The sequence below is a fragment of the Vicugna pacos genome, chromosome X, assembly GCF_048564905.1.
Source record: "Vicugna pacos chromosome X, VicPac4, whole genome shotgun sequence".
Lineage (NCBI taxonomy): Eukaryota > Metazoa > Chordata > Mammalia > Artiodactyla > Camelidae > Vicugna > Vicugna pacos.
In genome coordinates this window covers 49,708,683-49,766,227 of record NC_133023.1, presented here as the reverse complement: position 1 = coordinate 49,766,227, position 57,545 = coordinate 49,708,683, and the positions used below count along the sequence as shown (strand labels likewise).

Sequence of the window (57,545 nt, the reverse complement as noted above, 5' to 3'; positions counted from 1 at the left end):
ATTGAGACTTACATTATGTTTGGGTCAAACAAAAAACCCAAAGAGATTTTATAAAAGTTTACAACCATTAAACAGTATTGTTTAATCCCACAAATGGATAAAGCAAACTACTATAGGTTCAATGATACACAAACCAGTACTAGAAGTATCAATCTGCCTATGTATATAGCTAGCTACACTATGACAGATATGGAATATGCTGAGCCTTTTGGCATCAACTACTTAGACAAGCAGGTACCTAAAATATACTTGTTTGCTTTCCAATGAGAACTAACTGTAGTGCCATTTCAGTCAAAGATTATGTACTCCTCAGTGTCAAACCTGAGAAGAAGCAAACTAGGGGAAGGCAGAGAAGGGTTAGGAGGAGACCTGAGCAGGGCTCTTTGGACAGCTTCACATTACTTTCCCTGTGCAGTTCCAGACCTGGTTCACAGAGTTAAAGTGTATTGATATTGTTGGCCCTCAAAAAGGGTGTTTGTATAAAGTCCCATACTTAAAGCACAGATAGAACAGTAACTGAGAGTCTCTCAAAATGAATTCTTCTATATTAGAAGAAAATTCAGTGCCAATGGTTAATAGATATCAATGTTTGAAATACTGTATAAAGATAATTTACCCTAAAATAGAAAAAAAATGGGTTTTAGAAGTATTCTCCTGAAAACAAGCAGAGAGAGAGAGAGAGAGAAAACATACATATTTCATTATTTAGAAGAAGAAAAGTTCTGTATACCATTTCCATAAGGCATCTGTCATTGTTCCTTCCATGTCTTACACCTTAAGAGAGAGTGCAATGGCCATATACTACCTTTGAAAAGGCTCCTTTTCCTTTGGGCTGTCTTACAGAAATGGTGCCCTGGATTGACCATGCTACTCCAGAGTCACACTTCTTCAGGTCAAAATAAAAATAACAACAACAAAATCACAAAAAGAAAAAACAAATCACAGAATCTAAAAATCTAAGGCCTGAACAGGCACAGACTTGCTATGAGTTCAGAAACTCTGTGAAAGAATTAAAATTACAAAGCACCTCTTGCAAAATATACTTTTTGAAAACCACACAAAACACTGTGCAGTAACCCCTGCTTAGTGTTTGGAGGTAAGTATCCTGAAGGACACAAACTTAGTCCTAAGAAGGAAGCTTGATTTTCTTATCTAGGGAGCCAAAAGGGTTCCAGTGTTTCTTTTTATTTGCTGTTTTATAATTATAGACAGAATGGAAAAGCCAAGAAATGTGCAGTCCTCAGTATGAAGAAAATGTTTCTTTATAATCACTTCACTAAGAACCAAGCTCGATTTATGCATTCATAATTGTACAGTTCCATTTATAGATCCTTGCAGATGAACCACTAACACTGACACTTTTTTTACACAAAAGCTCTTTTGCAAGGACATGTTAAATTTAATAGGCTAAAGAGAAACTTATGCAATATAATGCTTGAAACTGTATGCACAATAGCTGTTTCGTATAGTAATAAAGAGGCCTTGAAAAATTGTCTTTGTTTATAAACTACTGCCCTTTGGAAATAAAAGCTCCCTCATGACCCCTGGGCTACTCCCCTGTGACACACAGTGCCACAAACATCATAGTGAAAAGTCAGTACCAAACCTAGTTTAAGATGAGTTTTGTACATTTGCTTCTATACATTCAGGAAAAAAAGAGATACAATTTGCATCAACAAAAGGTCATCTCTGGTTATTTGAGGCATTGCTCCTAGCCGCTTTGATTCATACACATTTTATGAGAAGAGAAGAATGGCAATTGTTGTTAGGAAATAAGAAATACGTATGCTGCCATAAAAAGTATTTCCTGTTTTGGGAGGAGCTTACAATTTTTGGAGTATTAAACATGAACATATTCCAGATGAACTGCAACTGACAAGATTAATCTTGTGCTTCCTTGTAAATTGTGCAGCTAGTGGATACTGTGGTGCCATGGATGATTTTGGTAGGAAGTTGAACTAACCGGCACAAAGGCATTAGAGTCATCTAAGATTGTCAAAATTCCCTGATTTAGACATGGGACAAATTTAGAAGGTCCAAGAGGTTAAAGGTATGAAATGGTGTTTGTGTAAAATAGCAAACACTTCACTCTCTATGGACCTACCTGATAGAAAACACTTTTACACCTCAATATGCAGGGAAATAGAAAGATCAGAGGGTAGTGGATGAATGGGAAGCTATGATTAACTGAGAAACACTGAAATGCAATTTTGATCAACTAGGACAGAGACAGAAGCCAGAAAGCAGCATGCAAGCCATTATCAAATCACCAGAAACAACCCTGACTACAGCTTCACATTCAGAGTGTTTCACAGTAAGAAACATTTATAGGCAGTGTCACACCTTCTCATGAAGAAACAAAAGGCCAATACCAGGCCTTCTCAACTTTCATGAAAAAACGGCCATAGAAATTAGCAAGTTCCAGCCCAAGGAACAGTGAGCTGGTCAGTGATTCAAAGTGTTGAAATATACAATGGATTCAAAAAGGGGTTCATTTAGTACAGCTTTAAAAAAAACCAAAAACAATGAGTGCCTCTTATAGAGGCATTTAGCTACAAAGATTCCCACCCTGAGCAAGATACAAGTTGCGCAAATGGTGCCATCAACCCAAAGTCCTGCCTTCTTTAGTAATGCATTTAAGAATAACATAAGGTCTAGTGAACCCTCTGCATGCATTTGAGGTGTGTAACTGAGCCAGCTATTAACAAAAATGTTGCATCCCCTTTTGGAGGCTGCCCTTTTCCACCTAGAAAAATCCCCTGATTTTGTTTCCTAAAGAAATTCTGTTCCACCAATGATCAACCTTATTGCCCAAAGGGTGGATGGCAGGAGAAAGTGGATTACATGGCTGTGCACTGTCCTCCATTACGTTTCATCCTGTGATGTTGAATACTGCATAGGTCAGAAGTCCAAAGAGCATCCATTTAGACACTTCTGGAGTGCAGCTTTTGTGTTCATCATTTACTGCCGAATGAGTCTGGCCATCTCTCCCGTTATTAAGGGAAGCGAATTCTGGTAGTAAATCCCTTGGTGCTGGTCAAATTCTTCTGTGCTTGTCTTGCACACACCTACTATGCTTGGAACTTGAGCTTATCCATCAGCTCCTCTGAAGAAGGAGGCTGCAATCTAATCCCTAATGTACTGAGGTGAAGAGACTTAAAAGCTAAGAAATGTCAGTAAATGTTGACAAGTAAAAAGTGCAAAGAAAATAGAGCTACTTTGCTCTGGTGTCTAAGAAAGCAATGTTCAAATATTAGGATGTAGTTCATTTTCAAAACTAGTTGAAACTATGAAACGTGACATAAAATCATCAGGTCAGATTTGTGATCTATATAGCTTGGACTAAGGACTGTGCAGAGCCTATCATCTTATCATCAGCATAGAAAATGTTATATATAGACACACACACACACACACACACACACACACCTCAAACTAAATACAGACAATCATACATGCAATATAATTGCTAACAATATGTTTGAAATATAGCTCTAGAAGCTTCAATGTGACCCTATAGCTTGGTTAATAAAGGTATTGAATGGTCGGATATCCATGCAATAAAGTGTGCATTGACTTTTAAATAGCTATAAATATTCCTATTAAAAATTCTAAAAGGTTAATTCAACATATGGATTGGTCCTGTTGCTCTTACTCTCTAAATTAGGTATATAATTGATACTTTGTACCTGTAATATGTTATACATTGTGTGACTAAGAAGACAGTTGGTAATGGAATCCCTTGGGATTTCTTTCATTTAGGCTCTTCCCCTGGGTTTTGTCCTCCATTACCTGCATGGTGCAGTGCAAAAGGGCATGGGACTTGGAGTCAGAGGACTTGGGTGTGAGTCTTGACTTGGTCACTTGCTAGTAGTGTGACTTTGGCAAGTCACTTAACTCAATCTCACTGAGCTTCAGTTTCCTTGTCTCAAAAACAAGACATTAGTAAGACTTACCTCACAGGGTTGTTATGCACTTCAATGACATAAACTCTGTAACTTGTAAAGCACAACACAAAATTATTAGTTAATATTCTCAAAGTATTAGTGCATTATTAATATCATCTTTATCTCCATAGAAGGAAATAAGTCCTATGTCATGTCAACGTGCAGCTCTAAGCTTAGAAACAATCAAGGCTGCCAGTTGCTGGGCATCTGCAGTGTGGGGATTCTTCTCCATCACTGCAAGGACAATATTTGAAGGGAAAATGTTGCAGAGGTTCTTGTAGGTCTGATACTGGTGTTCTGGGATCATATACTCCCTGGAATCGTTGCACATTCCAACCCAAGGATTCCTCCAAAGTTGCTCCATCTTTTCAGGAACGCTCCGTACCATGACTGGCTCATAGCATGGTTGCATGAGGTTGTTACTCAAGGGATAGGAGTGGTAGCCATAGGAGTCCGTTGCACAGGGCAGTGGGTCCCAGCTGGCATGTTGTTCCCGGCACAGAGGAGGTCGTCTTTGCCTCATGGGGTTGCTCTCATAGAGGCGGGAATCAGAAATGCTGTCCATCCGAGTCATCACCAGAGCACGTCCTGGCTGGGTAGTTGCCCCAGCATGAATGTTGGGAGGCATAGGATAGTCTCCAGGACAGCTGGACCGTGCTCCAGTTGCTGGGTGCTGGGCATGCAGAACTAAGTGGGGGACTGACTGCTTGTGGGGGTTTTGCTTAGAATCCTCTGGGCCATAGCTCTGCACTCGAGTTAAGGCTTCATGGTAACCATGAGGAAAAGGCTGAAGATGGTTCTGAGATGCTGAGCGATGCAGCTTCAAACTGCCTTCAGGATGAGCATCTGCTACAGCCAAATACAGGTTGTTGTAAGAGGAATAGTTGTCATTCCTGGTATGGCTCATACGATTGTCAGGACAGAGGTTGGGATTCCGGGCATACAGGCCCCGGTCTGCTTCAGCCATGTAGTACTCTCGATTATGCATGCTGTTGATGTTCAATTTGGAGAAGTCGCCTAACATCGAATAGTAGCCGTGGTCCCCCAAGGACTCAAACTTCGGGTATTGCTCAGCATAGCTAATAGGGGTCCCATGGCTGTTGGTAACCAGGATTGGGGGGTACTGCATGCTGGTCATGTGTTCCAACGAGGACTTCTGGTGGGAAAAATGAGAGGATCCTGGCACTGGGCTACTGGCTGAACGGGTGTTGAGTGCACCCACTGCATGGCTTTTGGTGGGTGGGATTGTGGGGACACTTAAAGCAGTCACAAGTGAGGGGACAGAGCTGGCCTCAGGCTTACGGGCAATGGACAGCCATTCCTCAGGCTCCACAGCCATGGACCGGATGCTGGGCTCTGACTGGCGCTTGGGGGCCACACGTTTGACTTCTGAGGTTATCTCAGCTTTGGCACTAGACAGCCCCGTGACACACTTGGCTAGGGTGCCTTCACTCATGGTTTTCACTGTGGACAGTTTGGCACTGATGCGGAGCTCATCAGCCACTGAACGCTGGGGTTGGTTGGCCCGCTCTGGATGGTAGTATTTGCACTTGTGGCCGTAGGTGCATTTTTTGCCTGAAAAATAATGCCTTGGTGTAAGACTCTTTCTCAGAGTGATGCAACTCTCTGTGATAGAAGCTGTCATAACAATCTGGTCACTCAGGTTAGAGTTTTACTGTTTGGGGTGAAGGTAGAAAATTAACTGTCCATAAAGACAAGAGATGCACAACACCAAGCTGGCATCACACACGGTGAAGGGAGAAGGAAGGAGTGGAAAGTTGGGGAGGAAACTGCGGTGTGGAAGCTAAGAGCTGAGCTGTTGAACAGCCTTCATTTCCCTGTAATTCACAACTTTGCCTCAGCATAACCTGCCTGCAGAGGCAGCAGAGAGCAGCAGCAGGCAGCACAGGACATGTGCAAAGAGCACTGACCTGGAGGCCAGTCAGACCTGAGTTTTAATTCCAGCTATGTCACTTACTGGCTGTGTGATCTTGGTAAGTGGTTTTACTCTCTGAGCCTCATTTTCCTATTCTGTAAACAAGGTTCATAATAATGCTTATATTAGAGGGTCATTGGAGGATTAAATGAAGATAATGAACATGAAATACTCTATGATTTAAATAAATGTTAACAGAGGACAAAACCCAAGATGCTCCATAAACAAATGATTATCCAAAGAGTTAACATCCAAAGTAGCCTCAGACCGGACAGCCCATGCCACACTGTGAGGCTCACAAACTTTGTAACAGAGGGACTTGGGTAAGATTATGAAAGTACTCTAGAAAACTATATTTAAAAAAGGAAATGAAAACACATTTTGGAAGCAAATTGGACAGTACAGGTTGGAAGAAAACAGTATCATTAGTCAACAGAGGGTGCAGCCACCTGCCTAAGAGACACGTCCTTCTTGGGGCCAAACCTCATTTGGCATTGCCTTTTCAGCTTCCACAGGCCAAGTGTCTTTCTGCACTTCCCTGCCTCCAGCAACACTGCTCAGGACAGAGGCAGCTAGAACACATGAATCATTTTAACCAGTGACAATTCATCTTTCCTTCAATTCTAGTTACCTTTTCCTCATGTAGTTTCAAGGATGTTTCTTCACAAGCCTAACTGAAAATACATGAAGACATAGACTTTAACTCACAGAAAGTGGACAAGCCAGGATTTTCCCTTTGAAAAGGAAACTTTAGGGGCCCAAGATGGCAGAGTAGAAGGACGCTGGTAGCTCACCCTCTCCCACAAATACACCAAGACTCACATCCACAGACCCACCCCGCCAACCAGAGCACCTGCCAAACTCCAACAGAACAGCACCCTCTTCAAAAGATAGAGATGCCAAAGATCTGGTGGGAGAAAACGAAACAAAGAAAGAAGAAAAGGCAAAACAGTGAGGGACCGGTCCCGTGGGGAGGGAGTGGCAAAGGAGGAATAGCGCTCATTCGCTGGGTCTCCCCTCCTCCAACAGAGGCCAGCGAGACAGAGGGGGAGCCTCCGAGGCTCAGATCTGTATGGAGCACCCCTTGAGGGACAGAACTAAGTTAAACGGGCACAAAGTGTCCCTGCGACACCCCGCCCGAGATGTAAGCCTGCAGCTGGGGGACAGGACAGGCTGCCCCAGCTGGGCGGAGGACTGGGGCAGCTGCACTGAGGCACCCCTGGGGGACTGCAGGGTGCTTCATGCCATGAATGAGTGGGTACACAGGGCAAAACAACCTGGGCCCTCCATAAAACAACACAGCTGATGTGCTTTGGGGGGAAGGGTGCATACCCCCATCTCTGAAAACACACAGAAGGTTTCTGGGTGAAGAGAGGCAGGGTTCAGGCACAGCCCCCATATCCTCCAACACTTAGCACCCAGGTGGGGGTGGGGTCGAAACCTGAATCTGTACCTAAGGGCTTAGCAGCCTCAAAGCCCAGAAGAAGACTTGTTTACAGCCTGAGGCAGATAGGATCTTTCTGCCCTGGTACTTCAGAGAACTCGCACCACCAAGACAAACAAGGAGCTGAGTTTTGGCACAGAGAAGGGGTGAGGCTGTTCCGCGGTCTTCCCTGAGCCTGCCTATGGAGCGCAGACCTGAGTCGGAGCGGGCAGCTGCACAGAGCAGGGGAGCGACCGGCACTGGGAGAGGGCTAGTGGCCATGTGCCTTCCTGGCAGGAGCGCGCATCTGACCGCGGTGCTGGGAGGTGCGATCCGCCCGCCTACCTCGCCCGAGCACATCTGACTTCACATCGGGAAGAGGAGTGACCCACCCATCCACCACGAAGGAGAGCAGCGCCTGACCACAGTGTTGGGAGGGGACGCAATCTGCTTGCTGACAGGCACTGGGAGCAGCACAGATGAGGGAGCCAATGGAGGGCCTCTGGAAACAGCAAGCTGAGTTCACGAAACAGGGTGAAGACAGAAAGACTTCTCAATAAAATCATTAAGAGCGCACAGTCTCCAGGAGCACACCCCCCCTTTTTTAATCTCTGTTCTATTTTCTATTACTTTTCTAATTTTTACTTTTTAAACAATTATATATGCTTCCAGTTTTAATCCCTTTTAAAATTTTCTTTTAAAATATTTTTGTTATTATTATTTTTTAAAAATCCACCTCATCGCATTTTTATTTCTTTTGGTTTTGATCTCCTATTATTGATTATACACAGGTCTCATATTTTTTTTTGCTCTTTTCTCCTTTTTGAAAGGTTTTTAAAAGATGTCTCAACTCGATTGCTAGTCTGCTTCAACTTGCTCTTCTATTATTGATTATACACTGTTTTCAAACCTTTTTTCATCCCTTCATTTAAAATTCTCTTTTTATATCATCTTTTTTTAACTGTTCTATTTTCAACCACCTTTTTAATTTTTACTTTCTAAACAATTGTATATGCTTCCAGTTTTAATCCCTTTTTAATTTTTCTTTTAAATATTTTTATTATTATTCCCTTTAAAAATCCACCTGATTTCATTTTCATTTCTCTTGGTTTTGATCTTCTGTTATTGATTATACACAGGTTTCAAATACTGTTTTTTGCTCTTTTTTCAAGGTCTTTAAAAAGACGTCTCAACTCGATTGCTAGTCTGATTCAAATTGCTCTTCTATTATTGATTATACACTGTTTTCAAACCTTTTTTTCTCCCTTCTTTTAAAATTCTCTTTCTCTGTCTCTCTTTTTTATTTCTGCATAGGCTTTAGGTAGATAAACTCTTTAAGGACCACAATAGATAACTGATACTCCATAAGCCACAGTGCCAGAGAGATATGAGCAAGATGAAGAAGCAGAAGAGCCACTCCCAATTAAAAGAGCAAGAGAAATCCCCTGAAAGAAGGATCAATGAAATAGACATTGATGGCCTACTAGGTCAAGATTTAAAAAAAGGAGTGATCAAAGTACTGAAGGAACTAAAAGAGATAGTGTTTAGATATATAAGATATGTCAAAAATGAAATTGAAGCTGTAAAGAAAAGCCAAGTAAAATTGCTAAACTCATTGGCTGAGATGAGAGCTGATCTAAAGGCTGTACAAAGCAGACTAGATAATGCAGACGAACGAATAAGTGACCTAGAAGAAAGGACAACAGAAAGCACCCAATCAGAACAGCTGAGAGAAAAACAAATAAAAACTAATGAAAATAACATAAGAGACCTATGAGATAATATAAAGCATACCAATCTACGCATAATAAGGGCTCCAGAAGGGAAAGAAAGATCAAAGGGGATTGAAAAAGTATTGGAATAAATCATGACTGAATACTTCCCAAACTTAAAGAAGGAATCACAACATTCAAAAGTCCACAAATGACAAATGCTGGAGAGGCTGTGGAGAAAAGGGAACCCTCCTACACTGCTGGTGGGAATGCAGTTTGGTGCAGCCACTGTGGAAAACAATATGGAGATTCCTCAAAAGACCAGGAATAGAATTCCCATATGACCTAGTCATCCCACTCCTGGGCATATATCCAGAAGGAACCCTACTTCAAAAAAAAAAAAACAAAACACCTGCACCCCAATGTTCATAGCAGCACTATTTACAATAGCAAAGACATGGAGACAGCCTAAATTTCCATCAACAGATGACTGGATAAAGAAGTGGTATATTTATACAATGAAATACTATTCAGCCATAAAAACCGACAACATAACGCCATTTGCAGCAACATGTATGTTCCTGGAGACTGTCATTCTAAGTGAAGTAAGCCAGAAAGAGAAAGAAAAATACTATATGAGATCGCTCATGTGTGGAATCTAAAAAAAAATAAAGAAAAAAAAGAACATGAATACAAAATAGACACAGACTCATAGATGTAGAATACAAACTTGTGATTGCCAAGGGGGTTGGGGTGGGAAGGGACAGACTGGGATTTCAAAATGTAGAACAGATAAACAAGCTTCGACTGTGTAGCACAGGGAAATACATACAAGTTCTTATGGTAGCTCACAGCAAAGAAAGATGAATAACATTGAATGACAATGAATATATATATATGTTCATGTATAGCTGAAAAATTGTGCTGTACACTGGAATTTGACACAACATTGTAAAATGTCTATAACTCAATAAAAAATGTTAAAAATTAAAATAAGATAATAAAAAGAAAAGGAAACCTGAAGATAAAAGTATTCACAGAGTTCTTATGCTTCCCTTAGTACAGAGCTCAGTTCTTCACATAAGTACTCACCATAAGGGCATGGTTGCTTCTTATGCTCAGGAACAACAGGTCTCTTTCTTAAGAAGTTTTCAAGGCTTGGGCCATGGCGTCCTAAAGGATCATCTGGAGGCATAAATCTGAAAGCAAGCAAGGCAGTGGTAAATGTCTTCAATTATGTCCCTACTTTCCCTTATCAGGAGTTCAGAACATCATTACCTTTTGCCTATACTGTTGTAATGGCCTTCTAATATTGCCTTCCTGTCTGAATTCTATCTTCTGCTAAGCCAGTAGTTCTTCCCTCTGTTCCTACTTGAACACACACAAAAAGGATGATTTCTCCTGTCCATCTTTCTTCCATGGATTATATGTTCTGGCCATATAATCTGGCATAACACTGACATGCCTGCTGGTTCCCTTAACGTGCAACCTACTTTTACATCTTTATAGCTTTATTCATGATGTCCCCTTTACCTGTACCCAGCAGCCTCCTTTCCTCTGTCTGATAATATCTTAAATGTTATTTCCCCTGTGAGGTCTGTTCCTATCACTTCACATAGACAAGGCAATTTAAAAAACTGTAATCATAGCACTTATCATAACACAGTGTGGTTATCTCTCTCTCTTCTCCAGTACACTTTGAGCATCTAAAGGGTAAGTCTTGTTTCTTGTTTTATCCCCACGGCAATCAGCACAATGCTCGGTAACACAGTAAGTATTCAATAAATGGTTCTTGAAATGAAGTGAAATCTATTCCTAGTGGTAACTTGGATTGAGGCTACTCAGAGCCTACTGGAAAGAAACGTACTTGTCATTCACAAAAGAATACATCAGCAACCGCTCCTCAATAAACTTCTTCCATTCTGGCTTTTCGACTTGAAGGTCTCGGTAGTTATCATTGGATACAATGATGCCATCAGAATCAAAAGCCAGTTTGACTATGAACCGATCATCGTAGCAAACAACTCTCCTGCCCTGGACCCTGCGGGATGGTGTGAAGACAAGAATCTTTTCCTTCTCCAGTTTACGTAGGATATCTTGATCTGTCGAAATAAGGATTATATACCACAGAGTACAAGTCATCTTTAGAAATTAACAGCATTATCTCCATATTACAAATACAAAAGTTGGTACTGGATTAATACATTATTTGCACTTAGAGAGACAGTGGCCTCTATTCCTGGTTATGGCACCAATTTGGATTGTGACTTTAGGTAAGTTACCTTCCTTTTTGCACTCCAGTTTTCTTTCCAATAAAATGAAGGAAATGGATTTAATGACATCTAAGATTTAAAACCTACCAGGAAGAGTGAGAAATAACACTGATACCATAGCATTCTTGAGGTGTGTTTTGCCCTTTGGCTGAGGCACCAGCTCTTGGTTGCTGAAGAAACAGGGAAGTATGCTAAGGATGTGTCTGCTAGGAGGAGAGTAATGCACTCATCCTAGGGACTTATATTTTTGCCTTCACCTTGATGGAAAGCCATAACTAAGGAAAAATATTAAGCTGTAGCAGTGTGAGTACTGACCCTCTTTTCTTTTAGCCTCTTAATTATTCAGGAAGGAAAGCTTACAGGCTGGGCTTGAGCAGGGCCAGGATCCACTCAGCTGGCAGACAGCTCCATGATACAGTTCTGACAGCCATTCACTGGACCTTCTCATTCTGCACATCAGGCCGCAGCTGATTCTCAGTGGACTGGAGTATTTATGCTCTAAAACACTATAAAGTGCTAGCTTCATATATTACTATAAGTGAATGCAGTGATTCTCCTGCCACTAGGGCCACATCATGAATTTTGTAGACCTTAGACACTTTTGCCATCTGGGGTCCCTTTTTTTTTACATTTTTTATTGATTCATAATCATTTTACAGTGTTGTGTCAAATTCCAGTGTTCAGCACAATTTTTCACTCATTCATGGACATATACACACTCATTGTCACATTTTTTTCTCTGTGATTTATCGTAACATTTTGTGTATATTTCCCTGTGCTATACAGTGTTATCTTTTTTATCTATTCTACAATTTTGAAATCCCAGTCTATCCCTTCCCACCCTCTACCCACCCCCAGTAACCACAAGTCTGTATTCTCTGTCCATGACTCTATTTCTGTCCTGTATTTATCTTTAGTTTTTGTTGGTTTTTGTTTTTTAGATTCCACATATGAGCGATTTCATATGTTATTTTTCTTTCTCTTTCTGGCTTACTTCACTTAGAATGACATTCTCTAGGAGCATCCATGTTGCTGCAAATGGCATTATGTTGTCGGTTTTTATGGCTGAGTAGTATTCCATTGTATAAATATACCACTTCTTCTTTATCCAGTCACCTGTTGATGGACATTTAGGTTGTTTCCATGTTTTGGCTATTGTAAATAGTGCTGCTATGAACATTGGGGTGCAGGTGTCATCCTGAAGTAGATTTCCTTCTGGGTACAAGCCCAGAAGTAGGATTCCTAGGTCATATGGTAAGTCTATTCCTAGTCTTTTGAGGAATCTCACACTGTTTTCCATAGTGGCTGCACCAAACTGCATTCCCACCAGCAGTGTAGGAGGGTTCCCCTTTATTCACAGATTCTCCAGCATTTGTCATTTTTGGATTTTTGAATGACAGCCAATCTGACTGGTGTGAGGTGATACCTCATTGTAGTTTTGATTTGCATTTCTCTGATAATTAGTGATATTGAACATTTTTTCATGTGCTTTTTGATCATTTGTATGTCTTCCTTGGAGAGTTGCTTGTTTCGGTCTTCTGCCCATTTTGGATTGGGTTGTTTATTTTTTTCTTATTGAGTCATATGAGCTGCTTATATATTTTGGAGATCAAGCCTTTGTCGGTTTCACTTGCAAAAATTTTCTCCCATTCCGTAGGTTGTCTTCTTGTTTTACTTCTGGTTTCCTTTGCTGTGCAGAAGACTGTAAGTTTCATTAGGTCCCATTTGTTTATTCTTGCTTTTATTTCTTCTAGGAGAAAATTTTTGAAATAATTTGAGATAATGTTTTGCCTATGTTTTCCTCTAGGAGGTTTATTGTATCTTGTCTTATGTTTAAGTCTTTAATCCATTTTGAGTTGATTTTTGTATATAGTGTAAGGGTGTGTTCTAGCTTAATTGTTTTACATGCTGCTGTCCAGTTTTCCCAACACCATTTGCTGAAGAGACTGTCTTTATTCCATTGTATATTCTTGCCTCCTTTGTCGAAGATGAGTTGACCAAAAGTTTGTGGGTTCATTTCTGGGCTCTCTATTCTGTTCCATTGGTCCATATGTCTGTTTTGGTACCAATGCCATGCTGTCTTGATGGCTGTAGCTCTATAGTATTTTCTAAAGTCTGGGAGAGTTATTCCTCCAGCCTCTTTCTTTCTCTTCAGTAATGCTTTAGCAATTCTAGGTCTTTGATGGTTCCATATAAATTTTATTATGATTTGTTCTAGTTCTGTGAAATATGTCCTGGGTAATTGGATAGGGATTGCATTCAATCTGTAGATTGCCTTGGGCAGCGTGACCATTTTAATAATATTGATTCTTCAATCCAAGAGCATGGAATATCTTTCCATTTTTTAAAGTCTTCTTTAATTTCCTTCATCAATGGTTTATAGTTTTCTGTGTCTAATTCTTTCACCTCCTTGGTTAGATTTATTCCCAGATATTTTATTACTTTGGGTGCTATATTAAAGGGGATTGTTTCTTTACTTTCTTTTTCTGTTGATTTATCATTAGTGTAAAGAAAGGCAACTGATTTTTGAACATTAATTTTTTAACCTGCTACCTTACTGAATTCTTCAATCAGCTCTAGTAGCTTTTGTGTGGACCTTTTAGGGTTTTCTATATATAGTAACATGTCATCAGCATATAATGACACTTTTACCTCTTGTTTTCAAATTTGGATCCATTTTATTTCTTTCTCTTGCCTGATTGCTGTGGCTAGGACTTCCAGGACTATATTGAATAGGAGTGGGGATAGTGGGCATCCTTGTCTTGTCCCAGATTTTAGTGGGAAGCTTTTGAGTTTTTCACCATTGAGAACTATGCTGGCTATAGGTTTGTCATATATAGCTTTTATTATGTTGAGATATGTTCCCTCTATACACACTTTGGTGAGAGTTTTAATCATAAATGGGTGTTAAATTTTATCAAATACCTTTTCTGCATCTTTTGAGATGATCATGTGATTTTTGTCTTTTCTCTTGTTGATGTGATGTATTACATTGATTGATTTGCATATGTTGAACCAGCCTTGTGTCCCTGGGATGAACCCCACTTGGTCATGATGTATAATCTTTTTTATGTGTTGTTGGATTCTATTTGCTAAAATTTTGGTGAGGATTTTGGCGTCTATGTTCATCAGTGATATTGGCCTATAATTCTCTTTTTTTGTAGTGTCTTTGCCTGGTTTTGGTATCAGGGTGATGGTAGCTTCATAGAATGAATTTGGGAGTATTCCCTCCTTTTCAATCGTCTGGAAGAGTTTGAGAAGGACTGGTATGAGTTCTTCTTTGTATGTTTGGTAGAATTCCCTGGTGAAGCCATCCGGTCCTGGACTTTCATTTGTAGGGAGGTTTTTAATTGCTATTTCTATTTCCTTTCTAGTGATCGGATTGTTCAAATGTTCAGTTTCTTCTTGATTCAGTTTTGGTGGACAGTATGTTTCCAGAAACTTGTCCATCTCCTCTAGGTTATCCAGTTTGTTTCCATATAATTTTCCATAATATTCTCGTATGATATTCTGTATTTCTATTTTGTTTGTTGTAATTTCTCCATTTTCCTTTCTTATTTTGCTAATTTGTGCTCTCTCTTTTTTCTTCTTTGTGAGTTTGGCCAGAGGTTTGTCGATTTTATTTACTTTTTCAAAAAACCAGCTTTTGGTTTGGTTGATTTTTTCTATGGTCTTGTTAATCACTATTGTATTTAATTCCTCTCTGATCTTTATTATTTCCTTCCTTCTGCTGCTTTTTGGGGCTTTTTGTTCTTCTTTTTCTAATTGATTCAGGTGGTGGGTTAACTTGTTTATTTGAGATTATTCTTCTTTTTTGAGGAAGGCCTGTATCGCTATCGACTTCCCTCTTAGCACTGCCTTTGCTGTATCCCTTAGGTTTTGAGTGGTTGTGTTTCCTTATCATTTGTCTTAAGGTATTTTTTAATTTCAGCTTTGATTTCCTCATTGATCCATTGTTTTTTCAATAACATATTGTTTAATCTCCATGCTTTTCTTTTTTTCTCCTTTGTTTCTCTGTTGTTGATTTCCAGTTTCATTGCATTGTGGTCAGTAAAGATGCTTGAGATAATTTCTATCGTGTTAAATTTGTTGAGGTTTGTTTTGTGTCCAAGTACATGATCGATCCTGGAAAATGTTCCATGTGCACTTGAAAAGAATGTATATTCTATTTTTTGGGGGTGTAAAGCTCTGAAATTATCCACCAAATCTAGTTCTTCTATTGTAGTATTTAATTTCTCTGTTGCCTTGTTTATTTTCTGTCTGGAAGACCTGTCTAGTGATGTTAATGCAGTGTTAAAATCTCCAACTATGATTGTATTCCCATCAATATCCCCCTTTATCTCTGTTAGTAATTCTTGTATGTACTTAGGTGCTCCTATATTGGGTGCATATATATTAACGAGTGTAATATCTTCATCTTGTATCACTCCTTTAATCATTATAAAATGTCCTTCTTTATCTTTCTTTATGGCCTTTGTTTTAAAGTCTATTTTGTCTGAAATCAGTACTGCAACACCTGCTTTTTGGGCTTTTCCATTTGCATGGAATATCCTTTTTCATCCTTTCACTCTCAATCTATATGTGTCCTTCTCCCTAAAGTGGGTCTCCTGTATGCAGCATATTGAAGGTTCTTGCTTTATTATCCAGTCTGCCACTCTATGTCTTTTGACTGGAGCATTTAGTCCATTAACATTTAGAGTAATTAATGATAGATGTGAGTTTACTGCCATTTTGAACTTATCTTTGCAGTTGAATTTTTATATCCTCTTTGTTCCTTTCTTCTTCCTTTTGTGGTTTGGTAATTTTCCTTTGTATTATCATGGATTTTATTTAATTTTTGTGACTCCCTTGTAAATTTTTGACTTGTGGTTACCCTTTTTGTAAATCTATTAACCTATACCCGTTTTTAATAAACTGATAATAACATGATCTCAAACCCATCCTACTGTTAAAAAAATTTAAAAAAAGAAAGAAAAAAATCTATATTTCCCTGCCTCCCTCTCCCACTCTCAGTGATTTGTATGTCTTCTTTTATAATTTCGTGTTTTCTTTATTTGTAATTCATGAGTTATCAACTTTCCAGTTGTACGTTTCTCATTTCTGTAGCATCCTGCTGCTCTTCTATTTAGAATAGCCCTTTCAATATTTCTTTTAGCATGGGTTTAGTGTGGCTAAACTCCTGCAGCTTTTTTTTTGTCTGGGAAACTCTTTATTTCTCCTTCTATCCTAAAGTATAGCCTTGCTGGATAAAGTATCCTAGGCTGCATCTTTTTTTCTTCAGGGCTTTGAATATATCTTGCCACTTCCTTCTGGCCTGTAGTGTTTGTGTAGAGAAATCAGCTGAGAGCCTTATGGGAGTTCCTTTGTAGTTCACTCTTTGCTTTTCTCTTGCTGCCTTTAGAATCATTTCTTTATCCTTGACTCTGGCCATCTTGATTATGATATGTCTTGGTGTGGGTCTATTTGGGTTCTTCCTGTTTGGGACCCTCTGAGTTTCCTGTACTTGTATATCTGATTCCTTCTTTAAGTTTGGGAAGTTTTCAGTCATGATTTCTTCAAAAACCTTTTCAATTCACTTTGATCCATCTTCCCCTTCTGGGACCCCTATTATGCGAAGATTGGGATGCTTTATATTATCCCATAGGTCCCTTATGCTATTATCATTATTTTTTATTTGCTTATCTTGTAGTTCTTCTGAATGTGTGCTTTCTGTTGCCCTGTCTTCTAGATCACTAATTCATTCCTCTGCATTAACTAGTCGGCTTTGCACCACTGTTAAATCATTCCTCATCTCTGTCAATGAGTTTTCCCATTTTGCTTGGCTCTTCTTTATAATTTCAATTTCTTTTTGACATATTTTATTTCTCTAAGCATTATCTCTTTTAATTCCTTCAGCAATTTGATCACTGCTTTTTTGAAATCTTGATCTAGTAGGCTATCGATGTCTATTTCATTGAGCTTTCTTTCAGGGGATTCCTCTTGTTCTTTTAATTGGGAAAGGTTTCTCTGCTTCTTCATCTTGCTCATACCTCTCTGGCACTGTGGTTTATGGAGTATCAGTTGTCTATTTTGGATCTGAAGGATTTTATTTATCTAATGCCTATTTAGGAATAGAACTTAGGAAAAAAAAGAAAACAGAAAAAAAGAAAAAAAGAGAAAAAAAATAAGAGAGAGAAAGATTTTTAAAAGAAGGGAGAAAGAGGGTTTGAAAACAATGTATAATTAATAATAGAAGAGCGGGTTGAAGCAGAGTATTAATCGGGTGGAGACGTCCTTTTAAAACCTTTTTTAAAAAAAAAGGGGGGTGGGGAGTTGAATATATGTGTTTGAAGCCTGTGTCTAATCAATAACAGGACATCAAAACCCAAGAGAAATAGAAATGAATTAAGAAGTAAAAATTAAGAGAGTAATTGAAAATAGAACAGGTAAAAACAGATTAAAAAAAAACTAAACAAAAAACAAAAAAAAAAAAAAAAAAAAGGGGGGTTGTCGGTGTTCTCCTGGAGTGTGTGTGCTTTTAATGTGATGTCCTTCTGTCTTCGTCCTGTTTTGGAAGCTCAGCTTGTTTTCACAGGCCCTCCATTGGCGCCCTCCTCCGCGCTGCTCCCAGCACCTGTCGGCAAGCAGATCGCGCCTCCTCCTAACACGGGGTCAGATGCAGCTCTCCTCTGCTGCGGGCGGGCGGGTCACCGCCCCTCCGGATGCCGCAGTCAGATGCTGCAGACTGGCCATGCAGAAGGGCGGGTCGTGCCCCCTCACAGCACCCCGGCCAGGGGTTGTGTTCCTGCCCGACATGCGGGGGACCGCTCTATTCCTTCCTGCACCGCCGGTAGCTCCGCTGCTCTGTGCGGCTGCGCGCTCCGCCCAGGCCAGCGCTCCGCCCTGGTCGGCGTTCCGCGGGTGGGCTCAGGGAAGACAGAGGGGCAGCCTCGTCCCTGCCCTAAGCCAAGACCCAGCTGCTTGTTTGTCTTTGTGGAGCAAGTTCTCTGGGGGACCAGAATGGAAGGATCCTATCTGCCCAGGGCTGTAGGCCCGTCTCAGTCTGGCCCTTGAGGCTGCTTAGCCCTTCGGTGCGGACGCAGGTTTGCCTCTGCCCCCGCCTGGGTGCTAAGCGCCGGAGAATATGGCGGCTCTGCCTGGGCCCCGCCCCTGTTCCCCTGAAAAGTTTCCGCGCGTTTTCAGAGATGGGGGTATGCACCCTTCCCCCGAGAGCACATCAACCTTTCTGTTTTATGGAGGGCCCAGGTTGTTCTGTCCTGTACACCCACATCCCCGGCGCCCAGCCCCTTGCAGTCCCCGGAGCTGCCTCCGTGCAGCCGCCCCCATCCTCCGCCCGGCTTGTGCAGCCTGGCCCTGCCTGCCGCTGCTGGCCCGCGTCTCAGGCTGGGTTTCGGGGGGACGCTCTGTGCCTGTTTAACTTAGTTCTGTCAGACAAGGGCTGCTCTGTACAGATCCAAGCCTTGGAGGCTCCCCCTCCGTCCCGCTGGCCTCTCAATTGGAGAGGGGAGACCCAGCGAGCAAGCGCCAGTCCTCCTTTGCCGCTCCCTCCCCGCGGGACCCGTCCCACGCTGCTTTGCCTTTTGTTCTTTCTTTTTTCTTTTCTCCTACCAGATTTTTGGCGTCTTTATCTTTTGAAGAGGGTGATGATCTGTTGGAGTTCCGCAGGTGCTCTGGTTGGCTGAGTGGGTCTGTTGATGTGGGTCTTGGTGTATTTGTGGGAGAGGGTGACTTACAAGCGTCCTTCTACTCCGCCATCTTGCCCGGAAGTCTGGGGTCCCTTCTTATATAAAGAAATATTGTTTTTTTTTGAGGGGGGAGGAGGTAATTAGACTTATTTATTTATTTGAATGGAGGTACTGGAAATTGAACCCAGGGCCTTGTGCATGCTAAGCACACAATCTACCACTGAGCTATACCCCTCACCCCTTTTGTAAAGAAATATTAAATTAAAAATTATACTTTACAACTGCATTGGTAAAAACACTAATAATCTAGTTAGATACATTAGTACACATTCTTTGTTAATATATTCAGTTTTTCCTTCTGCTATTTAAAGAAAATAAAATTAAAACATTTACATGGGACCCTAAAAGTATTTATCTTGGGCCCTAGGCACTGAGCATCATGGATAAGTTAGCTCTGACTGCCATGGGACTTTTCCCTTTTTCTATTCTACCCCCTAATTTGAAAATCCCACAATCACTTCTTTGGTACAGAATGAGGTCCATTGTCTATCATCATTTCTTTAGTCTTTCGGAAAACTCAGTCATGTTCACAACAAGATTCATCCCTCTTTAATCTGAAGTCTATGGTCAACTAGAAAAGCACTTCTTTTTTCAATTGTGTGCTTTATTCTTTGCTTGCAATTGAAGTTGTCTCTATTTAACTGTCATATACCATCAGAAACCATGCCACATATGCCATGATTTATTTGGATCAGAAAAAAATATGCTTAAAAGTATACTTAATAAAAGACATTTTAAGTATACTCAATACATTTAGAAAAGTAATTATCTAATATGAGAGCATCGAGCTCTACCCAAACTATCTTGATAGTTTTACCTCTGAATGAGGGGAAATGTCTGATTTGAAACAGTACCTGTAATTGGTGCATCAGGGCGGGATTGCTCCTTTCTCCATGCAGGCACAAATACAGTAATATCTTTATGGCCTTTATCTAGAAACCAATCCACGGCAAGTTGTATTCCTCTGCAGGAGAACTCTTCTTTATTCCCATGGCTTCAGGAAGATAAGAGAATGAGAAGAGAGGGGATTGACAATAGGTAGCAAAGAAATCAAACAGGTTTTTCCCTGGCACCAAGACATCAACAACAGACATTTTATTTCTTGAGGATGCCAAAAATGTGTTTTTAAAAAGAGCAAATCGAATTATTTTTATTGGATCATTACAAATATTGCCATTATTATTAAAACTTCATTCAAGGCCACAGATGGTTAATAACCCAAACTTGCAGCCCTAAGGCTATTTCTTATCATTATTTCCATTTTCTCTTTTCTCTTCCTATTTTTATTACTACTTCCTTTTCAAAGATTTAGATATTTATCAGATGGAAAAAGGAGAGGTTTCACCAGAGGTTTAGATAAAGTTTATACGGAGGATTAATTGGAGATGAATTTTAAGCACATGTAATAAAGCTTAAAAATAACATTGATAGCAAAAAAGACACACACATAAATGCTGACTGAAAGTAGTTATCAAATTTAATTAAATATAGTGCGCCAGCAAAAATCAGTCTTGACAATTTTAAGATGTGGGAAATGTTCACAATATAATACTATAAGAAAAAAAATACGGACTATATAGAATGTAATCCACATTTTATAGAAGAAAGTCTATGTGCAGTAGTCCCTCTTTATTGTGGTTTCACTATCTGCAGTTTCAGTTATCCATGATCAAGTGCAGCCCAAAGTATTAAATGGAAAATTCCAGAAATAAACAATTCATAAGTTTTAAATTGCATGCACTTCTGAGTAGAGGGATGAAATCCTGTGCTGTCCTGCTCTGGCCCGCCCAGGGGGTGTAAGGTATCATCCCTTTGTCTAGCATATCCCACCCGTTAGTCACTTAGTAATCATCATCTCTGTTGTCAGGTTGACTGTCATGGTATCACAGTGCTTGTGTTCAAGTAACACTTATTTTACTTAATAATGGTTCCAAAGCTCAAAAGTAGTGATGCTAGCAATTTGGATATGCTGAAGAGAGGCTATAAAGTGCTTCCTTTAAGTGAAAAAGTGAAGTTCTTGACTTAAATCAGGAAAGAAAAAAATCATACACTGAGGTTACTAAGATATATAAAAATGTATCTTCTGTTGATGAAACTGTGAAGAAGGAAAAAGAAGTTCATACTTGTTTGCTATTGCACCTCAAACTGCAAAAGCTGTGGTCACAGTGCATGATAAGTACTCAGTTAAGATGGAAAAGGCATTGAATTTGTACAATATTTTAAGAGAGAGAGGGAGACCACACTCATAACTTTTATTACAGTATGCTGTTATAATTGTTCTATTCTATTATTAGTTATTGTTGTTAATCTCTTACTGTGCCTAATTCATAAATTAAAATTTACCATATGTATGTATGTATATGGAAAAACAGAGTATATATAGGGTTTACTACTATCTTTAGTCTCAGACATCCACTGAAGGGCTTGAAATCTATCTCCCATGGATAAGAGGCGGCTACTGTATAAGCTTAGAAAATATACTAGAAAGTAGATACATCCACATGTTCATAAAATTGTTATTCTGTGTGAGAAGGTTATAAGTGATTTATTTTTCTCTAATTCCAAAATTTCCACCCCCAAATTATTATAATTAGAATAGGATATAAAAAGAGAAGACATTCTATCACAATTACTTGTAGGAGTAAACATTGTAAAAGCTTAAAAAGACAAACAGGCTTCATTTTATTGGAACTTGGAATAGGGAAACTTAACAGATGAATTGGGAAAAGATGTTATTTATTGTCATTACCTTCAATACTCACAAATTATATAGTATATTTGTGCCAAGTTTGTGGAAATTCTAATCTCTTAGCATAGAATCTGATGCAATGACATATATATATAAACTGCATTAAATTGAAGTTAATTAAACCTCTTGGATGGTAAAATAAATTGGCATACATGTATCTATTTTATTATAATAAATAGGATCTTGCCTGCCAAACAGAACTAATCGGAAGAAAACTATTTTGCTAGAAAGCTAACTAAGATAATGTGATACGGGCTCTCTCTTTAGATTCCTCACTTTCCCACAAGTACTCACTCAACGACAAGAGAAATTAGCTTTAATTGTAGTGTTCCCTTTGGGTGAATTCATACATAATCTCAGGGCCCTCATTAAGTAATGCAGCGCAAGACTTCCTACTGTTTTATCACTATTGAGACACACGACAAAATTTCATTAAATCCATTTGTTGACGTCTTCAAACACATTCCTTTTTTTTAGTTTTTATTGGTTTATTTTTGTAACATTTTTTATTGATTTATAATCATTTTACAATGTTGTGTCAAATTCCAGTGTAAAGCACAATTTTTCAGTCATTCATGGACATATACACACCCATTGTCACTTTTTTTTCTCTGTGAGTTATCATAAAATTTTGTGTATATTTCCCTGTGCTATACAGTGTAATCTTGTTTATCTATTCTACAATTTTGAAATCACAGTCTATCCCTTCCCACCCTCCACCCCCCTGGTAACAACAAGTCTGTATTCTCTGTCCATGAGTCTATTTCTGTCCTGTAATTATGCTTTGTTTTTGTTTGTTTGTTTGTTTTAGTTTTTGTTTTTTAGATTCCACATATGAGCGATCTCATATGGTATTTTTCATTCTCTTTCTGGCTTACTTCACTTAGAATGACATTCTCCAGGAGCATCCATGTTGCTGCAAATGGCATTATGTTGTCGGTTTTTATGGCTGAGTACTATTCCATTGTATAAATATACCACTTCTTCTTTATCCAGTCACCTGTTGATGGACATTTAGGCTCTTTCCATTTTTTGGCTATTGTAAATAGTGCTGCTATGAACATTTGTGTGCAGGTGTCATACTGAAGATTTCCTTCTGGATACAAGCCCAAGAGTGGGATTCCTGGGTCATATGGTAAGTCTATTCCTAGTCTTTTGACGAATCTCCACAGTTCTCCATAGTGGCTGCACCAAACTGCATTCCCACCAGCAGTGAAGGAGGGTTGCCCTTTCTCCACAGCCTCTCCAGCATTTGTCATTTGTGGATTTTTGAATGACGGCCATTCTGACTGGTGTGAGGTGATACCTCATTGTACTTGTGATTTGCATTTCTCTGATAATTAGTGATATTGAGCATTTTTTCATGTGCTTTTTGATCATTTGTATGTCTTCCTTGGAGAATTGCTTGCTTAGGTTTTCTGCCCATTTTTGGATTGGGTTGTTTATTTTTTTCTTATTGAGTCGTACGAGCTGCTTATATATTATGGAGATCAAGCCTTTGTCGGTTTCACTTGCAAAAATTTTCTCCCATTCCGTAGGTTGTCTTCTTGTTTTACTTCTGGTTTCCTTTGCTGTGCAGAAGATTGTAAGTTTCACTAGGTCCCATTTGTTTATTCTTGCTTTTAATTCTTCTAGGAGAAAACTTTTGAAATAATTTGAGATAATGTTTTGCCTATGTTTTCCTCTAGGAGGTTTATTGTATCTTGTCTTATGTTTAAGTCTTTAATCCATTTTGAGTTGATTTTTGTATATGGTGTAAGGGAGTGTTCTAGCATCATTGTTTTACATGATGCTGTTCAGTTTTCCCAACACCATTTGCTGAAGAGACTGTCTTTATTCAATTGTATATTCTTGCCCCCTTTGTCGAAGATGAGTTGACCAAAAATTTGCGGGTTCATTTCTAGGCTCTCTAATCTGTTCCATTGGTCTTCATGTCTATTTTGGTACCAATACCATGCTGTCTTGATAAATGTAGCTCTATAGTATTGTCTGAAGACTGGGAGAGCTATTCCTCCAGCCTCTTTCTTTCTCTTCAGTAATGCTTTGGCAATTCTAGGTCTTTGATGGTTCCATATAAAAATTTTATTATGATTTGTTCTAGTTCTGTGAAATATGTCCTGGGCAATTGGATAGGGATTGCATTAAATTTATACATTGCCCTGGGAATTGTGACCATTTTAACAATATTGATTCTTCAAATCCAAGAGCATGGAATATGTTTCCATTTTTTAAAGTCTTCTTTAATTTCCTTCATCAGTGGTTTATAGTTTTATGTGTATAATCCTTTCACCTCCTTGGTTAGATTTATTCCCAGATATTTTATTACCTTGCGTGCTATTTTAAAGGGGATTGTTTCTTTGTTTTGTTTTTCTGTTGATTTATCGTTAGTGTAAAGAAATGCAACTGAATTTGAACGTTAATTTTGTAACATGCTACCTTGCTGAATTCTTCAATCAGCTCTAGAAGCTTTTCTGTGGACCTTCAAGGGTTTTCCATATATAGCAACATGTCATCAGCATATAATGACACTTTTACCTCTTCTTTTCAAATTTGGATCCATTTTATTTCTTTCTCTTGCCTGAATGCTGTGGCTAGGATTTCCAGGACTGTGTTCAATAGGAGTGGTGATAGTGGGCATCCTTGTCTTGTCCCAGATTTTAGTGGGAAGCTTTTGAGTTTTTCACCATTGAGTACTATGCTGGCTGTAGGTTTGACATATATAGCTATTATTATGTTGAGATATGTTCCCTCTATACCCACTTTGGTGAGAGTTTTTATCATAAATGGATGTTGAATTTTATCAAATGCTTTTTCTGCATCGATTGAGATGATCATGTGATTGTTGTCCTTTCTCTTGTTGATGTGATGTATTACATTGATTGATTTACGTATGTTGAACCAGCCTTGTGTCCCTGGGATGAACCCCACTTGGTCATGATGTATAATCTTTTTTATGTGTTGTTGAATTCTATTTGCTAATATTTTGGTGAGGATTTTGGCGTCTATGTTCATCAGTGATATTGGCCTATAATTCTCTTTTTTTGTAGTGTCTTTGCCTGGTTTTGGTAACAGGGTGATGGTGGCTTCATAGAATGAGTTTGGGAGTATTCCCTCCTTTTCAATCGTCTGGAAGAGTTTGAGAAGCACTGGTATGAGTTCTTCTTTGTATGTTTGGTAGAAATCCCTGGTGAAGCCATCCGGTCCTTGACTTTTATTTGTAGGGAGGTTTTTAATTGCTGTTTCTATTTCCTTTCTAGTGATCGGGTTGTTCAAGTGTTCAGTTTCTTCTTGATTCAGTTTTGGTGGACAGTATGTTTCCAGAAACTTGTCCATCTCCTCTAGGTTATCCAGTTTGTTTCCATATAATTTTCCATAATATTCTCGTATGATATTCTGTATTTCTATTTTGTTTGTTGTAATTTCTCCATTTTCCTTTCTTATTTTGCTAATTTGTGCTCTCTCTTTTTTCTTCTTTGTGAGTTTGGCCAGAGGATTGTCGATTTTATTTACTTTTTTAAAAAAACATCTTTTGGTTTGGTTGATTTTTTTATGGTCAAGTTAATCTCTATTGTATTTTAATCCTCTCTGATCTTCATTATTTCCTTCCTTCTGCTGCTTTTTGGGGCTTTTTGTTCTTCTTTTTCTAATTCATTCAGGTGGTGGGTTCACTTGTTTATTTGAGATTGTTCTTTTTTGCGGAAGTCCTGTGTCGTTATAAACTTCCCTCTTAGCACTGCCTTTGCTGTGTCCCATAGGTTTTGAGTGGTTGTGCTTTCATTAACATTTGTCTCAAAGTATTTTTTAATTTCAGCTTTGATTTCCTCATTGATCCATTGTTTTTCCAATAACATATTTTTTAATCTCCATGCTTTCCTTTTTTTCCTCCTTTGCTTCTCTGTTGTTGATTTCCAGCTTCAGGGCATTGTGGTCAGTAAAGATGCTTGAGATAATTTCTATCTGCTTAAAATTGTTGAGGATTCTTTTGTGCCCAAGTACATGATCGATCCTGGAAAATGTTCCATGTGAGCTTGAAAATAAAATATATCCTATTTTTTGGGGGTGTAATGTTCTGAAAATATCCACCAAATCTAGTTTTTCTATTGTAGAATTTAATTTCTCTGTTGCCTTGTTTATTTTCTGTCTGGAAGATCTGTCTAGTGATGTTAATGCAGTGTTAATATCTCCAACTATGATTGTATTCCCATCAATATCCCACTTTATCTCTGTTAGTAATTCTTGTATGTACTTAGGTGCTCCTATATTGGGTGCATATATATTAACGAGTGTAATATCTTCATCTTGTATCACTACTTTAATCATTATAAAATGTCCCTCTTTATCTTTCTTTATGGTCTTTGCTTTAAAGTCTATTTTGTCTGAAATCAGTAGTGCAACACCTGCTTTTTTGGCTTTTCCATTTGCATGGAATATCCTTTTTCATCCTTTCACTCTCAATCTATATGTGTCCTTCTCTCTAAAATGGGTCTCTTGTATGCAGCATATTGAAGATTCTTACTTTATTATCCAGTCTTCCACTCTATGTCTTTTGACTGGAGCATTTAGTCCATTAACATTTACAGTAATTAATGACAGATGTGTGTTTATTGCCATTTTGAACTTATCTTTGCAGTTGAATTGGTCTATCTTCTTTATTCCTTTATTCTTCCTTTTGTGGTTTGGAAATTTTCCTTTGTATTATCATGGATTTTATTTAATTTTTGTGACTCCCTTGTAAATTTTTGGCTTGTTGTTACACTTTTTTGTAAATCTATTAACTCATTATTATAACTGTTTATGTTTAACTGATAGTAACATGATCTGAAACCCATCCTACTGTAAAAAAAATTAAAAAAAAGAAAAAAATATTCTATATTTCTCTGCCTTCCTCTCCCACTCTCAGTGATTTGTATGTTTTCTTTATTTGTAATTCATGAGTTATCACCTTTCCAGTTGTGAGGTTCTCATTTCTGTAGCATCCTGCTGTTCTTCTATTTAGAATAGCCCTTTCAATATTTCTTTTAGCGTGGGTTTAGTGTTGCTAAACTCCTGCAGCTTTATCTTGTCTGTTAAATACTTTATCTCTCCTTCTATCCTAAAGGATAGCCTTGCTGAATAAAGTATCCTAGGCTGCATCTTTTTTCATTCAGGGCTTTGAATATATCTTGCAACTCCCTTCTGGCCTGTAGTGTTTGTGTAGAGAAATCAGCTGAGAGCCTTATGGGGGTTCCCTTGTAATTCACTCTTTGCTTGTGTCTTGCTGCCTTTAGAATCATTTCTTTATCCTTGACTCTGGCCATCTTGATTATGATATGTCTTGGTGTTGTTCTTTTTGGATTCTTCCTGTTTGGTACCCTCTGAGCTTCCTGTATTTGGATATCTGATTCCTTCTTTAAGTTTGGGAAGTTTTCATTCATAATTTCTTCAAAAACCTTTTCAATCCCCTTTGATCCTTCTTCCCATTCTGGGACCCCTATTATGCGAAGAGTGGGATGCTTTATATTGTCCCATAGGTCCCTTATGCTATTTTCATTATTTTTTATTTGCTTATCTTGTAGTTCTTCTGAATGGGTGCTTTCTGTTGCCCTGTTTTCCAGATCACTGATTCGTTCCTCTGCGTTGTGTCTTCGGCTTTGCACAGCTATTAGATCATTCCTCATTACTTTCAATGGGTTTACCCTTTCTGCTTGGCTCTTCTTTATAGCTTCAATTTCATTTTTCACATATTTTATATCTCTAAACACTATCTCTTTTAATTCCTTCAGTAATTTGATCACTGCTTTTTTGAAATTTAGATCTAGTAGGTTATCAATGTCTATTTCATTGATCTTTCTTTCAGGGGATTCCTCTTGTTCTTTTAATTGGGAAAGGTTTCTCTGCTTCTTCATCTTGCTCATACCTCTCTGGCACTGTGGTTTATGGAGTATCAGTTGTCTATTTTGGATCTTAAGGATTTTATCTATCTAATGACTATTTAGCAATAGAACATAGGAAAAAAAAAGAAAAAAAATTAGAGAGAGAGAGAAAGATTTTTCCAAGAAGGGAGACAGAGGGTTTGAAAAGAGTGTAAAATTAATAATAGAAGAGTGATTTGAAGCAAAGTATTAATCAGGTTGAGACGTCCTTTTAAATCCTTTGAAAAAAAAGGGTGGGGAGATGAATAGATATATTTGAAACCTGTGTCTAATCAATAACAGTACATCAAAACCCAAGAGAAATAGAAATGAATTAAAAAGTAAAAATTAAGAGAATAATAGAAAATAGAACAGGTGAAAACAGATTGAAAAAAAGGGGGGTTATCGGTGTTCTCCTGGAGCCTGTGCGCTTTTAATGGAAATCTTTCTGTTTTCGTCCTGTTTTGGAAGCTAAGCTTCTTGTTTTCAGAGGCCCTCCGTTGGCGCCTTCTTCTGTGCTGCTCCCAGCACCTGTTGGCAAGCATATCGCGCCTCCTCCTAACACGGGGTCAGGTGCAGCTCTCCTCTGCTGTGGGCGGGCGGGTCACTGCCCCTCTGGATGCCGCAGTCAGATGTTGCAGGTTGGCCAGGTAGGAAGGCGGGTCATACCCCCTTGGAGCACCTCGGTCAGGGGCTGTGTTCCTGCCCGAAAGGCGGGGGGCCGCTCTCCCTCTACCTGCGTTGCCGGTAGCTCCGCTGCTCTGTGCGGCTGTGCGCTCCGCCCTGGTCGGCGCTCCAGAAGTGGGCTCAGGTAAGACCAAGGGACAGCCTTGTCCCTCCTCCGAGCCAAAACCCAGCTCCTTGTTTGTCTTTGTGGAGTAAGTTCTTTGAGGGACCAGGATGGAAGGATCCTATCTGCCCTGGGCTGTAGGCACATCTCAGTCTGGCCTTTGAGGCTGCTAAGCCCTTCGGTGCGGATGCAGGTTTCACCCACACCCCTGCCTGGATGCTAAGCTCTGGAGGATGTGGCAGCTGTGCCTGAGCCCCGCCTCTCTTCCCCCAAAAAGTTTCCATGGGTTTTCAGAGATGGGGGTATGCACCCTTCCGCTGAGAGCACATCAACCTTGCTGTTTTATGGAGGGCCTAGGTTGTTCTGCCCTGTGCACCCACAGCCATGGAATGCAGCCCCTTGCAGTCCCCCGGGGATGCCTCCTTGCAGCAGCCCCCGTACTCCGCCCAGCTTGTGCAGCCTGGCCCTGCCAGCCGCTGCCGGCCCGCGTCTCAGGCTGGGTGCCGGGGGTCGCTCTGTGCCCGTTTAACTTAGTTCTGTCAGACAAGGGCTGCTCTGTACAGATCTGAGCCTCGGAGGCTCCCCCTCTATCCCGCTGGCCTCTCAGTTGGAGAGGGGAGACCCAGCGAGCCAGCACTAGTCCTCCTTTGCCGCTCCCTCCCCGCGGGACCCGTCCCGCGCTGCTTTGCCTTTTGTTCTTTCTTTTTTCCTTTTCTCCTACCAGATTTTTGGTGTCGTTATCTTTTGAAGAGGGCGATGTTCTGTCGGAATTCCGCAGGTGCTCTGGTTGGCTGATTGGGTCTGTAGATGTGGGTCTTGGTGTATTTGTGGGAGAAGGTGACTTATGTGCGTCCTTCTACTCTGCCATCTTCTCTGTCTCCCAAACACATTCTAATCATTTTTAAAAGTCCCGAGTGTGTACCATAAAGTAATTATACTACTCCACTAAAAGTCGAAGCACTTAAGAAAAAATAGAAAGGAAAGTATATTTGACTGCCAATACACTCCAAGGGTAGCCCTAGAGATAGTTACCACTGATTTCTTCTAAAAAGTTGAGCTCTTAAAGGGTTAATATTGAATGAACCCAGCATGAAACAGGCAAACAGGCAAGTAGGAAAGATATCCAATAGTGATTTTTCTCACTGCTATAGTGCTGATAAGTATAACATGAACTCAGGAAAATCATCAGAATTGCCATTAGACGGGAAATTTGGAGGAAGTTCATGGGATTTCATTTCACTCAGCTCTGCGGTGTTGTGATGTGTATCCTCCCAAACACAGTCTAAGACCAGAAATAAACACAACAGTAACATTTGCTGTTGGATACCCCAAATTTATATTTTATACTGACAAACTCTTTGATTAAAAGTAGTTTTCATTATAAAAGTAATAAAGACTTATAAAATGTGGAAGATACATAAAATATAAAGAAAAACACACCTCAGAATCTGACCATTTTACTACCACTCAAAAACCACTAAAATTTTAATGCATCTGTATTATGATATTACTTTGCAACACAGTGAGAATCACCATGTTAAGAAACAAAAGTAAAATACCTCTAACATTCAACTGCAAATATATTAAAATCATATTATTTCATAAATCATACCAAATGCCCAATAGTCATTAAAAGATGTCAATGAAGTCCTACATAAAGGCTCAGATGCAAAATTTAGAGCTCAGAAAATATTTAGACAATAAATAAATGAAAAAAAGTGGAAAATAAACAAATGTTTGCATGATGGCCTGTTTCAACAAAAACCTGCAAAATGTCCTTCTAGGACCTAAAGCTTATCTATTTGGAAGTCCTAGCCATAGCAATCAGAGAGAAAAAATAAATAAATAAAAGGAATCCAAATTGGAAATGAAGAAGTGAAACTGTCACTGTTTGCAGATGACTTGACACTATACACAAAAAAAAACACTAAAGAATTGACCAGAAAACTACTAGAACTCATTAATGAATTTGGTAAAGTTGCATGATACAAAATTAATATACAGAAATCAGTTGCATTTCTATACACTAACAATGAAATAGCAGAAACTGAAACCAAGGAAATGATACCATTTATCATCACACCAAAAAGAATAAAATACCTAGGAATAAACCTACCCAAGGAGGCAAAAGACTTGTACACTCAAAACTGTAAAACACTGATGAAGGAAATTGAAGACGACATAAACAAATGGAAAGATATATCATGTTCTTGGATTGGAAGAATCAGTATTGTTAAAATGTTCATACTGCCCAAGGCAATTTACAGATTCAATGCAATCCCTATCAAATTACCAATGACAATTGTCACAGAGCTGGAACAAAAATTGTTAAAATTTGTATGGAAACGCAAAAGACCCTGAATAGCCAAAACAATCTTGAAAAAGAAGAATGGAGCTTGGGGAATTGTGCTTCCTGACTTCAGGCTATACTACAAAGCTACAGTAATCAAAAAAGTATGGTACTGGCACAAAAACAGACACACAGATCAATGGAACAGGACAGAAAGTCCAGAAATAAATCCATGCACTTATGGTCAATTAATCTATGACAAAGGAGGCAAGAATATGCAATGGAGAAAAGACAATCTCTTCAATAAGTGGTGCTGGGAAAACTGGACAGCTATGTATAAAAGACTGAAATTAGAACATTCTCTAACACCATATACAATAGTAAACTCAAAATGGATTTAAGATCTAACTATAAGACCTGATACTATAAAACTTCTAGAGGAAAACATAGGCAGAACACTCTCGGACATAAATCACAGCAATATATTTTTTGAATCAGCTCCTAGAGTAATGGAAATAAAAACAAAAATAAACAAATCAGATCTAATTAGACTTAAAAGCTTTTGTGCATCTAAGGATCTCATCAACAAAACAAAAAGACAACTTACAGAATGGGAGAAAATATTTGCAAATGATGTGACTGACAAGGGGCTAAATTCCAAAATGCACAAACACCTCATACACCTTAATATCAAAACAAAACAAAACAAAACAAGCAACCCAATCCAAAAGTGGGTTTAAGACCTAAACAAGCAATTCTCGGATGAAGACATACAAATGACCAATAGGTACATGAAAAAATGCTCAGCATAGCGAATTGTCAGAGAAATACAGAGCAAAACTACAATGAGATATCACTTCACACCAGCCAGAATGGCCATCATTGAAAAGTCTACAAATGATAGATGTTGCAGAGGGTGTGGAGAAAAGGGAACTTTCCTACACTGTTGGTGGGAGGGTAGACAGTTACAACCACAATGGAGAACAGTATGGAGGTTCCTTAAAAAAATGAACATACGCTTACCATGTGATACAGCAACCCCACTCCTGGGCATATACAAGGAGAAAAATAAAATTCAAAAAGACACATGCAGAGAGACTTCCGGAAGATGGCGGAGTAGAAGGACACTCGTAAGTCACCCTCTCCCACAAATACACCAAGACCCACATCTACAGACCCACTCAGCAAACCAGAGCACCTGTGGAACTCTGACAGAACATCGCCCTCTTCAAAAGATAGAAACCAAAAATCTGGTAGGACAAAAGGAAAAAAGAAAGAACAAAAGGCAAAGCAGCGCGGGACGGGTCCCGCGGGGAGGGAGCGGCAAAGGAGGACTGGCGCTTGCTCGCTGGGTCTCCCCTCTCCAATTGAGAGGCCAGCGGGACGGAGGGGGAGCCTCCAAGGCTTGGATCTGTACAGAGCAGCCCTTGTCTGACAGAACTAAGTTAAACGGGCACAGAGCGTCCCCCCGACACCCAGCCTGAGACGCGGGCCGGCAGCGGCGGGCAGGGCCAGGCTGCAAAAGTTGGGTGGAGGACAGGGGTTGCTGCATGGAGTCAGCACGGGGGGACTGCTAGGGGCTGGACGCCGTGGCTGTGGGAGTACAGGACAGAACAACCTGGGCCCTCCATAAAACAGCAAGGTTGATGTGCTCTCAGCGGAAGGGTGCATACCCCCATCTCTGAAAACCCGAGGAAACTTTTCAGGGGAAGAGGGGCGGGGCTTAGGCACAGCCGCCATATTCTCCGGCGCTCAGCACCCAGGCGGGGAAGGGGGCGAAACCTGCATCCGCACCGAAGGGCTTAGCAGCCTCAAAGGCCAGACTGAGATGGGCCTGCAGCCCGGGCACATAGGATCCTTCCATCCTGGTCCCTCAGAGAACTAGCTCTACAAAGAGAAACATGGGACTGGGTCTTGGGTCAGAGCAGGGACGAGGCTGTCCCTTGGTCTTCCCTGAGCCCGCGGAGCGCTGACCAGGGCGAAGCGCGCAGTCGCACAGAGCAGCGGAGCTACCGGCAGCGCAGGTAGAGGGAGAGCGGCCCCCCCGCCTTTCGGGCAGGAACAAAACCCCAGACCAAGGTGCTGGGTGGGGGCATGACCCCCCCTTCTGCCTGGCCAGTCTGCAACATCTGACTGCGGCATCTGGAGGGGCAGTGACCCGCCCGCCCACAGCAGAGGAGAGCTGCACCAGACCCCGTGTTTGGAGGAGGCGTGATCTGCTTGCCGAAAGGTGCTGGGAGCAGCACAGAAGACGGCGCCAACGGAGGGCCTCTGAAAACCAGATGAGCTTCCAAAACAGGATGAAGATAGGAAGACTTCACATTAAAAGCACACAGACTCCAGGAGTACACCGACAACACTTTTAGTTAATTTTTAAATCTGTTTTCACCTGTTCTATTTTCTATTAGTCTCTTAATTTTTACTTTTTAATTCATTTCTATTTCTCTTGGTTTTTGATGTCCTGTTATTGATTAGACACAGGTTTCAAAAAAATCTATTAATCTCCCCACCCCTTTTTATTTTTTTTAAAGGATTTAAAAGGACGTCTCAACCCGATTAATACTCTGCTTCAACTCGCTTTTCTATTATTCATTATACACTGTTTTCAAACTCTCTTTCTCGCTTCTTTTAAAAATCTTTCTCTCTCTCTTTTTTTTTCTAACTTCTATTCCTAACTAGGCATTGGATAGATAAAATCCTTAAGATCCAAAATAGACAACTGATACTCCATAAACCACAGTGCCAGAGAGGTATGAGCAAGATGAAGAAGCAGAGAAACCTTTCCCAATTAAAAGAACAAGAGGAATCCCCTGAAAGAAAGATCAATGAAATAGACATCGATAACCTACTAGATCTAAATTTCAAAAAAGCAGTGATCAAATTACTGAAGGAATTAAAAGAGATAGTGTTTAGAGATATAAAATATGTGAAAAATGAAATTGAAGCTATAAAGAAGAGCCAAGCAGAATGGGTAAACTCATTGAAAGTAATAAGGAATGATCTAATAGCTGTGCAAAGCCGAAGAGACAACGCAGAGGAACGAATCAGTGATCTAGAAGACAGGGCAACAGAAAGCACCCATTCAGAAGAACTACAAGATAAACAAATAAAAAATAATGAAAATAGCATAAGGGACCTATGGGACAATATAAAGCATCCCACTCTTCGCATAATAGGGGTCCCAGAATGGGAAGAAGGATCAAAGGGGATTGAAAAGGTTTTTGAAGAAATTATGACTGAAAACTTCCCAAACTTAAAGAAGGAATCAGATATCCAAATACAGGAAGCTCAGAGGGTACCAAACAGGAAGAATCCAAAAAGAACAACACCAAGACATATCATAATCAAGATGGCCAGAGTCAAGGATAAAGAAATGATTCTAAAGGCAGCAAGACACAAGCAAAGAGTGAATTACAAGGGAACCCCCATAAGGCTCTCAGCTGATTTCTCTACACAAACACAAACAGCCAGAGGGGAGTGGCAAGATATATTCAAAGCCCTGAATGAAAAAAGATGCAGCCTAGGATACTTTATCCAGCAAGGCTATCCTTTAGGATAGAAGGAGAAATAAAGAGTTTCACTGGCAAAAAGAAAGCTGCAGGAGTTTAGCAACACTAAACCCACGCTAAAAGAAATATTGAAAGGGGTATTCTAAATAGAAAAGCAGCAGGATGCTACAGAAATGAGAACCTCACAACTGGAAAGGTGATAACTCATGAAATTCAAATAAAGAAAACATACAAATCGCTGAGAGTTTAGAGGGAGGCTGGGAAATACAGGATTTTTTTTGTTTCTTTTTAATTTTCTTTTACAGTAGGATGGGTTTGAGGTTATGTTACTATAAGTTTAATAAAAACAGATATAATAATGGGTTAATAGATCTACAAAAAATGGTAACCACAAGTCAAAAATTTACAAGGGGGTCACAAAAATTAAATGAATTCCATTATAATACAGAGGAAAATTTCCAAACCACAAAAGGAAGAAGAAAGGAACAAAGAGGATATAAAAATTCAACTGCAAAAATAAGTCCAAAATGGCAATAAACACACATCTATCATTAATTACTGTAAATGTTAATGGACTAAATGCTCCAGTCAAAAGACATAGGGTGGCAGACTGGATAATAAAGCAAGAACCTTCAATATGCTGCATACAAGAGACCCACTTTAGGGTGAAGGACACATATAGATTGAGAGTGAAAGGATGGAAATGGATATTCCATGCAAATGGAAAAGCCAAAAAAGCAGGTGTTGCAGTACTGATTTCAGACAAAATAGACCTTAAAAAAAGGCCATAAATAAAGATAATGAAGGACATTTTAGAATAATTAAAGGAGGGATACAAGATGAAGATATTATACTCATTAATATATATGCACCCAATATAGGAGCACCTAAGTACATACAAGAATTACTAACAGAGATAAAGCTTGATATTGATGGGAATGCAATCATAGTTGGAGATTTTATCACCACATTAACATCAGTAGACAGATCTTCCAGAAAGAAAAAAACAAGGCAACAGAGAAATTAAATACTACACTAGAAAAACTAGATTTGGTGTATATTCTCATAGCATTACACCCCCAAACAAATAGGATATACATTCTTTTGAAGTGCACATGGAACATTTTCCAGGATCGATCATGTACTTGGGCACAAAAGAAACGTCAACAAATTTAACATGATAGAAATTATCTCAAGCATCTTTACTGACCACAATGCCATGAAACTGGAAATCAACAACAGAGAAACAAGGAGAAAAAAGGAAAGCATGGAGAAAAAACAATATGTTATTGAAAAAACAATGGATCAATGAGGAAATCAAAGCTGAAATTAAAAAATACCTTAAGACAAATGATAAGGAAAGCACAACCACTCAAAACCTATGGGACACAGCAAAGGCAGTGCTAAGAGGGACGTTTATAGCGATACAGGCCTTCCTCAGAAAAGAAGAATAATCTCAAATAAACAAGTTAACCCACCACCTGAATCAATTAGGAAAAGAACAACAAAAAGCCCCAAAAAGCAGCAGAAGAAAGGAAATAATAAAGGTCAGAGAGGAATTAAATACAATAGAGATAAACAATACCATAGAAAAAATCAACCAAACCAAAAGCTGGTTTTTTGAAAAAGTAAATAAAATCGACAAACCTCTGGCCAAACTCACAAAGAAGAAAAAAGAGAGAGCACAAATTAGCAAAATAAGAAAGTAATATGGAGAAATTACAACAAACAAAATAGAAATACAGAATATCATATGAGAATATTATGAAAAACTATATAGAACGAAACTGGATTACCTAGCGGAGATGGACAAGTTTCTGGAAATATACTGTCCACCAAAACTGAATCAAGAATAAACTGAACACTTCAACAATCTGATGACTAGAAAGGAAATAGAAATAGCAATTAAAAACTTCCCTACAAATAAAAGTCCAGGACCGGACGGCTTCACTGGGGAATTCTACCAAACATACAAAGAAGAACACATACCAGTCCATCTCAAAGTCTTCCAGACGATTGAAAAGGAGGGAATACTCCCAAACTCATTCTATGAAGCCACCATCATCCTGATATCAAAACCAGGCAAAGACACTACAAAAAAAAAAGAATTATAGGCCAATATCACTGATGAACATATACGCCAAAATCCTCACCAAAATTTTAGCAAATAGAATCCAACAACACATAAAAAAGATTATACATCATGACCAAGTGGGGTTCATCCCAGGGACACAAGGCTGGTTCAACATACGCAAATCAATCAATGTAATACATCACATCAACAAGAGAAAGGACAAAAATCACATGATCATCTCAATCGATGCAGAAAAAGCATTTGATAAAATTCAACACCCATTTATGATAAAAACTGTCGCCAAAGTGGGTATAGAGGGAACATATCTCAACATAATAAAAGCTATATATGCCAAACCTTCAGCCAGCATAGTTCTCAACGGTGAAATACTCACAAGCTTCCCACTAAAATCTGGGACAAGACAAAGATGTCCACTATCACCACTCCTATTCAACATAGTCCTGGAAATCCTAGCCACAGCATTCAGGCAAGAGAAAGAAATAAAAGGGGATCCAAATTGGAAATGAAGTGGTAAAAGTGTCATTATATGCTGATGACATGTTACTATATATAGAAAACCCTAAAAGGTCCACACAAAAGCTACTAGAGCTGATTGAAAAATTCAGCAAGGTAGCAGATTAAAAAATTAATGTTCAAAAATCAGTTGCATTTCTTTACACTAATGATAAATCAACAGAAAAGAAAGTATAGAAACAATCCCCTTTAAAATAGCACCCAAAGTAATAAAATAACTGGGAATAAATCTAACCAAGGAGGTGAAAGAATTATACACAGAAAACTATAAACCATTGATGAAGGAAATTAAAGAAGACTTTAAAAAATGGAAAGATATTCCATGCTCTTGGATTGGAAGAATCAATATTTTTAAAATGGTCACACTGCCCATGGCAATCTACAGATTTAATGCAATCCCTATCCAATTACCCAGGACATATTTCACAGAACTAGAACAAATCATAATAAAATTTATATGGAACCATCAAAGACCTAGAATTGCTAAAGCATTACTGAAGAGAAAGAAAGAGGCTGGAGGAATAACTCTCCCAGACTTCAGACAATACTATAGAGCTACAGTCATCAAGACAGCATGGTATTGGTACCAAAACAGACATATGGACTAATGGAACAGATTAGAGAGCCTAGAAATGAACCCACAAACTTTTGGTCAACTCATCTTCGACAAAGGAAGCAAGAATATACAATGGAATAAAGACAGTCTCTTCAGCAAATGTTGTTGGGAAAACTGGACAGCAGCATATAAAACAATGAATCTAGAACACTCCCTTACACCATATACAAAAATCAACTTTAAATGGATTAAAGACTTAAACATAAGCCAAGATACAATAAACCTCCTAGAGGAAAACATAGGCAAAACAGTATCTGACATACATCTCAGAAATTTTCTCCTAGAAAAAATAAACGCAAGAATAAACAAATGGGACTTTATGAAACTTACAGCTTCTGCACAGCAAAGGAAACCAGAAGTAAAACAAGAAGAAAACCTACGGAATGGGAGAAAATTTTTGCAAGTGAAACCGACAAAGGCTTGATCTCCAGAATATATAAGTAGCTCATACGACTCAATAAGAAAAAAACAAACAACCCAATCCAAAAAATGGGCAGAAGACCTAAAGAAGCAATTCTCCAAGGAAGACATACAAATCATCAAAAAGCACATGAAAAAATGCTCAATATCACTAATTAGCAGAGAAATGCGAATCAAAACTACAATGAGGTATCACCTCACACCAGTCAGAATGGCCGTCATTCAAAAATCCAAAAATGACAAATGCTGGAGTGGCTGTGGAGAAAGAAGCACCCTCCTACACTGCTGGTGGGAATGCAGTTTGTTGCAGCCACTATGGAAAACAGTGTGGAGATTCTTCAAAGGACTCGGAATAGACTTACTATATGACCCAGGAATCCCACTCCTGGGCTTGTATCCAGAAGGAAATCTACTTCAGTATGTCACCTGCACCCCAATGTTCATAGCAGCACTATTTGCAATAGCGAAAACTTGGAAACAGCCTAAATGTCCATCAACAGGTGACTGGATAAAGAAGAAGTGTTATATTTATACAATGGAATACTACTCAGCCATAAAACCCGACAACATAATGCCATTTGCAGCAACATGGATGCTCCTAGAGAATGTCATTCTAAGTGAAGTAAGCCAGAAAGAGAAAGAAAAATACCATATGAGATCGCTCATATTTGGAATCTCAAAAAACAAAAACAAAAGAAACAAATAAAACAAAGCATAAATACAGGACAGAAATAGACTCGTGGACAGAGAATACAGGCTTGTGGTTACCAGGGTGCTAGAGGGTGGGAAGGGATAGACTGGGATTTCAAAATTGTAGAATAGATAAACAAGATTACAGTGTATATCACAGGGAAATATGCACAAAATGTTACGATAAATCACAGAGAAAAAAAATGTGACAATGAGGTTGTATATGTCCATGAATGACTGAAAAATTATGCTGAACACTGGAATTTGACACAACATTGTAAAATGATTATAAATCAATAAAAATGTTAAAAAATATAATAAAATAAAAAAAACAAAAAGACACATGCCCCTCAATATTCATAGCAGCAACATGGATGGATCTGAAGATCATCATTCTAAGTGAAGTGGACCAGAAAGAGAAAGAAAAATGCCATATGATATCTCTTACGTGAGGAATCTTAAAAAGAAATAATAATAAGGACCGAAATGAACTACTTATTATGTATAACTTAAATGATTTATTTCTTGAATATATGTAAGTGCATTTGGCTGTCCTTTATGATTGGTTTACCACATTCTGTTGATTCTTATTTTGTGGTTGGCTTTATTCCTTTGATTACTATGTAAGTTTAAACAGCTAAAGCTCTAATCTGTTCTTAGAAACAATGATCAGTACATATATGTAAACTAAAAACTAAAAAAAAGTGCAGTATATTGTATATATGTATTTACATGCAATATAATTTATATGTACAGTCAAACTGCAATAATTCTACCTAATAAATCTTACAAAGGTAAAAAAAAAAGCTCATCTAAAAAGCAATATAAAGTCTAAAAGCTGTGACTCACAGGGTGTCTTACTGACAATACAGCTCACTATATTCTGTAAACTGGTTTAGATATGTCTCGTGATCTAGTTTTCAAGCCAAATTGTGCCTAGCAGATGGGTCACTGGCCTCTCCCTGTGCACTTTTGTTTTGATAGGTTTCAAATATTTGGGCTTTTCCCAGCTTAACAAAGAATGTGGTGGAATTTACATCTGAAAACCTTAATTCCACTGAAATGGATTTTTCCTCCCAAAGGAGACAGCTCTCAGAATGAACATACCTTTAGGATCTTAGTATATATCAATATGTGAATCACAGGTACACCACTATTGCAAGTGTTAAACAAAAACTATTCATGACAAATAAAAAGAATTATGATTTCAATGCAGCCTCATCCAACATGCTGAGGAACAACAGGTGTTAATATGTAGTTTGTCTAAATACTGATCTCATGATAAATTACAGTAGCCAATGGCGATTAAAAAACAAATTTAGATTTACTAGCACTAAAAATTCATAAACATTATAATAGTGGATGCATCAATTTATACTTCCACCAACAGTGTACATAGTTTACCTCTTCTCAAAATTCTTATTGAAGTTTGTCATTTGTATACATTTTATTAATAGCCATTTTGGTTGCTGTGAGATTATATTCCATTCTGGTTTTGATTTATGTTTCTTAATGAATAACAATGTTATGTTTCTATGTATGTGCATGAAAATCATCCACAAGTCTCATTTTGAAAATTTTCCATGAAGATCTTTCAACTGTTTTTAAGTTGGTGTTTTGTTTTTTAAATATTAAGTCTATTTTGATATATTATGGATATTAATATCTTGTTGGTTTCATTGTCTGAAATTTTTCCTTCTATTCTGTCTGTTATCATATCTCTTGTTGAAGATTTCTTTGCTCTGCAAAAGGTTTTGCACTTCACACTTATACAAGAATTAGAATCCCTGTTTCGCATAGTACATCTATTTTTTCCTTAGTAACCTAAAAACTGTAATTGTTACCTTTCACTTTTTTTAATTTGGAGACAGATCAAAAATAAACATTGCCATGATTTATCTCAAAGTCAAAAAAAAATTCATAAACAGACAATGGCACTGAACTTTGACAATGTGAAATGTGATTGCAGAATAAATGGACTCATCAGTAAACTTCCTAGTCAGACAAAGGAAGAGATGGTAACAAGGACACAATTGGCAATTTTAGAAAAATCATGTAGTCCATTATGAACTATTTTAACATGCTTCTAAAAATAAGGTTTAGTGCTGGTTTTTTGCTTTGTTTAAATTACATGAAGTGTCTTTAATATAGTGAAGGAGCTACTACGGGAGACAAAAATTCATCTTCCAATTAGCATGACAGTTTGCTATTGGCACAGACCAGATATGTTGAAACTAATTATCTTGGTAATTAATCTCTTCATTATTCCATACAAATAAAAAGAACCATAAAGTGTCCTTTATAACCAGCAATCCTTGAACAGAACTCCAAAGACAAGGATGATCTTATATTACCATGAAGTCAAAGTTCTCAAAGAAGTCCTGGGTTCTTCTCATACCCACCTCCAAAACAACCCTTAAGGAATGGTAGGCTTTGGAAAATAGGCCCAATCTAAAGTGTTTTGGGTTACCTGGTCTGGTAGAAAATTGATTTTGGCAGATTCGATAACTTTTCCTCTCTAGAATCACTCTAGTTTATGCCTATTAGGAGGGGAGCAAAGTTACCTTTGGCTTTTTGAACATAGAAATCACCCTCTGCTTTTAACAGAGAAATCATCCTCCATTTTTCGCTGCCCACAGCATCATTCTGATTACTGGAATATTATGAACAGGTCATTTAACTTTCTTGTTACTATGCTTCTAGTTTCCCCTTATTATAACAGGGGAGTTGACTAGCCTGTTTTACACAGCTTATGATGATGTTGTGATTTTTAAAATGATACTTGAAAGAGGGGGAGATCAGGATGGCAGAGTAGGAGGGTGTTGAGCTCACCTCCCCCCCAACACATCAAATATATATCTACATGTGGAGCAACTCTCCACATGAATATAAACTGGAGGCTGGCAGAAAGGCTCTTCTTCAACCAAGGCTGTAAAGAAAGATCAACATGGAGTCAGGCAGGAAGAGAGGAGAAGTGATCAGGTCAGGACCCACACCACATGCAGGGGACATGGAAGAGGAGGATGAAAGCAGGGGCTTTCCCTAGGGAATGAAGGATTCTAGCCACATATTAAGCATCCCAGCCCTGGGGTCCAACACTGGAAATATCAGTTTCCTTAGCTGGTTTGAAAACCAGTAGGACTAACTAGAGGGGTTGTGAGAAACTGAGGCTGCAGTCATGAAGAGCCTGCACACACATTTGCTTACTCCCAGGAACAAGGTGAAGGAATCATACTGAAAACACCCTGGGGCTCTGGCTGGTTTCCTGTGACTGCACCAGTGTGCTCCCCAGCCCTCACCTGTCTACTGTTTCTCTCCTTTTGCTCCAGCTCTGCTCTCCACTAGGGTGGAGGTACTGTTGCTTCGGGGAGAGCACACATCTAGAGGTAATGGGACTAGCTTGGACCCGACCCTCAAGGCTTGTACTGCAGCGCCTTGGGCCTCAACTCCATGCCCAACAGGATGGTGACAACCATTGAGCATAGGAGAAGCCCCAGCTCACACTTGGCTCTCGTTCTAACCACCCTCTTATCCAGCCCTACCTCCAACAAAGTTGGTAGCTTTCAGCACACTCCCAGTGAGGATGTAACCTGTACTCACTTCAGATCCAACTCTCTCACCAAAGCCAATGGGCACACACAGACTGCATAAAGACACTCCCACACACCCTTCAAGATCAGGATAAGTAATATTTTCACCTAATTCTATAGAGACAGAGAAAGTGAAACAAAATGAGAAGACAAAGAAGCATGTTTCAAGTGAAAGAAAATGGACTCTTCAAAAAACCACTAATAAAACAAAGTTAAATAATTTATCAGATAGAATTCAAAGCATTAGTACTAAGAATGCTAAATTAACTTGGGAAAAGAATAGATAAACACAGTGATAATTTTAACAAGGAACTAAAAATATAAAAAAAGAACCAATCAGAGCTGAAGAACACGATAACTGAAATGAAAAACATACCAGAAGGAATTAACAGGAGACTAGGTGATACAGGAGAATACATAAGTGATCTGAAAGATAGAATAATGGAAATCACCCAATCAGAACAGTAAAACAAAAAACAAATTTTTAAATTTGAGAATAGTTTACGGGAACTCTGGGACAACATCATAATAACATTTGCGTCATAGCAGTCCCAGAAAGATAAGAGAGAGAAAAGGTAGGTAGAGAATATATTTGATAAAATTATTACTGAAACCTTCCAGAAGAAGAAATCTCCAGGTACAGGAATCACAAAGAGTACCAAACAAGATGAACCCAAAAAGATACATTCCAAGACATGTCATAATTAAAATGGCAAATGTTAAAGAGAGAATTTTAAAGGCAGCAAGAGAAAAACAGAGTCACATACACAGGAACTCCCCCAAAGCTATCAGCTGATCATTCTGCAGAAGCTTCACAAGATAGAAGGGAGTGGCTTGATATATTCAAAGTCTTAAAAGGGAACAAAATGCATCCTTGGATACTGAACCCAGCAAAGTTATAATTCAGAATTGAAGAAGAGATAAAGCACTTCTCAGACAAGAAAACCTAAGAGTGTATCAATACTAAACTGATCTTAAAAGAAATGGAAAAGGGTCTTCTCTAAGTGGAAGAGAAAAGGTAAGAAGTAAGAATTTATAGGAAAGGAAAAATCCAACCAGCAAAGGCAAATACATGGCAAACATTGTGGATCAACCACTTACATAAGAAAGTATGAGATTAAAAGACAACAATTGTAAAATCAACTATAACTATAATAAACAGTTAAAGAACACACATGAAGATGTGAAATATGACATCAAAAACACAAAATGTGGAGGAGAATATAAAATGTAGATTTTTTAGAATGTGTTAAAACTTAAATGACTACCAGTTTAAAACAAATAGACAGTTATAGGTCAACATATACAGACCCCATGGTAACTACAAATAAAAAGCCTATAATAGATATACAAAAACTAGAGAGAAAAGAACACAAGCATATCACTAAAGAAAATCATCAAACCACAAGAAAATGAAAGGAACAGGGAAGTACACAATCAGAAAACAAGTAACAAAATGACAATAAGTACATACTTATCAGTAATCACTTTAAATGTCAATGGATTAATGCTCCAATCAAAAGATATTATATGTACAAAACTCTAAAGACTCCACCAAAGCTAACAGAATTAATAAAAGAATTCAGTAAAGTACAAGATTAATATACAGAAATATGTTGCTTTTCTATACGCTAATAATCAAGAAAGAGAAAACAGGAAAAAATATCATTTAAAATTGCTTTAAAAAGAATAAAATACATAGGAGTAAACTTAACCAAGGGGAGGAATGACCTATACTCTGAAAACTGTAAGTCAATGATGCAAGAAACTGAAGATGATACAAATAAATGGAAAGATATCTCATATTAATAGATTGGAAGAATTAATATTGTTAAAATGACCATGCTACCCAAGGCAATCTACAGATACAATGCAATTTCTATCAAAAATACAAAGGGCATTTTTCACATAACTAGAGCAAATAATTTTAAAATTTGTATGGAAGCACAAAAGACCCCAAATAGCCAAAACAATCTTGAGAAATAAAAACAGAGCTGGAAGAATCATGCTTTCTGAACTCAGACTATACTACAAAGCTACAGTGATTAAAAAAACAGTATGGTAATGAGGGGGAGGGTATAGCTCAAGTGGTGGAGTGCATGCTTAGCATGCATGAGGTCCTGAGTTAAATCCCAGTGTCTCCTCTAAAAATAAAACAAACAAACAAACAAACAAACATAACTACCTTCCCCTTCAAAAAAAATATATGGTACCAGTTCACAAACAGACATAGATAATTGGAACAGAATAGAGAGCCCAGAAAGAAACCTTACACACTTATGGTCAATTAATCTATGACAAAGGAGGCAAAAATATTCAATGGACAGATACTAACTACTATATATAAAATAGATAAACAACAAGGTCTTGCTGTATAGTACAGGTAACTATATTCAATATCTTGCAAAAAACTATAATAAAAATAATATATTTGTATCACTGAATCACTGTGCTGTACACCAGAAACTAACACATTTTAAATCAACTATACTTCAATAATAATAAAAAATATATACAACAGAGAAAAGACAGTCTCTTCAGTTCATGATGTTGGGAAAACTGGACAGCTATGTGCAAAAGAATAAAATTAGAACATTTTCTTCCACCATATACAAAAATAAACTCAAAATGAATTAAAGACCTAAATGCAAGACTGGAAACCATAAAATTGCTAGAAGAAAATACAAGCAAAAAGAACTCCCTTTGACCCTAACTGCAACAATTTTTTTTTTGGATCTGTCTCCTAAAGTAAAGGAAATAAAAACAAAAAATAAATAAATGACACCTAATTAGACTTAAAAGCCATCACACAAAAAAGGAAAACTTCAACAAAATGGAAAGACAGCATACTGAATGGGAGAAAATATTTGCTAATTATATGACTGATAAGGAGTTAATGTCCATAATATATAAACAGCTCATATAACTCAATATAAAAAAACAGCCTGCTTAAAAAATGGACAGAGCACCTGAATGATATTTCTCCAAGGAAGACATACAGATGGCCAACAGTCACATGAAAAGATACTCAACATTGCTAATCATCAGGGAAATGCAAATCAAAACCACAGTGAGACAACACCTCACAACTGTCAGAATGGCTGTTGTTAAAAAGACCACAAAAAATAACAAATATTGGTGAGGATGTGGAGAAAAGGGAACCCTAGTGTATTGTTGGTGGGAATGTAAACTGGTGCAGCTATTATAAAAATAGTAGGGGGTTCTTCAAAAAACTAAAAATAGAACTACCATATGATCCACCTAGTCCACTTCTGGGTATATATCTGAAGAAAACAAAAGCACTAATTAAAAAAAATATGCACCCCAATATTCAGAAGCAACATTATTCACAATAGCCAAGATATGGAAGCAAATTTGATGTCCATCAACAGATAATTGGATAAAGAAGCTGTGGTATATGTACAATGCAATATTACTCAGCCATAAAAAATAATTAAATTTTGCCATTTGTAACAACGTGGATCTGGAGAGTATTATGCTTAGTGAAATAAGTATGACAGAGAAAGGCAAATACTGTATGCTATAATTTATATATGAAATCTAAAAAATAAAATAAACGAATGCATGTAACACAGCAGAAACAGTCTCACAGATATAGAGAACGAAGTAGTGGTTACTAGTGGAAAGAGGGAGGGGGAGGAGCAAAATAAGGATAGGAGATTAAGAGGTACAAAGTACTATCTATAAAATAAATAAGATATAAGAATATATTGTACAGCACTGGGAATACAGTCAATAATTTAGAATAACTTTAAATGTAGTATAATCTATAAAATATTCAATCAAAATGTTGTGTGCTTGAAACTAATATAGTACTGTAAATCAACAAAACTTTAATAAAAAATAAAAATAAAACATTTGAAAAAAGATTTCTATACATTTATACCCTGCTACTAGAAACTATGTCAAATATTCTTAGAAACACTAATGGCCACATACTACTGCATGATATTGCAGGAGCATTGGAGTCACATTCTGGTTTTAATATAAACTTTGCCATTTATTACTTGGACAATTAACCTCTGAATTTGAGTTTGCTCATCTGTAAAAATGAACATAATTACTCCATTTTTGTAGTGTTTTTAGTGAGGATTAAATCATATATTCAAAGTACCTGGCAGAGAATAGATATTTATAAATATTAGCTTCATTTCATTCATTTGAAGCCAGAGGATTTAAGTCAAGTCCTCACTTTGTTATATTTATATATTTTATTTATATATTAACTATAGCAAATAACCTCAGGGAATTCATTTAACCTTGCTGAGCTCTAGTTTTCTCATCTGTAAAATAAAGTTGTTATGAAGATTAAATAGAACTAACAGGGGTTGGGGTTTAGCTCAGTGGTAGAGTGCATGCTTAGAATGCGCAAGTTCCTAGATTCAATCCCTAGTACTTCCATTAAAAAAAAAAACCTCCAAAAAAGGCTAAATAGAACTATATATTGAAATGTACCTCCAGATTGTCTGCTAAGCAACTCCTGCATACAGCAATAGTATGGTTCATAAGACTTGCCTTATCCCCAGGGATGTGGGAGCATCAAATACTGTGCTATGTTCTGTGAGGAAACAAGGGAGGCATAAAATAAGGTCCTTGCCCTCAAAGACAATGGGATAATCAAATTAAAAACTTGTGAGTCTAAGGCTTTTTACTTTGTTCTGATTGTTTACAGTCTAAGAATTCCAGTGAGTTCATCAAGCAATGGTGGACTTAAGAAGAAGTAGGCTCCTGATCACTGGCAATTTTTCAACTGAAGTTGGGTGACAACTCATTCTTAAGGTTATATGGCATGAGATAAAAAATTATATGACACACTGTACAGCACAGGGAAATATATACAAGATCTTTTGGTAGCTCACAGTGAAAAAATATAACAATGAATATATGTAAGTTCATGTATAATTGAAAAATTGTGCTCTATGCTGGAATTTGACACAACACTGTAAAATGACTAAAACTCAGTAAAAATGTTAAAAAATAAATAAATAAAAAATAAATAAATGGAATCATATGAAAACAAACAAAAATTATATGATACAGTGTTGAATAAAGTATGAAGGCACTCTTGGTTCTGTATCACTTTCCTATTGCTGCTATAACAAATTATGACATATTTAGTGGCTTAAAATAACACCAGTTTGTTCTCTTATAGTTCAGGATGTCAGAAGTCTAAAATCAAGGTGTTGGCAAGGCTCTGTTCTTTTTCCAGTCTTCAGGGAAGAATCTATTTCCTTGCCCTTTTCAGTTTCTGGAGGTTGCCCACATACCTTGGCTCATATCCCCTTTCTTACATCACTCCAATCTCTTGTTTCTGTCACCACATTGCATTTTGATCCCGCTGCCTCCTTCTCTCTTATATGAACCCTTGTGATTACATTGAGCCCATCTTAATAATATAGGATAATTTCTCCTATCTCAAGATCCTTAGCTTAATCATATCTTTGAAGTCCCTTTTACCATGTAAGATAACATAGTCTCAGATTCCAGGGATTAGGATTTGGATGTCTTATTATTATTATATATTATTCAGCCTACCATGGGTACTACAGCTCAGAGACAATGATTGGGATCAAAAAAGTCAGGGTGCTTGTGGAGATAGTATACCTTGAAGGGCATGAAGATAAGAAGGTGGTCACGTCTAGGCTGGGAAATGTCATGAACACATGCATTGGGGGTATAAATAATCATAATTTACATGGAGATGGTTAAAGAGATTGATATAAATGCAGTGAAGTGTGAGAGATGCAATTCAATGGGAGGAGAGAAAGGTCAGATCACAAAGTCAGGCAAAGGGGTCCAAATTTGGTAGAATGTCAATTGGGAATTACTGCAAATTCCCAAGTAAGTCCACATGTAACATTATAAAAGCAGGATTTTCAGGATGATCCGTTTAGTCAAGTGGAGGTGGGAGAAGGGACCACAGAAGGAACAAATGCTAAATGGTTACATCTCCTCTAAAGCATCACTGATTTGTATTTGACTGTACTTTCAGAACATCTGAAAACAAGATGGCAACAATTTCAAAGGAGAGAGAAAAAGCCAGGCATGATCATTTTAGCCTTTGTCCACCTATAGGAGCATAAGCCACAGACAACAACCAAGAGGCTCTATTAGCCCTTTGTAAAGGAAGACAATTTCTATGAGCTCAGGGCAGTTTTAAAGAAACAGAAAGAAAATATATCAGTCTTACCTCATTGCCACATTACTTCCATCTATGACAACTGGCCTTAAATTGTCACTGTTGTCTATTTCATCTTCAAGAGACAGTTCAGGGCTTGCAATCTCTCTGCAGCTGGGCCCCCGAGGCACTAACAGACTCAAGTTGACCTGACCTTCCAAATCACCTTTGTTCCCAAGTCTGACAAGCTCTGCCAATACATCATTAATAAGTGATTCTGGACCCAGCTTGTTCAGTACTGATTGAATCTGTTCCTCTGCATAGCCCAGCTTTAAAGCAAAATCCATCTTGGCTTGGTATTCTTTTTCCAAGTCAAGCTTCCCATCCTGTAGAATGCTGCTCTGGGAGAAGCTTGGATGATCTAGGCAGGGTGATCTACATAGCTGGCGGTGTGGCTTAGAGGGGATCTCCTTCTTCTTCAACTGAACATTTCCAAGTTGGCAACTGTTGTCATTGCTGCTACTTTTAAGGATCATCTGTTCAGGGTCACTCTCAGAGCTCAACCACTCTTCAGAATCAGCATTACCCTGTTCTGTGCTGTCTTGCTTAGGCTGCTGCTTCTCTTCCTTGGAGGCACTCTTCTTCATTTTTGATGTTTCCACTGCAGCGGTGGCCGTCATCACGTTCAGTAGGCAGTCTGAGGTCTAATCAGCTCTTTTTCTTTTTAGCCTGCTTGGAAACCATGTACAGTGACATTCCTTGTGTAAAATGTGGTGGTAGTAATGGTGCAAGAGTTTGCTTGTTTCGTTTGTTATGTTCAGATGTTACCAGTTCCTACAAATAAACACACATACCATAATCATGCTTAGTAAAATTCTGGAAAAGCATTTAGAATACAGTGTTTTCTTCCTAAGGAACTACAGGCTGTCTGACATTATATTTTCTGCTTAAAATGATCAGGCCCTGGAAATTACATCAACGATTTTTTCAGATCAAAATATGAGACTGTAAAATCAACTGCAAGAAAAAAAAGCCTTAAAAAAAGCAAATACATGGAGCCTAAACAGCATGCTACTAAACAACCAATGGGTCACTGAAGAAATCAAAGAGAAAACTAAAAAAAAATCTGAAGACAAGTAAAAATGTAAACACAATGATACAAAATCTATGGGACTGCAGCAAAGCAGTTCTAAGAAGGAAGTTTATAGCAATACAATCCTACCTCAGGAAACAAGAACAATTTCAAGTAAATAATCAAACCTAAAAGAACAAACAAAGAAACAAAAAGAAGAACCAATAAAACCCAGAGTTAGTAGAAAGAAAGAAATAATAAAGATTAGAGCAGAAATAAATCAAATACAGACTAAAAAACAATAGAAAAAAAATCAATGAAACTAAGAGCTGGTTCTTTGAAAAGATATACAAAATTGGTAAAACTTTAGCCAGACTCATCAAGCAAAAGAGAGAGAGGGCCTAAATAAATAAAATCAGAAATGAAAGAGGAGATGTTACAACTGACAGCACAGAAATACAAAAGATCATAAGAAATTACTACAAATAATTATATGCCAATAAAATGGAAACCTAAAAGAAATGGATAAATTCTTAGTAACACAATCTCCCAAGAATAAAACAGGAATAAATAAAATATATGATCAGACCAATTGCTAGTAATAAAATTAAATCAGTAGTTGAAGTCCTCCCAAAAAACAAATGTCCAAGACCAGCTGGCTTCACAGGTAAATTCCAACAAACATTTTAAAAAGAGTTACCACCTCTCCTTCTCAAAGTATTCCAAAAATTGTAGAGAAAGGACTGTTTCCAAACTCATCTATGAGGCCAGCATTACCCTGATAAAACCAGACAGAGACAATGTAAAAAAAGAAAATTACAGGCCAACATCACTGATAAACATAAATGCAAAAATCTTCAACAAAATATTAGTACAACAAATTCAACAATGAATTAAAAGGTTCAAACACCATGAGCCAGTGGGATTTATCACAGGGATGCAAGGATTTTTCATTATCCACAAATTAATCAATGTGATATACCACATTAACAAACTGAAAAATAAAAATCATATGATCATCTCAATAGATGCAGGAAAAGCTTTTGACAAAGTTTAACATCTGTTTATGATAAAAACTCTCCAGGATGTGAGTATAGAAGGAACATAACTCAATGTAATAAAGGCCATATATACTACTATGGCCAATATCATACTCAACTGTGAGGAAAAAGACAAGGATGCCCACTCTCACCACTTTTATTCAACATAGTATTGGAAGTTCCAGCCACAGAAATTATACGAGAAAAAGAAATAGGATGAATCCAAATTGGAAAGGAAGAAGTAAAGCTTCTTGGACATGACATGATACTACATACAAAGAATTCTAAAGACTCCACCAAAAAGTCTGTTAGAACTAATAAATGAATTCAGTGAAGTTGCAGGATAAAAAATTAATATAAAGAAATATGCAGTGTTTCTATACACTAAAAACCATCTATCAGAAAGAGAAATTAACAAAATAATCCCATTTACAATTGCATCAAAAAGAATAAAATACCTAGGAATAAATTTAACCAAGGCAGTGAAAGATCTGTACTCTGAAAACTATAAGACATTGATGAAAGAAATTGAAGACAACATAGACAAATGGAAAGATATACCTTGCTCATGGATGGGAAGAATTAATATTGTTAAAATGCCCATACTGTACAAAGCAATCTACAGACTCAGTGCAATCACTATCAACACATCAATGGCATTTTTCACAGAACCAGAACAAATAATTCTAAAAAGTATATGGAACCACAAAAGGCCTCGAATAGCCAAAGTAATTTTGAGAAAAAAAGAACAAAGCTGGAGATATCACATTCCCTGAAATAAAACTACACTACAAACCTACAGTAAATAAAACAGTATGGTATTGATATAAAAAACAAACATGTAGATCAATAGAACAGAATGGAGAGCCCAGAAACAAACCCATGCTAATATGGTCAATTAATTTATGACAAAAGAGACAAGAATATAAATGTGAAAAAGTCAGTCTCTTTAATAAATGTTTTTGGGAAAACTGGACAGCTACATGTAAAAGAATCAAACTAGACTAATATCTTACACAATAGACAAAAATAAATTCAAAATGGATTAAAGATGTAAATGTAAGACCTGAAACCATAAAACTACCAGAAGAAAACACAGGCAGTACGCCCTTTGACATCAGTCTTAGCAACATTTTTTTTTGATCTGTCTCCTCAGGCAAGGGCAACAAAAGCAAAAATAAACAAATGAGACCACATCAGACTAAAAAATGCTTGCACTACAAAGGAAAGTATCAACAAATGAAGGGCAATCTCCCAAATAGGAGAAGATATTTGCAAATGATATAATTGATAAGAGCTTAATATCCAAAATATATAAAGAACTCATACAACTCAATAACAGCAACAGCAAGAACAACAACAACAAACCCCAAACAATGTGATTTAAAAAATGGGCATAGGATCTGAATGGACATTTCTCCAAAGAAGACATATTGATGCTCAATAGACACATGAAAAGGTACTCAATATCATTAATCATCAGGGAAATGCAAACCAAAGCCACAATATCACCTCACACATGTCAGAATGGCTATTGCCAAAAACATAAAAAATAATAGGTGTTGGTGAGAATGTGGAGAAACAGGAACCCTGATACACTATTGGTGGGAATGTAAATTGTTGCAACCATTATGGAAAATAGCATGCAGGTCCCTCAAAAAATTAAAAACAGAACTATCATATGGTCCAGGATTTCCACTTCTGGAAGCAAGCAAAAACACTAATTTGAAAAGATATATACATCGCTATGTTCATTGCAGCATTATTTACAGTAGTCATGACATAGAAGCAACTTAAGCATCTATCAATAGATGAATGGGTAAAAAGCTGTGATACACACACACACGCACACAATGGGATATTATTCAGCTATAAAAAAGAATGAAGTCTTGCCTTTGAGACAACCTGGGTGGTCCTAGAAGGTATTATGTTTTATGAAATAAGTCAGACAGAGAAAGACAAATACTAGATGTGGAATCCTAAAAACAAAACAAATAAATAAACAACAAAACAGAAAAAGACTTACAGATACAGAGAACAAACTGGCAGTTGCCAGGGGGTTGTGTGTGGCAGGGCTGAGGGGAGGGTATAACAGGTAAAGAGGTTAAGAGATACAAATTTTATAAAATAAATGTAACAGCGATGTAACATGCAGCACAAGGAATACAGTCAATAATACTGTAATAAGTTTATATGGTGACAGATGGTTACTAGAGTTTTCATGCTGATCATTTTGTAGTGTATTTAAATATCAAATCACTATGTTGTAAACCTGAAAGTAACATAATAGTGCACATAAACTATACATCAATAAAAATGATTGGACTCACCTTACATAAAAATATAGAGTCTCTAATTCTCTACTAATTCTAGACATAAAATTTTAAATATAGGCCTTAATTCCCACACACACCTGCAGAATTGAGGGCAGAACACCCCCCACAACAAAATCATAGATAAAGTTAACTGCTTATCAATACAACTTTGAAAAAAAGAAACGTGGCATTTCAACAGGGCACAGAGATATACATATCCTTGAAAGAACTATTTATTTCTTTCTGTCAGGTAACTTTTTCAGATACCACACCATATCTTTCTTGCTAATTTTGAGCTCCACTCCCGAAAAGGACAACTTCCCTAGCATTACCCTTTGGAAAATATCAGGGACTTCATCTACTGAGGAGACTGGAAAACTATGAAAATTGCTTTCAAACAACTGAAGCTGGCTACAGGGGTCACAAATAGAGACATGTGCTCCAGATAAGGAAAAAGTTTTGTGCACACTTATGAATTGTATCTGCAGCCTCTTTTATCTATTGTAATTGTATTTATTATGTTGTAAAAATGAGAAAATCAACTCAATTTGCATGAGAATCTAGAATATTTTAAAAGAATGTTAATTACAGAAGAGAATTAGGTGCAATTTTGTTTCTAAAATCCTCCTTTCAACTATGTCATCTGTCCCCGCAGGTATGAGTTCTAACCTGGCCAAAGTGTTTCCTATACTTACAGCTTCAGTTTCCTCATATGTAAAAAAATGATATGGATAGCTCACACAGTAAGGAAAGTGCTTAGAAAAGGGAACAAAATATAGTAGGTTCTCAACAGTTGTAAAAGAGTACAACAGACACCAACAGTAGTTTTTTTTTTAAGAAGACTAACAGTGAAGCAAGGCTGTAGAACTGTGAGCACTGACAATCTCTTCAGATAGCAGCTGTGCTCACTAATCTAAAACCAGACTATCTATGTAACCAGTAATAGGGTTTTCAAGTTACATTTAAATTCTATACATATAAATTAGAAGAAAAGTCACCAGTAGCTCTATCTAAGAATAATATGAATAACTGTATGCTTACATTAGTAGAGTCACATCTGGAAACAACACATGCATACAGAATTGACATCTCAGAACTGACATTGAGGCAGCTTCTCTAATGATTATACCATGACTTGTGACTTCAAATTTTTCCCTTGATGAATTAGCCAACACAAAGACACCTATTTCAGTGTCACTTTTGTCATTAATCTTTGTTATTTGAATTTTAAAGCCTATTTCCTTTATTTACTGTCTGACTTATATTTTATTCTCTCCAAAAGAATTCCTAGTGCACACATGAAATTGAAAAAAAAATTCCCCTGCATTTATTCAAAGCTCCAAAGTCACTTAAAAAAAACTGTTTATAAGATTAAATGTATATTTTCTTGGCAAAAGAGAGGTACCCATAAAAACAAGTTTGACTACTCTTAGCTAGCAGACCACAGAATGTTTTTCTCCTTCTCGAATATCTGGTATATTGCTCTATCCAAAACTTACATGGGTGTGATCATGTTTACCATGTCCATGTAGACACACAATAGTAAATTTAAACTCAGGAAAAATTCCACAACGTTAGAAATCCACATTGAAATGACTAGTTATTTTTGTGAAAATTTCCTACTCAATAACCTAATGTAGAAGAGAAGTAAATGACTTAACATACATAAACTTGGATTTACCTTTCAAAGACTTAAGCAAAATTTAAAGAAAAATTCTGGTTGTCTGTTCTAAAACCTATGTCATGTGATTTTTTGTGTTTGTGTTTGTGTTTGTTTTATTTTACAATGTAAACTCCTTGAGAAAAGACAGCAGGAATGTTTTTCATTCAAAAGAATACTCACTGAGCACCAGACACTGTGAAGCCCCAGGGCTAGAAGGAGAAACCAGAACTAATCCTGTCCTCAAAGAACTGTCAAGCTAATTTAAAAAATTGACTAGATGTGGCCCTAGGAAATGCTTCAACACAATTCTATAGAGAGTGATTATCTCAATTATAGTTCAAGTTGAGACAATTTTGAGAATGAAGAAGCATTTCTAATAATTATGTCAGAATAATAGGCATAAACTGGGGGTGTATCAGGTAAGCCTGGATGCATGGCTGGCCCTTCAAAGTTACCTGAAAATTTCCATTGATCTGCAAAAGAGGGAATGTTCGATTCTATCAGTAGGGTGTGAGGTGGAGGTGGTGTTTGAAGGAATTAGGAAGAATTCAGAAAGGATATAATATTTGACGTAACTTTCTGACTAATTAATCAACTACTTAATTAATAAACCTTTATATAGTGCTGACTATGTGTGAAGAAACATATTAGCTGCTGGGGTATAAAAGCAGACATGGATTCTGATCTCATGGTGCTTATAGTGGTGGTGGTGGGAATGGACAATAGACAATAATCAAATAATTATATAATTCATAATTATAAACTGTGACAAGTGATTAAGCATTAAAAAGTATAAAGAAATATGAGTTGAGCTTTAAAGGAAAGAAAATAATTTGCTGGGTGGGGAAGAGTTTTTAAAATTATAGATATGAGAAGATTAATATAATATTGTGCCTTAGTTAACACCTCACACTTCATATTACTAGTGAAAATAACTAAAGGAAAACAGTTATTTTTGCTTAAAAAGGAAGGTGAGTTGGGGGAAGTTTAAAAGACGATGTTCTAGCTGCTACTCATGACAGGTGTTGAAAAGAGTTTTTATCTTTCATTGTTATTATTGAAAAAACTCACAAATGAATGCAGTAAAGACTGACATACTTTGGAAACTCACATTAGTCAGAAGAAATTATAGGCTTGAATGTAATTTGTTTTAAGAAGTTTTGTCAACAGATAGCCACGTGTTATAGATACAGAGCTTGCCTATAATTTGCTTAGTAATGTAATTAAACAAATGATTGCAAACTTGCATTTGAATCTAAAAATGAAGAGAAATAAATGCAAGCAAAAGCTTTCAACAGTGACATAAAGGAATTTCCACCAAGGGGAAAAAAAAGTCTTCTCCTTACCATTCAGTCTGCTCAATCTACTTTCTTTCTCCACCTCTTCCCCCATCCTTTTATTATGAAATACAATTCATTCATTTTGCATTTGCACAGAGCAATTTTTTCAATATCAATCAAAGTTTACCACAAACTCCACTTCATCTTTTCCAAAATCGGCCAAACAACACCATGCATGGAGACAGAAACATCTAGACATATCTACTGAGCCAAAACCATTGGAAGTGTTCAAAAAAGTCCAATAACCATGTAGAACAGAGCTATCAAACAGTAGCCAAGTCAAGGACAGAGTAGAAATTCTCATCTACACGTGGCTAAGCCACTATTATTTGTGGAGCTATTAATATTAAGGTGTGCTCTGAGAAGGCATGTTTTCAAAGAAACTTAAGGATAACTAATTAGACAACTGCTCATCCCTTTCCCACCTAGCAAATTTTCATAATAGGCATCCTCAAAGAAAACACCCATGTCAAATACAAAAATATCCACAGAAATACAAAGGATCATAGAAGACTGCTACAAACAACCATATGCCAATAAAACAGACAACCTAGAAGAAGTAGACAAATTCTTAGAAAGATACAATCTCCTTATACTGAACCAGGAAGAAATATAAAATATGAACAGACTAATTACCAATAATGAAATTGGATCATTGATTTTAAAACTCCCCCATAACAAAAGTCCAAAACCAAATAGCTTCACAAGTGAATTCTAACAAATATTCAGAGAAGAGTTAACATCTATTCTTCTCAAACTATCCTAAAAAATTACAGAGGAAAGAATACTTCTGAACTCATTCTTCAAGGACAGCACCACTCTGATACCAAAATCAGACAAAGATATCTTTAAAAAGAAAATTACAAGCTAATAGCACTGATAAACATAGATGCAAAAATCCTCAAGAAAATATTAGTAAACTGAATCCAACAATACATTTGAAAGATCACACACTATGACCAAGTGGGATTTATTCCAGGGATGCAAGGATTTTTCAATATCCACAAACCAATCAATGTGATACATCACATTAACAAATTGAAGAATAAAAACCATATGATAATCTCAATAGATGCCGAAGAAGTTTTTGACAAAATTTAACATCCATTTATGATTAAAAAAACCTCTCCAGAAAGTAAGCATAGAGGGAACATATCTCAAAATAATAAAGGCCCTATATGACAAACCCACAGCTAATATCATACTCAACAGTGGAAAGCTAAAGGCATTTCCTCTAAGATCAGGAATTAGAAAAACATGTCTTTTTTCACCACTTCTATTCAACACAGTATTGGAAGTCCTAGCCACAGCAATCATGCAATAAAAATAAATAGAAGGAATTAAAATTGGAAAGGAAGAAGTAAAACTGTCACTTTTTGCTAATGACATGATACTATATGCAGAAAATCCTAAAGATGCCACCAGAAAACTGCTAGAGCCTATCAATGAATTCTGTAAAGTTTCAAAATACAAAATTAATATGCAGAAATCTGTTGCAATTCCATACACTAAAAATGAACTATCAGAAAGAGAAATTAAGGAAGCAATCCCATTTACCACTGCATTTAAAAACCCCTAGAAATAAACCTACCTAAGGTGGTAACAGAACTGTACTCAGAAAACTGTAAGATTCTGATGAAAGAAATTGAAGAATGACAGAAACAGTTGGAAAGATACACCATACTCATGGATTGGAAGAACTGATATAGTCAAAATGACCATGCTACCCAAGGCAGTCTACAAATTCAATGCAATCCCTGTCAAAATAACAATGGCATTTTTCATAG

The 57,545-nt window shown here is 37.5% G+C and overlaps 1 protein-coding gene across 1 annotated transcript; it reads right to left on the bottom strand.

Annotated features, from left to right (window-relative positions):
- Positions 1-4,101: 4,101 nt before the first annotated feature.
- Positions 4,102-49,008, bottom strand: ZC3H12B (zinc finger CCCH-type containing 12B). Its single transcript, XM_031675200.2, has 5 exons — positions 48,401-49,008; positions 19,891-20,030; positions 10,886-11,120; positions 10,111-10,217; positions 4,102-5,522 (listed from the first exon to the last, which is right to left on the bottom strand). The coding sequence occupies exons 1-5, from the start codon at positions 49,006-49,008 to the stop codon at positions 4,102-4,104; spliced, it is 2,511 nt and encodes an 836-aa protein (XP_031531060.1).
- Positions 49,009-57,545: the final 8,537 nt, after the last annotated feature.

What these genes read in the sequence shown, in the direction of transcription:
- ZC3H12B (XM_031675200.2), bottom strand. Translation starts at nt 49,008, where the DNA reads ATGACGGCCACCGCTGCAGTGGAAACATCAAAAATGAAGAAGAGTGCC. An exon ending in GGAAGTAATGTGGCAATGAG is followed by an intron (nt 20,031 to 48,400) that starts GTAAGACTGATA and finishes ATCTTCCTGAAG; the next exon opens with CCATGGGAATAAAGAAGAGT. An exon ending in GAAGCAACCATGCCCTTATG is followed by an intron (nt 5,523 to 10,110) that starts GTGAGTACTTAT and finishes ATTATTTTTCAG; the next exon opens with GCAAAAAATGCACCTACGGC.